The sequence below is a fragment of the Spea bombifrons genome, chromosome 3 (assembly GCF_027358695.1).
Source record: "Spea bombifrons isolate aSpeBom1 chromosome 3, aSpeBom1.2.pri, whole genome shotgun sequence".
NCBI lineage: Eukaryota > Metazoa > Chordata > Amphibia > Anura > Pelobatidae > Spea > Spea bombifrons.
Window position 1 is genome coordinate 95,027,108 of NC_071089.1, and position 65,026 is coordinate 95,092,133.

Sequence of the window (65,026 nt, forward strand, 5' to 3'; positions counted from 1 at the left end):
GGCTGGTTGTTGAAGTCCGGCTTTCAGCTGTGCCTAGAAAATATGAATTTTTAAGAAAGATTTTTTTTAAAGAAAGACTTAAGCTGTTTTATTTGTGATTCCTACGTAAACCGATTTCCATTAAAGCTTGTAAGCGGGGCTATATTTACCTTAGCTGATGATGCTAATAATAATAATAATTAATCATCTTTAATATCAATTCTGTAGCATTCTGAGATACTTCTCTGCAATTCATCTTCTCTTCTCCCAATACCTATCATCTGATGGGTGATCATAATCATTCCGTGCGTTACCTAATCTCAGGAGGGCAAGGACCACTGCTTCCTAAAGCAGAATGTGACAGCTGCCTAGGGCACCAAGCTGCAGGGGCCACTCTTAAGAGCGAAAGCATACTCGGTATAATGATTTTAATGAAGGGATTCGTGGACGGGAGGGGTGCAAAAACCACAGTCTGCCTTGGGCACTAAAATCCTTGTCTGAAACACAGTTAGTACTGAATACATTTGTTTATGTATAAATAGCAACTCAGGTGCATATTGAGGGTGGTGTAACCATGGCAATCGATTCAATGTTCACAAGTTACACTAGACCTTTGGGGATAAATTATAACTGATGGCATCCTATGTCCTAAAACCTTAAACTACAAAATATGAATCATTACAATCATTAATTGATCCATATGCAAGTCCCATGCATGATTAATCCCCCCCCCCGCTGCATTAGCTGTCTTCACTGGGAACCTCTACCCCATCACCAAATTCCCTTGATAAATCTGGATTTAGGGCTTGTTTACAGAAAACTATGTTTACTGAACACCAGTCCCAGAAAAGCACTGCAGCTCTATGCGTTGCCAGCATCAGGCCGCGATTATATAGCTGTATATAGAAGCGGGCTATTCTTTAAAGACGCAGTTTGCACTGGCGCGCCGAGGCTGGCGGTCTGACACCCGGTGTCTGCTTCTGGTCCCTACAGCAATAGGCTAGGAAGTGCTACTGTTGCCATGACAACAAGATGCACCTCTCAGTGATGCTGCTGACACCGCCTCCATTGCCCGCAGCTTCTCAGCACCTCTCCGCATCCCACCCACTCTGCTTCTATGCAGCATTCACCTTCTTCTTTGGTCTTTTTTATTTTTCCTCCCACATCTGGATGTGGCCACTGCCCCCCCCTACCTTTTTTTAGGGAATGGATAGAAATGAGAAGCATCTCCTCCCCCTCCCCAAGTTACAAAATCACTGAAACAAAGGAAGGCTGCAGTGTCCCAGGACTGGAGATGAACTCCCAGCTCCTCCCCATCTCTTCGCCAGCATCATGTACTGCAGGGTCCAGGCGTCACGTGACCTGGGCATCCGTGATGCTGCCACTTGGCCACAGGGATTCGAGGCTTTACGTTAAATACAGTAAAAGGCTCTGTAAAGATACGTGACGAGCTGCTGTTTAATAACATGAACGTATTATTATCTATAACAAATAAATCAGTGTATTTAAAAAAGAATAGTGATAAATAGAATGCGCTGCATCCAGTAACTGTGTTTGTGCAATTATTTCATACTGCGCCACATCTGCGATCATCTCAGATTGTTTTGGACAGATGATGGTATACGGAATACGTATTTCTTTTATAAAGAGTTTGTTGTCCCGCTGCCGGTGTTGTGATGTGGATGATAACCGGGATGTGTTGCGATGTGGATGATAACCGGGATGTGTTGCGATAAACCCTAGCCTGGCACTGACTGCTGTGCGGCGGTATAGCGGTCCGGCGCTGTTGCTATGGGCTGCAGGTTGCAGTCCCTCACACGCTATAAGCCGGATAGCCACTCAACGCGCTACCCACACGTGGAGGTGTGCCAGTGTCCTTCCGCTGCTGGCGGAGTGATCTGCAGCGGCATTACAGGGGGAGGGGGAGTACACCCGGGCGCTGCCCTATTTCCTCGGCTTCTCCCGGCAGTCGGAGCTCAGATTATCTCCGGTCGTGACGGAGCCACTTCGTTGTCCCCAGTGTCGCCTACCCACATCCCTACCCCGGGATCCCAGGTCCTTTTAGTCTTTGTTACCTCTTGGTCGCCCCTCTCGGTGCCCCCCTCCCCTCACTGAAGATGTCCGGCTGGCAGGATTACGTGGATATGTTGATGGCCGATGGCAGCTGCCAGGAGGCCGCCATTGTCGGTTACGTGGACGCCAAATATGTCTGGGCAACAACCCCCGGGGGCATCTTTCAGACAATAACGGTAAGTGGATGTTCTTACTCCTGAGCCTATTCTCCTTCCTACCAGACATGCACCTGCTGCCTTGCGGGTACGGGTATATGTCTAATGGAACCCTCATCGAGCCCCTTTTATCAGCACCCCCACTCCGCAGGCTGTTAAGATATTCTAAATGATGCTCTGCCCGTGAGTGTGGGGTTAATAAAGTGAGTGACCTGGGGCAGATTCTAGGGGGCATCTCTCTGATCCCCTACACCACTTAGTATCATTGAGCAGACACTCATCATGGACATCCTCTCTCCGCTGATCCTCTGCATGTGATCCGTTATTTCATCCCTATGAGAGGCGGCTGCGGCCCGTCTGACCGGTATTTCCACATCTAGGATGAGGTAGATGCGCTGGATCAGGCCGTGCTATCACGATTTTTTTTTTTTTTTGCTTAAGAAGGATCTCATTTTTGCGTAGCACCAAGTCACTGTCAAGATGAGATTTACGCACATGACGTAACCGGCTTTTGTGAATCCCACCCCCCTCGTCCATGTTCTTCTGCAAGATGGCGTGTACCCATTGATTTTTATTCTTCACCAGTACTCTCACCCTGGAGGGCAACGAGGCCATCCGCAGATTGCTGTTCTGCAACCTGTGCACCACACATCCCGTTATTTAGCTCATTCTATATGTAACTACGTTTTGGGGGTTACCTTATATTTCCTTATGATATATAATATAACATCGTGTGTATGTGTGTGTGTGTGTATATATATATATATATATATATATATATATATATATATATGTATGAGATTGTAATGACCCAAGGGTTTAGGGGCATCATCACTAAGAGTTTATTTCCCACGTAGCTCTCTGCAATCATTCATTGATTAGCAGAGTAATATTGTGGCCCCATGCAGCCGTATAGCATAGTTAAATGCCATTTAGCGTAACCCTACATCCTTAAAAATATTAGTTCGACCGATCCGTTGTCATCTGTTAGTGACCTGCTGCCAATCAGGAGAGAGGCATGATCTGTTTTAAAGTCAGGTGACCGGCTTGTCATAGAGATTCCTACAGAATGAATTAAGCGACACAATCCTATTTGCAGCAGTGTCTCCCATTGACAGCTGCCTCCGCTTCTCAAATACAGATCCTTGGAAATATCATATTGACTTGATATTTCACTTGGATTATAATGTATGAGTTCCAACCGCTTAGATTCCAGAATGTCATCCCTGGATTGCGTTAAAGGTCTTTCCGCGCTGTCCCAACTGCATTTCAGATTTCTAAGACCACTTTATTATGATGATGACTTTTTGGGGGGTTGTGTAAATAAGCCCACTATATCCGTCCGTAAGCCTATGGAGAAGGCCGATAAGATAGCTCTTTCAGTGGGGGCACTTATGAAAAAAGTATACTGCGGGCTGCGTTGAGATTACTTTCTCGCAAGAACCATCTTTATACATACCTTTGGTTGATAGGACAATCAGGTCATGCATCTTTAACATAACCATAAACCAAGGCAGAAGGTGAGTTGTGCCAGGTGTCTGGCATTTTAGATTTGTGCTTTTCGTTGAGTGACTATGAAGGGTGAACGTATTGACGTTAACGGTATGTCTTTTGCAAAGTTCTATGGTAGGCCAATCTAATCTGGCCCTAGGTGTGTTCTTCCTTTGCTTGGGTAGATATCGTGGTCCTGAGCATTGTTTGCTTTGTAACGTGATAGACTTGTCAGCCCGTTTTTTTTGTGTGAATTAGAATTTAAGGAACGTATTATAAAAACTGGGGCAAGGGTGTAAAGTAAGCTAGACATGGCAGCCTACATGTTAACACAGACTGCCTAGAGCAGCTTTAGTGAGAGTTCTTGGTTCCTTGTACCTCTTTTGGTAGTCACCAGCATTCAGACTATTGTCTGTCATGCCATGTGTTTGCCTCACCTGATCACATTTGGGGTTCCTACATGTCTAACAGATCAGGAGAGCTAATACCTTTTTAAAATGAGGAGAGTGCGATTTACATTATTTAACTAGACTAGAACGCGAGGTGATACAGATAGCTTGGTGTTGTGGCCAACTGTCTGGTATCCCAAAGTCAACAAAAGGCCTCCTTGCGCTTGAGTGAGAGAGACAGCTCATTTTATTTTTACTTATTCTTGTTTTGTTAATGAGTTTACTTTAGTTCTTGCATATAATGTGGTTCTAACTGTCATTTATCATAGAAAAAAGATGTAAATTTGTATAGAAGCTTTTCAGATTTAAGAGGTCTCTCTAGGTGTTATGGCATAAGCCGTGAATATCATCGATCGGTGGGATCTCCTACAAGTCACAGAATGCTCTGATTGCGTCTTACAGGCAGGGATCGGTGCACGGTGCCAGCAGCTTAGCGTGGTGGCCGGTTTCCATAGAAAGAAGTTGAAAAAATAAAGATCCCTGCATGCTGACAGTTGATCCATAATTAGTTTAGTATCATGGAGGATAATTCATCCAGTCTCTATTTACAAGCAGTAATTAGACTGTGTGACATATCTTCATAAATGGCTTTAGAGCTGTGAAAGTTGGTGCATCAGATATAAATTTTATGCCAAGATTTTCTTGGGTATGATTATGTCATTGTGCATGTGTCGACATGGGCTTTGCGTGCAGAGTACATGCATGTAACAACCATGCATATAAGAGAAAAAAATAAGGTGGTTGGGGCTTTTGTGAAAAGTCTTTATCTTCTATTGCTTTGGTGGGTCTGAGGGGGGTTTTTATCTTATCGTCTAAATAGAACTATAGCATAAATACAAAAATGGCATCCACTGAACTGAAAATTACCCTGGGACTTGTAGGTTTAATTTAATGGAGGGCGGAAGTCCCTGTGTCTGTTCTTACATGTATCGACAGCTGCACGGTTTGTTTCCATTCATTGTGCGGCACTAATCTGACAATGGCTGTTCCGCTCTTTCTTCTCAGATGACACATTTGCTCGGGCCTACAGGACACAGAATAGTCAGGCCTGGAATGACTCTGCAGTTATTCAGGAGGCCTACGCTTCTTTCTCCCCGTGCTGCTGATCAGAATGAACTCCCAGCAGGCTTCAATCTCAGAAGCAAGCGAGGTGGTGCTTCCGATCCAGCAGAGAGCTCCAGAATATTTTCATGGAGTTTTGTATATTAACTGTTGTGTTTTTTGGAGATCCATTTACTGAGGTTTCCTTTATAGAAGGATAAAAGCCTTATTGGCTACAACAATAATGTCTTGAGTTCTACAGCTAATGTTTATGGTCGGTGAACAGTATTGAGCTTTGATTACATTTTTCTTTGCCAGTCCTTCTTGCAGCATAAAAACCCCCCAAATCCCAGAACTTTTAAATACTGAGAGAGTTTAGAGGTGACTGGTTTGGAGGATAGAAATTATGAGGAAAGGATAAGGGATCTTAATATCTATGGCTTGGAGAAGAGGGGGGAGATGTGATAGAAACATTTAAATACTTAAAGGGATTTAACAAAGTACAGGTTTATTTCAAAGGAGAAGACGTATATTTAAATCTAAAGTCAGATGTAATGTTACTTTACAGAGAGGGTCTTTGAACATGCATGGCATAGGCATAAGGCTATATCCTGACTATGGGCCTGGACCAAGGACTGATGAAGGTCTTTAGAAATGGCCGACTAGATGGGCCGAATGTTTATCTGTTGTCAAATTCTGTGATTGTCAAGTGTTTTCTTATGAACTATATTTATATTTGCATTATGGATCGTTTAACAGTGTTAAGTATTATGTACGTGAATTACTCGCCGTGGTAGGAAGTAGCGCTGGTTGGTTCACTAGGAATAACTAGAGGAGGTGAAGTTGGGGGCTTAAGGTGTTAATATTGTGTATGATTTACCCTAAAATACATATTGTCTGTTGTGCCAGCCTGTGTAAATAGCACATTGGCAAAATAAGTAGATACATGGCACAGAGCTGTGTACCTGCGCTTGATAATACACACTCGCCATTCTCTTCTGTTATAAGATGCACTTTATGGCCACCATACTTCTTGGGTCCCCTTGGTAGCATGTTAATGGGAGGATTTCATCAATAAAGAAGGTACTTTTATATGTTTAAAGTCATCCTGGATAAAAACAGCTCACTTAAAGTGCTTCTGACACGTGCCACATATCCATATGCATGTTTTCAGATCTAACAACTTGGGTTATTCCTTTTTATTAAGTTATTCTGCCATTTTCTGAAGGTCATTTTTCAAAGGGTGAATGTTGAAGAAAGGGAAGAGAACTTAAAGTAGAAGTCCTGGGGGGGGGTCTTGAGCATTAAATCCATTATTGTATAAAGCAATGCAGGCTGGAATTTAACCTAATTTTATTCCAACAATCTTTTGTTATCTGTAGACCTGGAGGCTTCCATTGTTGTCAGTCTTTTTTTTATTATTTTTATTTTATTTATGTCTTTTCCTGGCCAAACCCCACACGGAGCTAATGATATGCATTAGAGAGTGTGAGTCTGGGTCGTTGAGACTGAGCCTTTCATTGTGTAGTAAATTAGGCTAAAATGTGTGAACAAATACAAACGTCTAAATGCAGATTCCTGAAAACAATGTTAATGTAAAAACTAGAACTATTTCTTGTAGTATGGTGCAGTAGCTTAAAGATTTAATATCTTAATAACCCTAAGTGTAAGGGAAGTGTTCCGCCAAGATTGTTTTTTTTTTTTCTTTCTTTTTTTCCCAACAATCCAAAACAATTTTCCAAATATTTTATATATATATTTTATATTTTATATAAAATATAATATTTTATATATATTAAAACGTAAATGATATCGCTAGCACAAGCCCCACTGTCAACACTACCCCTTTACTAACACACTTTTTAAGTGGCACTGTTGACTATTTTAAATGAACGGTCTATAAGTCCATTATAATGCTGTAAAAATAATGGAAAGTGCAAGGCTGGAAGTGTAGTTGAGTCCTTTTTACATCTTGTAAAGTCACCCAATCTGTGGTTTCTTGTATAACCGTGCAAGTGTTTGCGAAACGGCTAGAACACCCCAGGAATGATATACAATGTGAAGTAATCAGTCTTCAATTTCTGCTTTCACGACTTTTTGTAATTACCAGAACAAAGTTCATTAACACATTTATTTTTAACATGTTACTATCACATGCACTACTTCAGCTGTTCCCTCTGAGGAGGGGAAAAAACAACATGGCTTCTCACAGCACCTGGAATATACTGGATTTGGCGCCCGATTGATTAGAAAACAGACAATGTCTGCTACTGTGCGGTATCCTTACAAAAAGCCCTTGACACCAGCGGGAGGCTTCTAGCTTCCAGGCTTTGTCAAGCCCGCTGTCCTCACGGTGAATTCTTGACATTTCGTCAGGTCACTTGACTCTGTAGAGCACGGGGAGGCTGCAGAATTATCATCTTCTACAAACATATAAGCTCCTTCATGGCCCTTTCATTCTAAGATCTACAATAATGCTACCGTTGATATAATGTGATGTTCGACCTTGAGTGCGTCATAAAACGCCCTCAGACATGGGCTGCTTCATGTAGAGAGACGTGTAGAAACGTATCTGTCATTTGATTTTTCTACTTGATGCTCCCTGTCACATCAAGCTGCTTTAAAAGGTATGAGATACTAGAGTTGCTTACGGAAGCCATTCTTCCAAAACCCTCTGTGTATTACATCACAGCAGTCTGACCTCATACAACCACTTCCAGCCACCTTTCAGCTGGAAGACCTTCAAGAAAATGCCCTTTCTGTGATCAGAAATTGGCAGCCAGAGCAGTGCCTAGGGAACAAATCGAGCAGCCCGGGTGAAAGCTACAGAAAAACTATACATTATGTTATAATAGAAATATATAAACATATATACCTGAATAGTACATGTAAGCCAGCCGTGTTACCTTCCCGGGGCACTTGAGTGGTTTTTAAGGAGATGTCATTGATAAAATGTTTGAGCCTTAAATGCAGAACTGAAAATGTGGTTTTCTTCAATGCTAAACTATATTAGCGTTTTTGGTCTAATCTTGCTCCAATACATTTCTGTAGACCGGGTGGCTGCCATTGTTGTGAGTCGTGTGATATTTTGGGTGGCTTTTCCTGCTCAAAGCCAAGCTGTTTCATTATGGCAATGCAAATGAAATCACTTGCTCCATAGACTTTGGAGCATCTGTGTGATTAAGACCGAGCCATTCAATTGTTCACCACAATCAGTAGGATGATAAGTTTGAGCGTTTAGTAGAGTGGGTTAATAGAACAGCTAGAACATATACATGACACATTTGCAGCTTCATGAAAATATTGTATCTCAAAACTTGCAGAGTTTTAAAACAAAAAATACAGTATTTTTGGGAATTTTCGTTTTAATTTGATATTTGTAATAAACATTTAACCAGACCTTAGCTACCAAAAGATAACCTTATTCTGCTAAACTTGAACGAAGATTGATCTTGGTAATTATTACTCAGTTTTATAAGCTGGTGGACCGTGTAACTGAAGGTTTTATACTATACTGGGGTCTTTGACTCCCCTGCTGCTGATCACACAAGATGTGATCAGGAAAACAGGGCTGCAGATCCCTGCTTCTCCATCACCATGAAGTTTCTCCCTCTTAACTAAGCACAGTAAATAGATACCCTAAAGATATTATTGATCATTAATGTATCTGGTAGGTAAAAGAGATCCCAGTGGGGTGTGTGTAAGAGAGGGATCAGTTTGACCCTCATTGAAAGAAATATATCCAGATGTAATTGGTTGCACCTTCATTCTGGATCATCTGAAACCGAATGCTTTTAGTGTCCATAAATAACAAGCGCTTGGCCGGGAGCCATGTACCCCCATTCTGGAGGGGGTTTGTTTATCTTGTTGTTTTCTTTTCCCCAATGTACTTTGAGGCTAGCTGGCCTCCTCTAGCATAGCTTGCTGTGCCTCCAACTGACTTCCAGTAGGCCAGCATTCTTGTAAAGATGTGTTAATTGAAATAGTTGATCTCGACCGTTATACTTGTTAATCTGCACACTGTGAATGGTTTAGAACAGAGCTTGGTCCTCATTAAAACTGGAGTATTGTGGCAGAAGCTCGCCATCACAGCGTGCAGCTCACGGGAGCATCTGCATTGTTCCAGATTATGTGTTCGCTTGAAGACATAGTCACGTTCCTGTAAGAAGCCCCGCTGGTTCACGTGTGCTCAGATTCTCGCGCATGAATCTGTGATGTTTAATGCAGTGCTTTCCAAAGTGGGCGATACCACCCCTTGGGGTGCAGTGGAATGATCCAAGGGGTAGGGGGGCGGGAGAAGTATCTGGTGCAATTGGGAAACGTTGACTAAGAATAAGGGGGGGGTGGAAACGAAGAAAGTAGAAGAAAATTTTGCAAAAACTTTCGTACGTGTTTTATCTGTTGTGCGACATAGTCATAGTGATACTTTATTTTCCAAATAAACACACAAAGTGGGCGCAACCGAATACTGGGGGGCGCTGGAATCATCCAGGGGGCCCTGAAAAAATGTTTTGTTGAGGGGACAGTAGGCCAAGTAAGTTAGGGAACCTCTTTATAATGACCCCCTTGCATGGAAAGCACTGCTACTGATCAGTTGGTGCCAATCATTGACCACGGAGGGAGCTGCAGCTTTTCTAGAAGATAAATGATTTCTATGTACTTAACTTTTAAAGAATGCATTCTAAAGTATTCATGACGGTTCATAGGACCATTATACAGTCCTTTCAAGAGAGAAGTGTATTAATTCACCACATTTTAAAACGCATTTACTGAAACAGGACTCTCTACAACCGATGACAGATGATGAGTTCAGTAGGCCCAGGTTAGGCAGTTGTGCACATAATGCTTACCTGACGTTACGAGATGTACAGTCTATACATGAAATAAATGATGTTGCTAACGCAACACAGAATAAACTAAGGCTTTTTTTTTTAAATAATATAGGGCTGCAACTAACGATTATTTTAATAATCGATTAGTTGGCCGATTATTTTTTCGATTAATCGATTAATCGGATAAAAAAATACATTATTTTAAATTGAAGAAAAATTGCAATAAAAAACGTACAATTTACACTTTCATCTCTTTATTGCAATGGCCTCTCTCTCTCTATTCACCTTCTTATTTTACTGACATAATAATAAAAGCTACAAGAACCCAAACACAGTGCTTCTCAAACTAGGTTTTAATACAAAGTTATTAGTAAATATTAATTCATATGTTAACTATTTTTCATATTTAATAAAAACTGAGAAAAAAGCCTTGTTTAAATTTTTTTATTTACCAAACTGCCCCCAGTTATGCACATCTGACCCCCAGCTTGCCACTCTGCCCCCATATATGCCTTATACCTCTTATATGCCAGATTCCACTGTGCCCCCTGATATGCCACTGTGCCCCTGATATGCCTTATACTCCTTATATGCCAGTGATATGCAACTGAGCCCCCTGATATACCTTTTACCCCCAGATTTGTTTTATGCCCCCCTGATATGCCTAATATCGATGTCTTATACCCCCTATATGCCACTGAGCCCCCTGATATACCTTTTACCCCAGATATGTTTATGCCCCCTGATATGCCTAATATCCATATGCCTTATACCCCCTATATGCCCTAAAAATTCATAATACCCCCCATACACCACTATAACTCACCCATACACCACTCTGGCTCCTCCCCCTCCCATACACCACTCTGACTCCTCCCCTCCCATACACCACTCTGGCTCCTCCCCCTCCCATATGCCACTCTGGCTCCTCCCCCGCCCATACACCACTCTGGCTCCTCCCCTCCCATATACCACTCTGCCTCCTCCCCCCCATACATCACTCTGGCTCCTCCCATACTCCACTCTGCCTCCTCCCATACATCACGTTGGCTCCTCCCCCTCCCATACATCACTTTGCCTCCTCCCCCCTCCCATACTCCACTCTGCCTCCTGTGAACCTCCGTTTCTGACAAGACACCAGGGAGCCGGGTAGAGAGGCAGAGTGGCGTATGAGAGGGGGAGGAGCCAGAGTGGTGTATTGGAGGGTGGCTCCCATACACCCCTCTGACTCCTCCCCCCTCCCATACACCGCTCTGCCTCTCTACCCGGCTCCGTTACTGAAGGCACTTTCATTGCAGCTTCATAGAAGCCTCAGTGTAAGTGAAGGGCAGTAACGGAGTCTGTCTGTGCGATGCAGACCCTCACCGGCCATCAGAGAGGATGATTCTCTGTTAGCCGGTGGGGGTCTGCATCGCACAGACAGACTCCGTCACTCACCTTCACTTACACTGAGGCTTCTATGAAGCTGCAGGGAAAGTGCCTTCAGTAACGGTGCCGGGTAGAGAGGCAGAGTGACGTATGGGAGGGGGGAGGAGTCAGAGGGGTCTATGGGAGGGGGGAGAGAGACGGAAGTGAGAGACCGGCCGACAGTGAGGGGAATCCAGGTCCCCTGCAGCGTTGCGGGGGATCTGGATTCCGGTGTTATAATCCGATCTCTGTTTGAGGTCGGATTATATAAGGAGAGGGGTTTTTCAGAGCATTTGCTCTGAAAAAAAACTCTTTTTATAATCGATAAAAATCGATCCGATTAATCGATGATGAAATTCGTTGACAACGATTTTCATAATCGATTATTATCGATTTTATCGATTAGTTGTTTCAGCCCTAAAATAATATATCTCTGATTTGAAATATCAGTTTAGGGTTGAGTGGCATGAGCTCAATTAACAACTTAGAGGGAGTATTTTATTGTAACTTAAAAGCCTCATAAAAAGGATGTAAATGAATTGCTTTACAATACATTCTTTAAAAAAAAAAACCTTAAGCAGAAGCTGCAGCTCCCTGCCTTCTCCATGCACCGATGATTCCAGCCACTCAGCAGCTTGTTGAAGTGCGATGATGGTTGGAGTGTCCCTTTAACAGTAGGGGAGAAAGCAGTTGCTTTGTGAATTTAATAACTTTCACAATTGTGGACCGGTATAGCCCACTTTTAAGGCTTTAAGGACATAGTTAATAGTGCAACCATTCCTGGTTTATATACGCTTGCTTCACGAGAACAGACGCAAAACAGCACACAGCTGAGCTTTTTGTGGTGGAAATGGCCTGATAGTTGTAAGTTGTACACGCAACAACCCACCACTGAGCAGCCATTTGTCCATTTACTTGTACCCTGGAACGAGGAGACTTTGTCTTTATCCTCCTGATCATTATTTATTTCAAATCCAGCATCCCGAAGTACAGATCCAAAGCCACACAACCTGTGTCACTGTCCACAGAATTATGGACTCTCGTATTGCATCCATTGTAGCTGTTCTGCATACGTTCTATGTAACCTGCTGGAGATGTCTAGGCTGTGCATATGGAGGATATATTATTATATATTAATAATGGTGGAAAGAAGACCAGTCTGTTGGATCCCATGGGGATCCTACCAACCAAGCTCAAATATTTTAGTAGTTGCTATGGTAAGACCACTTTTCAAACCTTTGGAATTCCTTCAGTTCCATAATGCCTGGTATCATATCTTTACATCCAAATTGCTCCCTTGTGTAAACTTTTGTAACCCAAGGATTGTTTACAGACGTGTATTAATTACACAGTATAATAATGTGTGCCAGAAGATAGTACATAGACATAATGATGATGATGAAGAAGTTTGAAGGTCTACAAGAAAGATCCTATTGAGGTAGAACTTTATGCTATGAGATGACCACAGCTCTTCTATGTATCCACTCTTTCTTTGTGTACTTTACTCATCCTTTCTTAATGTTCATTATGTTTCCATTTTATTTGTAGCCTGCAGAAATAGATGTACTGATAGGAAAGGACAGAGAAGGATTCTTCACTGGAGGACTAACCGTCGGAGGAAAGAAATGCTCGGTGATCAGAGACAGCCTGTATATTGAGAACGATTTCACAATGGACATCAGGACAAAAAGTCAAGGTGGTGAACCCACATACAACATTGCTGTAGGCAAAGCTGTAAGAGGTAAGATCCTACCAAATGATAACCATGTAGACATTTTACCTTGCTTGTTATTCTTTGGTCTTTGTCCTTTGCATGCCCAACCTAAAATACATTTAAGATGCCTGTGAGGGGCACTGTTGTCAATCCATTCTCTAGACACATGCCTGCACTAGCTTTGCACCATTCCACACCAGCTGTAAATGCTGCAGTAAACTCCATGTATGCGCACACACAATGCTAAAGTATTTTTATAACGGTCATTATATGTATTATTGCATTTCAGTGGCCAGTAACATTTAATCAGTGAATATCACACCAATCCTGCAAATTATCTCCAATAATCAAAAAGCAATCGTCTGTAATAGATAAGTGTCCCTGATGCTCAGTACACCCAAGGGTATACTAAAGCAATATCTGGAGCATGCAATCACTTATTATAACCGCAAATATTTATTACACATAATAACAGCATTATAAAAATCATTTCATATAATAAAGTTCACAAATGGCTGCGCACAAACAATTGTTATCCCAATTACTTCACAAGTTAGTTCTTTACAAGTTTTATATATATATATATATATATATATATATATATAATTCTCTGTTTAGTGGATGTGTGCGTGTGTATATATGTATGTGTGTGTGTGTATATATATATATATATATATATATGTGTGTATGTATGTATACATATTATGTATATAATATGTGTGTGTGTTATATACATAATGTGTGTGTATGTGTGTGTATGTATATATATATATATATATATATATATATATATATATATATATATATATATATATATATATATATATATATATATATGTGTGTATATAATAAAAAGAGCGGGCTTTCGATGTGAAGGGTATTGTGTTGATGGGCCTCACGCAGGTGGAATACATCAGCGATTCCTCCTTACGGCGTAATAAGTTGCTTCGCTTATCAAGTACGTGAAACGCTGTAGCAGCAGCCGCTGATTATAAATAGCCTTTAACACAATAAAGTTCTGTGTTTTGTTCTAAAATTACATTGGAACGTTTAAAATGTAAAGGTCATGTTGTCACTTGGCCATATTATTAAATCCTGTATCGGCTGTTAAATTGGGTAAGGCTTTTTTACATGCCTTCACTGATACAAGTGGAGCAACAGGATGCCCGTATAATAATGTGCACATTAATGGGGCGTTTGCCAAATCTTTGCATATTTCACATCCTTTCCATAGAAAGCGAGATGCTCTAAAGGGGACAGCAATGTCCTTATAACAGGTTCATATACCTTTTTAATGTAATGTGCAGCCCTATCCGGGGCTGTGAATACACGGGTAGAGAGGCCGGGCTTTACGGATCTCCGATTTAGGACAAAATTGAACCTCGGCCTCAACTCAACTATTAAATTGGCTTCACATTTTTCCAGCAAGGGAAGCTTAGCTATCCTAACAAACAAAAGTCTTATTTCAAAAAGTAATCTTATAATACATCAGTATTCAAAGAAATCTTACAAAATGCCGCACAACATTCAAGCATCTAAAAATATCTAAAACCGGAAGAAAGCCCAAATTGCTACGCATTAGAGTGGGGCCCGGAATACATCCAACAATATATATATATATATATATATATATATATATATATATATATTATAAATTATATGGATATTGGTATTTTTTTTCCATTTAATGGGTGAAATCAAGCTAAAATTGCATTGTGTGGTATGAGGTACGTTGCTGTATTGTCTGTAATTGATAATTGTAACTAATTCTATTAAAGTGTGTTAATCTTTTGTGTTCATCCTAAAATTGTGATTTAGTTATTGCTTTGTTACATTCTAACATTTTTATCCTTTTCTTTTTTTCTCTCTCTTTCAGTCTTGGTCTTTGCAATGGGGAAAGAAGGCGTCCACGGAGGTGGTTTGAATAAAAAGGCATTTGCGATGGCAAAATACTTGAGAGATATGGGATTTTAGTTGTTAGGTTGACTTACATTCTAGGGGGATAAAATAAATAAAAACACTAAAAAAAAAAAAACACATTGCTACTAAACTTTCCTGTCTGATTGTTTTATCTGGGAAATTTTATTAGCAACACCCGGGGTAATGGAGGATGAAGCTGTGTCTCCTTTGTATCCCTGTTTTGGTGGGGAAAGTTGTAGTAGTTTTTTTTTCTTTTTTTTTTTTTTGTGTACTTCAGCAATTTGGTTTTTGTCATTGAAATTGGTGTCCAGGAAAAGGACGATCCAGTTGTTCTGTCTGCTAAGTATACCCTTCCAGGCTTCACTTCTGAGCAGCATGTCCCTACATCATGAACATTGACACTACCAGACCGGAGGTGGTGGTTACCGATGACCTGTTTACTAGGATTTATTGCCCTTCTGGAGTTTTGTTAAGTAAACTAGACATACATCATCAGCAGTCATATAATTTGGGGGGGGATGACACTTCTGGCTTTTTTTTTTTTTTTTGATGAAGCAACACAAAAAGTTGTCTTATTCTAGAAGACAAACAGCTGAACACATTGTCAAAGTCTTTCTTGCCGCAGGTTGTACTCAAGTGTTACCCTTTTGTTTGAGGGGTATGTAGCTAAATCTAGAGCACTTGGCATTGGATTTAAAGCCCCGCGTTGCCATAAAGTAACCCTGCCTTGTGCCGTTCGCTTGTATTTCAGACAGGAATATTTCATAAAGTCGGGATGTAGCGCTAGAAGCTGAAGGCCTATAGTTACGAGAGTACGGCAGGGCATGGGGGGGGTCAGATCACTAAAAATGGGGCAGGCTGCTGTTCTGACAAACACTAGTCAAGGCACAGATTGTACATGCGCTGGATCGATGCCTTTGAGATCGGTTTGAGCGAATACATCGCTCGCCTTTTGTCTTCCTTTGCTCAAACACAGATGACGGGAAAATTCGCAAGCAGCATTAAGCCGCCAGCCTGCGTTTTATATATCCGAGGTTTAACCCTTTCTGACTCAAGAATCCCTCCTGTAACTGCAGGTTGCAATGACCCCCAATGTCTTTATGATAAACATTGTTAATCTGCATGTTCAGTGCAATAACAAAATGTCTTTAAGCTAAATGGATTTCCATGCCAAATATACCACTTTTTAAACAATTTTAAAGTCATTAGCTTGACTGATTCTTCTGTTTCTTGCTCGGTGGATGAGTTAACCCTTCCCAGCTCTCAATTCTATGTATATCTCATTAACCAGCATGGCCACTTAAAGGCTTTCTTGAATGAAGGGAATACAGTAGAGGCATGTGCAGGACAAAGTACCTTTTTTAAACAAAAAAATTACCTGTTTTTGTGACAGTGGGTTCCCAGTATGTTACTGGTGTGGGATCCCAGTATGTTACTGGTGTGGGATGTTATATAGAATCCCAACTGTCCGGTATTGACATATACAATGATATAGTGGAAACTGACTTTTTTTAATGTATTTAGCCATATTTTATCAAGCTGAACACAAAGCCGAGTACCTCCCACGGGTGCAGCAGTGGTTCCGGTTCTTAATATCGGGGTATTAAACATTCTTTTAATGCCTGAGAAAGCTGCAAGCTACAGCTTGAAAGTTTTAAATAACACAGGGAATTTTATGTGAACGCACCGTAATCAAGGGCATGTGATTCGAAACACTAGTGAGATAACGCTAACCGTTGCATTAACTGAATTGAATGGCTTCTTTGGTTGTTGGAATTCAGTTGGGATTATGGGAATTATAATCCGACACACTAACGCGCTCCAAACGGGCCACTTCCATACTAAATGTTGGCATATGCTACTACTAGGACCGACTAGAGCTTCAAACAGCTAAAGCATCGAGTCTCTCGACTTTTTTTCTCTTGTTAGTAACGACCACCTTCAGTCTAGTTAATATATTGTGTATATTGGCGGTTAACATTGCTGCTGGAATATCTAACTCAAAGGGCGTCGATGAACTGCAGCCCTGCTGCTGGAAGACATTAACAGCGATATGTTTGGGTTGTCGGATCCCTGGCTGCAGAAAGCATTCATTTTCTTGTATGAGTTGAAATGTGTATAACCCGATTGTCAGTTAAAACGCGCTACTCGCTGTCTATTTAATACGAAGACGACCATGAATTCTATGTACTAAAGACGAGTAGAAGGCTTTCTTTAGAATGACCATGGCTGTATTGTGATAGTTCTGTATGTATTCTGTGCCATATTCTTAAAGGGTGAGAGGGGTTTTAACTGACATAAGGCTAGTTTCTTTGGAATGGCACTTCTGTAAAGACATTGGTATTTGCTTCTGTTTTTTGGGTCTCGTGAATCATGTACGAATGTTAATTTGTCCTTTTTCGCTTTCCCTGCACTTTTGTTACATCTGAGATACAGTCTAACTCATCTGATTTAATATGCATTTAAAAAAATGCCATAAAATATTAAAACACCTTGTTTACAGACAGATGAAATTAAATTTATTCCAACCAATTCTTTAGTGTTATGTGTTTTTTCTTTAAATTGTATATGAAATACTAGTTATCAATTAACACCAAATTAGTTTAATGCTACTCACCTTTTGATGCTGCGTATCATTGGTAAGTCTAATACATGTTCAACTCCTTGACCTCGCTTTCCACAATGAGGGGCCATACAATCTTTCTTATCCCGCAAGATTGGCTGCCCCATATAATGTGGAGAGTTGGAGCGGAAGACAGCATATTAATATTCCACTATGCAATATACAGGACCTGCTCGGCCCTTCTTCAACTCGTAGAAGTTACATTCCAAGTCTATTAAAAAAAAACTGTTTCAAATCCTTTTTTGGATTTGAAGCATGCAACTATACAAAATCTTTCCTACCTTTTGCATGCATATATCTTTATGCTATATTTAAAGTTTATTCTTTAGGCAATGTTTGAACTAAGATTAGATCTATGGATTACTAGGCCCCTGTTTCAAACTAAAATGTATAATCGGGTGGCCCTGTATAAAGCATATTTGATTCCCTTCCTTGCTTGCTTATTGAACTGTGCATTGTGCAGGGGCAGATCATGCAGACATTCACCATCGACGGTCCTGTGTGAAGCATAATAAATTCAGGGACTTGAAACCACAAATCTACTGCGAACACCTGCCTTAGTGAATACATTTCAGTGGGTTTCTGACTCGGAAATTAACTTTCACCGGAACGTTCCAATGTCTACTTGGGTATTAACTGTTTGGGCCTCAACGAGAGGTAAATATCTCTTCCTTGTAACACATGCTGCGATCGTCCTCATTTTACATGGATAAAACATGAATTACATTCTCTTGTGTGTTTGAGTGAATACACCATAGCAGATCTGTAGTTTTTTCTCTGATGGCTTCATTACATAAAGTGTTGAAGCTTTTTTCAGTTTCTATTAGAACGTCCTGTCAATGCTTGCGTTTGTGTTATGTGACATGTGACATGTTATGTGTAGCTCAGTGGGTAAGATGTTTCAGGTACCACAATGCTCCCTCACTTCCGATGTGACATTTCAAAATCAGGGAAAAGGACATTGAGTAGTTATCTGATGGCAAAAGAACGTGCCATCTGCCCCCATGGTGCTTCGTACTAGAGCCCTGCGTGGGACTGCTTTTTTTAATCCTGCTCCCGCCCGCTCCCACCAGATTTTTTGCCCAATCCCGCCCACTCCCGCAATGTGGGTGTTCCATTCCCACCACATTTGTGGCCAATCCCGCCCGCTCCCGCCACATTTGTGGCCAATCAAGCCAATCTCCTTACCTGAACTGCAGTTTTCCTGCGCAGTCCCGCAAGGCTGCCCTCGAGTTGCTCCCTCACAGTGTCTCTTCTCTTGCTCCGCCCAGGAACAAGGCAGAGTCACGGGAAGTGACGTCACAACACGTTTTGTTCCTGGGCGGAGCAAGAGAGGAGACTCAGTAAGGGAGCAGCGAGAAGGCAGCCTTGCGGGACTGCGCGGGATTACCGGGACCCGCAGGTACAGAGCCTGACTGCCCGCTCCCGCCCGCAGCACCAGCAAGACCGCCCGCAAGTTTTCTGGCCCGCGGGACCCGCCTCCCAATGCAGTCCTCTACTTCGTACCACATGCAGGTGAGGGAGACCAACTCCAATCACAAGGGGATGATTCTTCTTATGGTCATCTAATAGTGTGTTCTAGATAAAGAACTTTATGCACAAAGACTGGGCTGCCTAAATAGCTTCAGCTACATGTCTATTTGATTTTACGGCAGTGTTGATTCCTAACTAAACTGAACACACTCCATTGCATCAGAGAACATACATCCCATGGTCAGTAGTTGGATAATCAATATGGGCACTAACTAAAGGATCCATTGGCTAATGAGGCCGACTCCCCACAAAGCCTGAACCTTGAAGTCTAAAATCTTCCTCACTGACGTGACAGAGTCTGGCCAAAATCCATGATTGTCGGTCGCAACACCTAATCGTTCAGGAAGAGAATGCATTTAACAAGTCCACTTAAAATGCACTTTTCCACTGCGATAAGGGGCAAAGGGCGTTTAAATAATATTCGTTGCATTCGACGTGTCTACCGCTGAAAAAGGACAAGCTGGTGCAACACATTGGTTGGAGGCTGTGGCAATACTAAAGACAAACAGTCAAATAGAATAAAAATAATGGAACATAAATCACAATCCTCAAAAGATTTTGACCACTTTCTTCTCTTAAACCTGTAGGAAATGGTGAATCCATATTTTCCAAAACCTAGTGAGAACTAACAGGCACTCAACCAATTCCAATACATCTGTAGGTGTAAAGCCAATACATTAAAAAGCCAAGCAGTGAAAAGAGACATGGGAGTTTATTCACTAAAAGGAGAGTTGTGGTGTAACACCCTTATTCACTGTGTAATATGAAGGCAAGCACTGGCGGGAGGTGGGAGCTGGCCCTGTATCATGTATAGTTCAATGAGTCTGAAGAAATCACACTGATTTAATTATAAATAATACAGGAGCAGACAGGCTCTATCTACAGCTTACGCTGGTACCACGGGGAATCCGCTTTGGCATATGCACTGTGAAAAGTTGTTTCCCGCATCTAATTTTCTACATGGTTACATATTTTTACCACTGAAGATGATTACATCCAATAAAACCCAATATTAAGTGAATAAACCTAATATTAAAATGAAATGAGTAAAGCAACATCACAGTGTGCACCAAACCTTCATGCCCTCTGCATATTACCACAATGTGAAAGATGTGCAACAATATTAAAAAATCAGATAAGATTACACGTTTCCCGGGAGAATTATTGTTTTAATAGAGAAGATGTCTTGAAGAGCGAGAGGAGGGCCACCCTTCCTGATCAGGTCAGCGTCACAGAACACAGTACTGGCAACTCTCCATAACACACAAATGGATGGTATGGCCTGCGCCAGCTGAAATCTAAATGTTTCGCCTATAAATAGCCCCACCTCTGCAATGCAGTCCTTTTTGTGCTGCTCAGGCGTGTTTGGCATTGTTTCACAGGGACACGGGGCCTCTACAGCCTCACTCTATTATTCCTCCCCATTAACTTTATCCCTGCACTAATGTTAAGCTGCGGATTGCTGTTCATCGAGTAAGGTTTGAAAAACGGTGCAACTCTTCTGGATTTTGAAGCCATCACAGATGCCTCCTTTGCAGTGTCCAGAGAGAGCTTTATTGCAGGAGAGTCCCAGTGGGTTAAAAGGCAGTGCCGGCCCACCGATTCAGCTCCATGATAAGCAATACAGCCATGTTAGGATTCCAGGCGACTGGTCAAAATTGGGGTACTTAGTACTGGTAGTAGTGGTGGCGGCTAAACATGGCCATACATAGATCTTGTAATTTTTTTTGAGTGAGGTCAATAGATGATGCCAAAACCTGGTGCCTTCAGCCTTCACATGCGCAGACCAGCAGCTGATCAGATGAAGTAAGATTCCCCACTAGAACAGCTGGCTGTCACCTTCTGGCCCAAGGGGCAGGTAAAGTCGAGTGATTCCCTGGCCACTTCCCGGTTACCAATAGACACACTACCGTGCATACATTAACACACTCACACCAAAATATTATTACTCTATTATCACACCTGTTTCTTAAACCTATAGCTCCCTTGCATCAAGCATTTCCTTCATTGCTGACCCCACACTGCTCGAGCAACCATATTATCACAGGGTCACATAACATTGCGTTACGGGATCCCACCCTGCTCCCAATTCAACGAGTGAACAATTTTGGACATGCTTGGGCCCTACCGCCCACCGGGCTAGTAGTCTCTTGAACCCTAGGGATAGCAGTTCCAGAACACCTGCAATGATCTGTAGTATGGATACAAGGTACATACTCTCGCTATGGCTTTCACAACACGACAAATTCTTAGGAGATTCACAAGCAGCTATACTTTAGTGTAAGTTTATTTCTAAAAATTGACAAGCAAGGCTTATTGCCACTTGTATTAAGACACCGTTCCTGTCCCTAGCAGTTATATCCATAAATTGTTACCTGCAAAATGCAGAACACAACTCAAGAACTCAAAGCCAAAGGATTACATAAAACCTAATGGGGCCAATTTCTCCAGTTTTAGGATAACCACAAAATGCGTATCTTCCTTATAGTTGAAATGTTTTAAGGGTAAAAAAAAAAAAAAAAAAAAAAAAAAATCAATAGCACACTTTATAGAAATTCCACAGAGATGCTATTTTAGTTACAGTTCTAGTTGATATAATTGCCATTAAGAGCAAATTCAATTATGTTTTGGAGATATTCTCTGCAAGGATGACAAACATTCTAAGCAAACCAAGCATCTCTCCCATGACTATTAAAGAGGTCAACCACTGATTATTAAGAATGGTTTAGATAAGTAGAGTATTGTCAGAGTTGCTTGTTTTTTATGCTTTTTACCACAATGTTTAGACAATGTAAAAGCAAATACAAGACATAATCCCGAATGCCTGATCAATGACAATACCAAGGCTTCTGGAAAGCCTCCTCGCTTACTGAATTATTTAGGGCCAGCCCAGCCATTGTTGTAGGATACATTTTCAGGGTCGGCCCTTGATAATACAGATTAGTCTTAGTGAAACCACGACTGACCTGCAAACTCACTCTTTGTAGTGAGAACATTTTTATACCTTTATGGGATAGATCTTTACTCAACTTGTGTTTGCCGAGTGTGATGTCATCAGTTCAAGAGAGGCATAAATCCTCTACTTCCTTTTAATGGCATCATTCACACTGTATCTCCACCACTAACAGACATATAAACAGCAAGGGTACTCTAGTGGGGGGCCCTGTTCAAATGTATTGCTGAGCAGACATGGAGATTCAGGCTGGCCATCAAGAACAATGTTGGACACCACCACCTGCTTTGGTTCCCAAACACTAACCTGAATTTTTTAACAAAAAAAAAAGACAACATTTCATAAATAATTCAAGTTCAAACCATCTTTAATTAAAACATATGTAAAGACGTGCTTGTATTGAATGGAAAATTACACCAAGTTGTAAGTGCAAGGTGTAAGTGCACCTATAAATACATTTCTACATAGTCATGGCAGTTGTGTTACTTTGCAAACCAAGGATTTGTTTTTAAGATTTGGATTTGTAACCTAGAAAAATTAGTGATTTTTTTAAAACCCATTACAATACATTGTTTGAAATCAAAAGAAGAATTGAGGAAAAAGAAACCTTGATTCATGTGAAAAACCACATTTTATTCTAGTACTCACTCTTAATGTGATATAAAAAGTATATGAACTTTACATAAGTATCACGAATTCCTACATTGGTAGCATAAGTGCATCTTTTCGTAATACAGTTGATAAGTACATGTTTACTACCCTCCATATTGCATATATCCAGAGAATCTGTACAAAGTTGAAAAAAAAAGTATTATACTCTCTACCAGAGAGGTACGTTAAGAATCTGAAGAAAATACTTTGTTTAATTTCACTTACCTCCTGGAGCGCTAGAGAGAGAAACAATTCATCCCCCGCTCCGCCACTCCTGGAAGTAATTCAATCTATTTCCCTTGTACTATATACATCATTAGACTGCTTCAACAAATACATAAAAATGACCATTAAATGCTATTCTTGGATTTGTTTTTGTTTTTTTAACTAGTTTGCGTGTTAGTTACCTATATTGCACCCTTCAGTTTGCATTACATGCACAGGTATGGCTTCTCTGGGCTGCAATTTCAGTAAGACAATTTCAGTGTTATCTGTAGCCTACTACGAAACAAGGATGATCGATAAAGCTTATTATACTTTCTGAATATATATATATTATTTAAAGCCATAGTAACATAAGCCCTGTGTGCATAGCGATGTATAGAAAGTCAGGTGTCTGAGTGGTGCTTACGAAGCCCATGAGATATCAGGGTGTGACAGGACGCCCCATGCGAGTACTGCACGTCATTTGCCCATGCTTTGCGAAGTGTCTAAAGAAAGTGGCCAAGTACTCATCCAGCTGTTACCGTGTAGTTCACAGACTTACATATTCAATACACTTGGCTTAATAGCAGTTTATTGTGTGGAGCCAGAAGTCCAATGCTAATCTGTAGCTTTCTAGAGGGGGAAGGGAAATATGTAGACCTAAATAACTTGTCTATTGTCACGTGGCCACTACTATAATAAGCAAACAGCCATGTCTGGGGTTTTTTCCTGACACATTCAAGGGAGGCATGTTTAAACAGTGTTCGGTTCTCGCAACTCCCTTTCCATGTTATGTTGCAGCTGAACGACTACACTTTCTGTGTTTGGATCCTCGTCACTGCTGTCACTGTCATCTGCATCATCTTCACCATCGTCGTCATCATCCTCGTCAGAAGACTCTACTACATTTTGCTGTGAATGCGACTCTGAAATGGCCCCAAATGACTGAGTACTTGCAGATGCCATGGGTCTCAGCAACGGTGTATTTTCAGAGACATCATTGTCTTCTTGGCTCCCATCTGAATCAGACTCTGAATCTCCTTGTGAAGGGACCACCTTCTGCTTGCAAACAGGACAAGTCTTCTTTGTCTTGGTCAGCCATGGATCAACACATTTGCAGTGATAGGCTGTGAAACAAAGGCAAAAACGAGCATTAAGAAAATCCATGTTTATAAAAGAAATTAACCAGACTGTGTCTATACTATGTTTGCCAAATGCAAGTTCACATACAACAAACCAAATACAAAACCTGTTTTATATGTGCTAGAGCCATTGTGGCTCCCTGAATTTTGCCACCCTTACGAAAAAAATCACTGCAGTTTTTCTAAAGTAATACTGCAGTTTTTTGGACATGAAAAAACTGTAATACTGCACTTTTACTGCATTTGTACTTCACTGTACTGCAGTTTTTACTGCAGTTATTTTTGTAAGGAAGTACAAATGCAATAAAGCTGCAGTACATTGAAGTACAACTGTAGGTTTGCAATATAAAAAAAAAGTGCACTAAATGTGCAGCAATACTGCAGTAAAAGTGCAGTATTGCAGTTTTTTCATGTCCAAAAAACTGCAGTATTACTTCAGAAAAACTGCAGTAATTTTTGTAAGGGGCAACCAGAGCATGTCTTCATCCAGCAGCACTTAAGACAGTGTAGACATTTACTTCAAAAGCCTAAGGGATTTCCCCTTGGGGATGGGATCATTAGTGCACTCTGTAGCGCTCGGCCCACTTGCGTGGCAGCTTATGGGTATACAGTGGGTGATAAAGGGCTTTAATAAATGATCAAAAGAAAATCAAAGTAGGCACAACAGTTCTTTTATTTATGATGTTTCCTCAAGTGCATTCCAGAAAAATATTCAAGTAATGACTAGAATAAGCAGATCAGATTGCCAAATCGGCTCTTTTCTCTAGCCACATTCTATGTATATCAGTATGAATCAGTGAAAAATGGAACACAAGACATAAAACCAGCTGCTGGAGTTGTGATTTCTTTATAGAAATCGGCTGAATACAAAACCATTCATGCATGTACCAGGATCGTATTATTAAGTTAACTTTGCACATTCAAATGCACCACATTAGCATCGCACCAAATTAGGGTTATTATATTTATTCTTCACAGACACCGTCATGTGAAAAAGAAAGTACACATAACAATCATCTGTTCCTCAGCAGGTCTAAAAATTAGGTAAATACAACCTCAGATGAACAACAACACGTGACATATTACATCATGTCATGATTTATTCAACAAAAATAAAGCCAAAACGGAGAAGCCATTTTGGCTGAATAAATCATGACACTGTGTAATATCCCATGTGTTGTTCATCTGAGGAACATATCGGCAAACTTGCTTTACCAAATACTAAATGGAAATAAGTTAAATTGACATTTATCCACAGCTTTTGGTCTCACCGTGTGAGCAGGGTAGGACCCTGAGCTTATCTCCTTCTTCATACTCATCCAAACACACGGCACACACGTCATATTCATCTCCTGTATTTGTAAAAAAAATAAAACCATGACACAATAAATAAAAGCAATGAAGACACAAAACGCTACAAAAAAAAAAAATGTTAAGACATTAGCTTACAGAATTGAAAGCATTTTGCGCTAAGTTTTTTTATTATAAAAAAGGAACGGTGTGGATGCTACGTCCTCAATCTGAATTACCTTGCTGTGCAGAACAGGCTAAAAATAGAGTAAGACTGAGCAGTAGGCAGCGTTGAATACTTTCCTCCTGATTCATTACAGATGGGGAAGCTGAATATTTAAATATTTACACTTGCAAGCAGCTTGTGCTATGAAAGGTGACAAGCCATTGCTTTACCGTACAAGGAGAAATGACAATTCTTTGGCTAGTCCCGACCTCTGACAGGCAACACATAGCCTTTACTGAAACGGCCTGAGAACCTAAATCACGTTCATGTAAGTAACTACTGATAACAAAAGCTGGCTTATGGACTGTATGCGAGATATCCTTTGTCTTAATGCTTCCTAATTCCCCGGAATATATGGAACATGTAAGAGTTTCCAAACATTGTGTTATAGAACCGAAAACCTTCAGGGATCTTTCGATGTCCATGGAATATTACCACATTACCATTATATCTCAACTTGATGTTCTTGGTCTGGCCATAAACTGTTTAGATCAACCACACCCGGTCAATAGAAGCTCTTGCAATTAAAAGATTTGTTATTAAAAAAGACTTGCCTTTCTTAAACTTATGTATGGGAAGCTTTTTGAGTTGATCTTTACGCAGTCTGTTCCTCCTTGCTCTGTGTCGGTCTTGCACAAATTTAGTGATCTGGATTATTATAGGGAATGCAAACCAAATAGAATGATACATTAAATGTTATAAACCTTATATAAAGAAAAAACAAACTACGTCCCTTGTGAAATTTTAAATCTAACTTTTCTAGCACGACAACGATCCCAAGATAATGGCCGTCCAGCAGGATCATGGATAATCGGGAATCCTACTAGCCGATACTCCTGTTGGCCACATTTTAAAATCTGAAAAAGCATATGCCTCAATACATCTTAGACTGCTGTTTTCACAGCTGCTGGTTTTTTGCACTTCCAAAAAAAAAAAATAAATAAATAAAAAAAATAAAAAAATAAAATAAAGGTTCTCCTGGGGGTACCAGGAGAGGATGCACATTAATTGGGTCATTGATCAGCTGTGGTGCTTCCACCATAGAAGAAAATGTAAGTATGATTACAAAAACGTGGGTTTTTTTCTATTTTAGAATAGGTATTTTATCACTAATTATTATTATGTATTTATATTTTAAAACAAGGCCCTACATCTCCTGAACAAAAATGATGCATAATTTGCGCTGTCCATAGAAAGTGTAAACATAGAAAATGGGAATCATGCTTTAACAAACACATGGTAAAATATTCCAATGCTTTGGGTATGAAACCCCCCCAGGACTGACAGGGTTTACCGTATTAACATTGTCTATAAGGGAATTGATACATACCATAAAAATGACAATAAGAACTAAACAGATCCCCACTATAATAAGGAATGGTATTAAGTAGTACTCCAGTGGCAGTGTGATTTCAGGTATTAGAATAATATGGGCACTGGAAGAAAAAAGAAAAAAAAAATATTCACAAATGTTGGTTCAAATCCATTTCATGCCACAATAGAACATTATTAAATCACAGAAAAATTATTATTTTGCCTTAAATAAAACATATAGCACGAGTAGTTTTGAATATTATAGTGCTGGAAAACACGAGGTTTCACACTGCAACAAGTAACAAAATAAATGCAGACGTTATCGTTATACTAGAGCAATACAAATACTATTCATGGAGAAACTCACATTTTCATTTAGGTTTTGTAATGTGATTTCTTGCAGCATCTTAAATGTGAATTTGAGACAAAGACGCAGTAGTACTAAATTGTCACGTATAGCTCTCATATATGATCCTAATTCTAACAGATCGCACTGTATAGATTTAACAGGAGAACTTTACCCTTTATCCCAGGTGAACTCTTCCTTAAGAGCACGAGCCGAAGACTCCCCGATAAACACGGACGGAATATCAATCTTCTTCAAAATGTCCACTGCAACAATCAATAAATCCGGGATTTAACGGCGGTGGGAAAGTGTTTGACAACAATATAACGATATTACTCTCGTCCTCCATTGGCAACGTGCAAGTCTCACATTTTGTAACTTTTGAGGATTATGTTTTCTAGTGATTATTTTGTTTGACGACTCGGTTCTGTACAGAATTACATGTAAGATGCAATAATCATCATGGCTCGCAGCACTCTTGTTCATGTATTAAAAAAGGACACGATCAAATAGAAAACGTGTGAACTAAATACAATGTGAAATTCTGGCCCAAAGTGCTACACATGAGGTAATTGCTTCACGTTTAGAATCATGATGTCGAAAACCTATTTGCGTTAACGTCAGTGTTCTGTATTAAAAAGTCACTCTTTATACATGGACAGAAAAGAATATTCCAGATTTCCAGTAGTGTCACATGCACATGATACCGTCACTGGGAAAGTAGTTTTTCCCTTCACCTGGTAATATTATAAGAATCAATCCTATGTTTATACCATAGAAAATCTGCATATTTACCATCATTGGATCCCATACTGATAAGGTCATCAGACTCCACATTGTATACGATTGCGGCCTTGTACCCAGCCTTCTGTGCATTCAACACCTACAAACAAAAAAACAAGAAAGAAAAAAAAAAAAAAATTATGTCCACTGATAAAACATCTATTTCTACACCTCTTCAACATTTATATTAAAAAATAAAATTACACATTAACAGACCTAAACCTGTAGAATACCCTATTTGCACGATTATAAGGCGACCCCCCCAAAATCTGAATATTAATTTAGAAAAAAAAAAGAAAAAGACTGAATATAAGACGACCCTATAGGAAAAAAAGTTTTACTGGTAAATATTAATTCATGTAAACTCATTAATTCATGCAGAAGACCCTTTAATGGGCTGCATAGACCATTCCTTTGTTAAACTTAATCCAGCAACACCATATACTTCAATAGCAAAACTCACAATGACAGAATGATGGCAAGAACCATCCGATTCACCTAGCGTGCTCGTTCCTGCTGTAAAAATGCATGGTATAAGTATACGGCATTAACATACTGAAGAGATTGCATGTCACCCACTAAGGAATCGATTGCAGTCTGCGTCATTGATTTATCACTCCGGCAATTTACAGACAGCCTTGAGCCTTTTATTAGCTGCAATGCGGTCTCATGTATGCCTTACATACTGCAGCAACTCGCCTTTAATGTTTTAGTAGATGGCAGAAAAAAAGTCTCTAACGCTATAGTCTACAACACTGCTGTGAAGCTATTATCACATATACATTACGATGAGGCAGCAATTTCATATTGACACAAGTAACATGGCAGCTCGCACATACAGCACTAAAGAAGGAAGCTAACTCAATAGTATGCTGAAAGTACAATATTTCAGTCTATTGTTGACACACAAAATGTAGCATGGCCCAGCTGTGATGCCGTTACATACCCTAAGAGCTCCTCCAAATAGTAATGCGAGCAGGATCGTCAGATAGCGGGGAACGAGACATTCCCGTTTTTAATAAACCAACAAAAAGTAACTAGGAAACAACTTTATGTATACAGGACAGACTGACAATGAGAGCTATAGAAGCTTCAGATTGGCAAACTGGCCAGGGAGAGATGGGATCTCTGGTCCGTTGGATCTGCCACTGGCTGATCCAACGTTTAACATCAATGTCGATAAAAATACACGAAAATAAAATGAATGGAAGAGATGTAGGTGGGATACAGCGCACAAAAGAACTATTTCCATTGGAACAAGAGTGAAGGCTAAATAAGGAAGCGTTCCATTATGGCCGTGTAGCATATAAACCACACGATGAACATGGCCAAAACTAGCTTTACCTACACGTTTACCATCCAGAAGATATTAAGCTTGTTTGAGCAGGGCCCTCCTCACCCGTGGTCTCTGTTAGTCAATTTGTTATGTTACATACTACTTGTTATGTCCCGTCTACCCATTGTACAGCGCTACAGAATTTGATGGTGCTATATAAAACAATAAATAATAATATTAAGAAGAAGTGGGGACAATCTATGTACTTAGAAAATTGGGTCCTACTAAAGTGCCAGGCCTTTAGATACAGGACATTGCAGGTATAAGATACCTGGTTAGATTTTCAGGTAAAAATGAAAATCTAGTAAGTTTGTAAGCAGGACCCTCTTCGCCTAATAGAATTGCCAGACTAATTGTCTTAGTCTGGCGATTCTAGTTTTGGCATACCCATTGAATATATGTACTGTAAGATGTTTTTGCATCAATTGTTGGCGCTATATAAATAACTAATAATGTTCTGAAGACAACGCCAAACATGAATTCTGCCATATGTACCATTAAAAAGGAGAATACTTTGTAATGGGCTTACAAAATTACTAGCGCAGCATCTTTATGTAGTTTCACAGCTCAGCTTTAATGGAGAATGCGATATACATTTAAAAGGTCTGTCCGGGAAACGCAGAGTCTCCGCCGGACAGACCTTCCTGGAATTCCAAAAGCCCACCCTGCAAAGGCCGACGACGTTATAGCACAAAAGCAGCGACACTGGGGGCTTATGGCACAAAAATGGCTGGAATGCACGCATTTTGCACAAATTTCAGTGCAATATGTAAAAATTGCCTGAAAGAGCAAAAAAAAAAAAAGTACCTTGTGTTAACTCTTACTTTCTTTATAGTAGTTGTAGTACTTTGTTCTTTTGTACAACATTTGGCAAACAATTAAACACTATATATTCATATACACACACACACCGCACAAAAGTTTGGGGTCTCAATCAAGGATATTTCTAGGTTTGTAACAATTGTAGAAATGTCTTTGTTTTAGAAGAAAAGCAAAATATGGCCATAACATGATATAGATCAGAACTACAGTATAGACGCAGTTAAAGTTGTAATTGGAGTTTGTAGCTGGTAACGGTGAACTTTTATGGAATATCTTCATAGGCCTACAGAGGCCCTTTATCACTCCCATCACTCCTGTGCACCAATGGCACATTGTGTTGGCTGATCCAAGTTTAAAAGGCTAATTGATCGTTAGAAAACCCTTTTTTGGAATTGTTACAGCTATTTATATACATACACACTGTATATATTTAAAAGATAACACAATATAACCATGCATGGGACTGGAAATGTGAGTGTTACATTGTGCTTTACATTTGTGATGGGGTAGAATTTGACAGGGGGAAAAAAGAAGAGGTTTTAGTTTTAGACTGAGAATGTTAAGACTTTGTGTTTAAGATTACCAGTAATGCGTTGGTTAAACGTAAGCACTTAGTGAATACGTACATTAATAATAATAGCACCATAGTGCGTTCTGCCGATGAAAGACGCGTTTAGTATCAGAGCAGGCCATGATGTGTAGGGCCGTTATTACAGAGCCAAGCGCATGTGATGCAATGCGCTTCCATGAAGTTGTTGATCTGTTATATCTCCAGAGAACTTGACATAATAATTTGGCTCAAGAGACATAAAGATTCCAAAGCAGCTCTGCATGCGAAAGAAAAATAATCTAGACAGACTTCAATACCGAAAACCTGTGCACCTTCTCACAAGGTCTTAAGAAATAAAACGCAGAGGGTCCCTCTTAAATTATCATTCACCCCCCTTGCAAAATACATGAAGGGGTTCTGTACAATCTCCAAAGCTTAAAGGAGAGGTGTTTGGCCAAACAGTTCCTTCTTGCCAAAGTATATAGGGACCACAGTCTTCAGCATGCGCAAGCTTGCTTGATTGCCGTTTAGCGAAAGTGCAGGTTGGTGCAATAAAACCATAGGATGTCTGGCTAACTGCTCCATCGAGTGAACATGCCATTCATGGGTTATGGCAAGGCCTGTACAGCAAACAGAGGCCTTAATGCCCAGCGAGGTGTATTGTAACAGACGGACGCTGGAAACTTTGTACTCAGGCTGGTCACTCGCCACAGCAACTAAATGCACACAGGAGCACCTGTAGTCTACAGTCTCCCAATGTCCACCATTGTACAGAACTCCAAACACACAGCAGTTAGTAAGAACCAACTAATATGGAAAAATTCCAGATAAGGTCATCCCATAGAGCCTTTAACCTTTCAGCAACACAGACAGTGCAGTAGTGGACTTTAGAGACACACTGCTCCTGCATTCCATTCAGCTTTAGGACTTCCGCAAACCTCAGTGAATAAAGCCCATTGTTAAGCCCGAGGGAGCTTCTCAGCTAGCTGGTCCTACATAATGCATGCTTAATGCACCAAGATCATTCAAGAGTTCTCAGAAAAGTAACATGTATTATACAGGTCCAGCTTGGCCTTTATTTTAAGAGAAGCTTGCTGGGGTCGGCTGTTCATAACGCAGATTAGAGTTTTTGAATAAAAACATTTCAGATTAAACCCCAATACCGTCATCTATATTTTCAACGCACTTCATGTGCATTTTACTCACTACACAGCTTAAAGCTGCAGATGCACCGACGGCCTTTTACTAACTGGCTGTCGGATCCCCATGTCATACAGTGACATAATAGCATCCCCGCTATTGGCAACGAGTAAAATGGAAATCCCTCCGTGATGCATGCAGCAGGTTTCCATACCTTATAAAGCAACACCAAGTAGACACAGGCATGTGCTTTGTTTTATCGAAGTCACTTGTTAGAGCCATTTGGAGTAACTGTGTCACAGACTATGCCTTTCCCTCCAGAATACTAGGTTTTATTTACCGTTACACGTCCTTATTGTACGAGCCTATAACTTAGTTTATATAGCCCACCTGGAAGAGGGTCCATGTGGACGGAGAAATAAGGTTTTACCTCCTATGTGGATATTACAGGTCCATCTAACAAAAACACACACCTTGAGGTGTATTCACCGAAGAGGCAGGACAAGCTTGCAAGGGTTAACCTTTTAGAGTGCCTAGTGATACCAGAGTGTTAAAATATCCAACTCCCTGGCAAACTCCCTTTTTAAGGAGCTTTTCAGTAAAGGAAGCTACTACTGGATCCTAACCCCAGATCGTACGCTCATTTGATCATAGCCCCTCTTACCTTTTGCTTCCGTAAGTGAAAATTGTTCTGTAATATGTGTAAAGTCCGGAATATCATGGAGCTTTATAAATCAATAAATAATATAACAACCCACAAGCTACATAGTAGCGGTTGATATGTTTTTAGTAATACAATTCATCGTTCAGAGTTACTGGCATGCAGGTATGTCTCCAAATGAATGCAAACGTGAATAAGCAATACAGCACCTCATATGTAGTATTGATTAAAAACAATCTTTTTTTCCCCCAGTTAATTTACCCATTTAAGCTACTGGGCCTCAGAACCCGTTTACTTCAGTTATAACACACGGCAATACTTGGGCTCCCATAATGGCAAGCGGGTTTTTTTTTTTATTTCAATACTTTAATGGAAACTAGAAAAAGCTCATGTTATTTGCAAATCTGTGGAAGGAAACGTGCATGTAAAGAATCCTAATGGAAAACAGGCCTGAAGCCTGAAAGCCGCCCCATGCCAAATCGAGCATATATGATATACGACAGGAGGCATTCTTGTGTTCCCAGGAGTTGTCTGCGGTTCCACCAGCATTAAGAAGAAAGATCCTTGCATTCAGGTATTCTTACACAAGGCCACGGAAATGATTCCCCCAAAAAGGCTTGCTGTCTGGCCCCAGAAAGCATCCAAGCTGTGCTTTTGGATTTAACTCTTTCGGCCCCAGGAAGACCTACAACACCAGCCCCTTCCAAAGAACAAAATACACTCCTTCATTCAGGGGTTTAAAAGTACATAAATATGCGTTTACGCACACTTACTCCTGAATTACACAAATAAGGCACTGCTCACAAGCTTTACGACATATCAGCTATCATTTGATTACAGTTAAAAGTAGATATTTTGCAGCCCTTTTATATGACATGAGAACTATTTAGTAAGAGGGGGTGGTGGGGGTTGATTGTCTCACAGAGGCAGAAAGAGAGCGGAGGGGGAGAGGAGTACTGGAATGATAAATGCACATTTTTAAAGTCACTCACTACCATTGAAGAAAGCCGCTTCCTAAAGTTGCTTATTAAGGAATAGATTTCTAATTCATACTGCCTGAATTATTTGAAACAACAAAACCTAAAAAATGCTATATGTAGTTTTGATATGATGGAGCTAAAATAATAATAATAATTATTAATTATTATTATTATTATTATTATTATACAGAACCCAGATCACTAATGCCGAGCTTGCTGGTCTCCTTGTGATCTGATCATTGTGCCAGTAAACAAGATAGGAAAGCTCTAAGCATCACCCACAGTTTCTACATTCAGTAGGTTTTAGTCCTGTAATGCTTTCCTGATTTACAGGTAATCACAGTATAAAACTGGATCATTACAAGGCTTTTGTACCGGTAGAAAATGTATTTGTTACATAAAATAAGAAATGTGTTTGCAATGTGTTTTCACATCCATTAGGCAGTCAAAGCCAGATAAAAGATAAAGTTCCAACCAGAATATGAGGTGATGGGAAGTCTGAGTATCTTTTGCATATAATGAGGTTATAAAGCTTAATTTTAATTAAAAGAAAAAATACATATATTACACACAGTGATATAGATATATAGATATATAGATATATATATATTACCATAGCAACCAGTGGAAGGGTCCTAGTGATTGGACCAATGAATTAAGATTCAAACTTGGCACCACAATTACCATTAAGCTCCCTGATTCTATAAACCCCATACCTTTAAATCAAAGTTACAATCCAGTCTCCGGATTAGAACGATGTAAATGCTTGATGAGTTGTCTCTGAGCAGCGGAGGAGGAGGAGATATGGGTTCACATGCATTTTCCGGCTTAGAAGTCACCAACAATCCCTAAAAAACAAAACAAACAAAAATATAAAAACAGAAAATAGCAATTATAACAAATCAACACAGAATTTGACAGCAGATGAAAACCATTCCACCCTATCTAGTCTGGTTTAAAAACCTTGCCTAATATTCACGATTGGCATATGCCTTTCCCCCACACGTTAACGTCTCTCACTGTATTAACCTCTGCCACTTCTGCTGGGAGGCTGTTGCACTTATCCAAAACTCTCCTGTGTTTTGTATGCATTTAAATATTTCTATCACATTTTCTCTTTTTCTCTCCTCCAAGCTATACATAGAGCTCCCTTATTCTTTCACCTTTTTTTTTTTTATCCTGCAAATCATTCAACAAACGGTCTGAGTAAGGAAAGTAAACTGAAGTATGGCTGATTTGGGACAATTTATTGGAAAACAGGAGTTTCAAGACCACTTTTTTTTATGTAAAGCCATATGCTATAATGCAAGACAGATGTATGACAGCTCTCTAGAACAGCTTAAATGAAGAAAAAAAAAACACTTGTTAATTAGTCTTATTACCATAGCAACCATGAACTCGTCTAATAACTAGGAACATCCCATTGGATGCCATGGTGATAAGACTCTGCATTAAAATATACATGTGCACACGGACACCACAAATGCATCAGCTGGTAGAAGTAATCACTTTCCAATTATTTAAAAAGGTATTAAAAATCAAGTATTTCACGGCAATATCGCCTGGTGACTAATTTTAATAATTCTATTTCAGGCCAAAGCAAATCCTAGTATTGCCACACACACACATTATATATATATATTTTTTTATTTTATTACACACACACACACACACACACACACACACTGCAAGGCATGCCTCTGCCATGAAGGCTTTCTGTGTCACAGCGCCATCTAGTGGGCTACTTTTGAAACAATCTTTGCTATTCCAGGGAATCCGCGTTCTTGACACCAAGCTTGCCCAAACCAAAGGGAATTTTAATTATGATAGATATATAAAATGTCAGAACGCGTGCAATTTGTTTTATCAGCTACAGAACTTTAGAGATGGTGTATGTGAAAAATAACCAATACAAGACCATGATTTACATTAATGACTAAACATTAAAATGTAAAATCCTGGCACAATAACACGCAACACCGCTCAGCCATACATTTCTGCCCTCATAAGCAAATACTCTCCTACTTGATCTTTACGTTATTATTATCTTTTATTTATATAGTGCCAACAGTTTACGCAGCACTTAATACAATACATAAATTCAAGGGGTCTGACAAGACAAGAATAGACAGACTAAGACAAACCGATACATTAGGTGGAGAGAGTTTACAATCTTTACAATCCTCCCATGGGCTAAGGCTCTCCTCCTCAATTATCAACTCTTCCTTTTCCCGTCTACAAGACTTCGCTCGAGCTACCCCATATCTCTGGAATCTACTTCCACCGAACCTTCAGCATTCACCCTCCCTCCCTACATTCAAGAAACCTCTCAAAACCCACTTCTTCAGAGAAGCTGCACCAGCTTAGTTACTAAAATCTCACACTACCTCTCACCCTTCTCTAGTCCTTATGTTTGGCACCCCCTTCCCTCTACAGTGTAAGCTTGGAGCAACGCTCTCTCCATCTAACGTATCGGTTTGTCTTACTGCAGGACTACATCTCCCATACTCCTCTGCCAGGTCCTTAGCTGGAGAAGCATTATGGGAGATTTAGTACTGCAGCAGCTGGAGGGCTGCAGGTTGGACACCCCTGTCTTAGTCTGTCAGTTCTTGTCGTCAGACCCCTTGAATATCTGTATCGTAAGAAATGCTGTGAAAAACTGTTGGTGCTCTATAAATTAAATATAGCACCAGCAGTTTACGCAGCGCTTAATACAATACATAAATTCAAGGGGTATGACAAGATAAGAATTGACAGACTAAGACAAACAGATACAGTAATATATATAATACATACACACACACACTAGGAACCAGCTGCCGTTCTTGTTTGTAAAATGCCTGACTTTGCTTATCTGTATGTTGTGCTTGGAAAGAACAAAAAGCTTTGCTTAAGACATATTAGGAAAATTGCTTTATATAGCCATCAGATGCCGAATTACCGAACATCAGAGCAGCTGACGCTGTTTACAAGAAAGGAAACAATGCTGCCATCTGACTCATTAGATAGAAGTTCAATAACAACAAGTTTGTTGGGAGTCGCAAGTTTATGACCCCTGGAAGGACATGCAATTCCCTAGTTGTTAAATGCCGTAATACCCCCTTTAATGGAACATAATACAGCCCAACTGGAAATCCTTTGTTAAAAAAAAGCCTATGGACTGTATTAGGGAGTGGCAGTCCAGAAGAAATTTTGCTAATTAGAGGGAACTTTTAGATAATTTGTAAACATTTGTTTTCAAGCTAATTGTGAATTCAATTTAGAAAGAAAAAAAATGGGAGCGGGGTAGATTAGCTGACCCATGCCTGCAGCCCTACCTGGGATAACGAAAATCAGTAATATGGTAGAGAGAGGTTGTAATCTATTTGACCAAAATTGCTGTATATAAATGTGTGCGCTATACAAAAAAAAGTCACCACTGCAATGGATTCTTCTAAATTAAAGTTTATTACAAGTTTTATTTTTGACGCCCCACATTGCCCAGAAAGTTTCCTTAGGCTTGTTGGCAGACGTTTTCCTAACATGACCCGTCTCCAAAAGGCATGCCCAGAAGCAGTGCACACACAAAAAAAAAAAAAAAAAAAAGTCAGGAATGAACATTTTGGGTTGCTGTTTTAGGGACAAATCATTTTTTTTCCTTTATTGTAATTCCTCTGAACAAGTGCTGCAATACATACTGCAGTTTAAGTTTGTTAAAACAGAAATTAAAGGTTGTTTACTTATATATGTATACACACACACACACACACTTACTGGCCACTTTAATTAGGTACACCTGTTCAATTGTTTACCAACATAAATTGCTAATCATCCAATCACACAGCAGCAACTTGGGCAATACAACTTGCTGAAGTTCAAACCGAGCATCAGAATGGGGAAGAAAGGGGATTTAAGTGACTTTGAACGTGGCCTGGTTGTTGGTACCAGACGGGCTGGTCTGAGTATTTCAGAAACTGTTGACCTACAGGGATTTTCATGCACAACCAACTCTAGGGTTTACAGAGAAAAGGAGAAAATATCCAGTTAGTGGCAACTGTGTGGACGAAAATACCTTGTTGACGTCAGAGGAGAATGGGCAGACTGGTTTGAGATGACAGAAAAGCAATAGTAACTCAAACAACCACTCGTTACAACCAAGGTATGCAGGATACCATCTCTGAACGCACAACACGTCAAACCTTGAAGCAGATGGGCTACAGCAGAAGAAGACCCCACCGGTGCCACTCCTGTCAGCTAAGAACAGGAAACTGAGGCTACAATTCGCACAGGCTCACCAAAATTGGACAATGGAAGACTGGAAGAACGTTGCCTGGTCTGATGAGTCTCGATTCCAGCTGCAACATTCAGATGGCAGGGTGAGACTTTGGCATAAACACGAAAGCATGGAATCATCCTGCCGCGTATCAACGGTTCAGGACGGTGGTGTAACGGTGCGGGGGACGTTTTCTTAGCACACTTTGGGCCTCTTAGTACCGATTAAAGCATAGTTTTTAACGCGACAGCCTACCCGAGTATTGTTACTGCCCATGTCCATCCCTTTATGACCACAGCGTACCCATCTTCTGATGGCTACTTCCAGCAGGATAATGCACCATGTCACAAAGCTCACATCATCACAAACTGGTTTATTGGACATGACAATGAGTTCGCTGTACTCCAATGGCCTCCATAGTGATCAGATCTCAATCCAATAGAGCACCTTTGGGATGTGGTGGAACGGGAGACTCACATCATGAATGTGCAGCCGACAAATCGGCAGCAATTGCGTAATGGCATCATGTCATATGGACCAAAATCTCCTTGTAGAAAGTATGCCACAAAGAATGAAGGCAGTTTTGAAGGTAAAAAGGGGGGGGGGGGTTGGAGTCCAACCTGGTTCTAGCAATGTATACCTAATAAAGCGGCCAGCAAGTGTATGTGTTGTAAGAAGTGCTGCACAAATTGTTGGCACTATATAAATAAAAGAATCAGAATAATAAAAATAACTTGCACAAAAATCCTAGGGAAATACATGGCGTATGCAACGTTGAAATACCACACAAAAAAACTAAACAAAAACAACCTAAGCATGTGGGTTATTTCCATAATCTGCAGATGGACAGGTTTTGGTGTATTTCATTGCAACGGCTCTCGACCAGTGTAAACAATGCAGACACTTTTGTGAACAAAAATGCAGAAGATTAATATTATGTCACAATTTAGCATATTTAGCAAAGGCTGCGTGGCACGATTCCAAAAGATCCTAGGAACACAAACTGGGTTGTCAGCTTTCAGGAAATACACCGATCAGCCATAACATTATGATGACTGACATGGCACCTGTCAGTAGGTGGGATATAGCAGGCAGTGAAAATTTCATCCTCAAAAGCTGATGTGTTAGAAGCAAATTGCGATGGCTAGAAGACTGGGTCAGAACATCTCCAAAACTGCAGCTCTTGCGGGGGTGTTCCGGCACGTGGGGGGGGGGTCGAAGGCTGGCCTGTGTGATCAAGTCCAACAGACGAGCTACTGTAGCTAAAAACTGCTGAAAAAGATAATGCTGGTTCCGATAGAAAGGTGTCAGAACACACAGTGCATCACAGTTTGTTGGGTATGGGGCTCCATAGCCGCAGACCAGTCAGGGTTCCCATGCTGACCCCTGTCCACTGCTGAAAGTGTCTACAATGGGCACGTGAGCATAAGAGCTGGACCATGGAGCAATGTAAGAAGGTGGCCTGGTCTGAATCAATCACGTTTTCTTTTACATCACGTGGATGGCCGGGTGCGTTTGCATCGCTTACCTGGAGAACACATGGCACCAAGATGCACTATGGGAAGGCAAGCCGGCCGAGGAAGCGCGAAGCTTTGGGCAAAGTTCCGCCGGGAAACAAGTCCGATCCATGGAGGCCCCTCCTTGCAACTTACAGGTCAAATCTTCTGCAAATGTCTTGGTGCCAGATACCACAGCACACCTTCAGAGGTCTAGTGGAGTCAATGCCTCAACGGGCCTTGGTGGCAAAAGGGGGACCTACACAATATTAGGCAGGTGGACATAATGTTATGGCTGATCAGTGTATATACTTTTGTGGTTAATTTGAACAGGTGGGCTGCTAAACCTTTCCAAATCGGCACAATATAGAGAAGGAAAAAAAAATAATGTGGAACTTGTAATTGGTATGCAATGATTTTTGGTCTGTATAGTCCAAATAAACACACACACACACAGAGAGAGTAGTTCTGTAATCTGGGGATGCAGGTGAACATGTTTTGGTGTATTTCTCTGCAATTAACACATGCAAGAAATCCTGAGAAACACAAGTGCTTGTGAAGAGAAAAAAAAAAATTTTGGCAGAAATTTGAGGCAAAATGGTTCCAAGGCAAGTGTCCTAATGATCATAGGAAAATACCCTGGGTTGTCTGCCAACCAAAATTATACATTTGTTTGGATATTCGGACACAGAAAAGCCTGTCCTGCAGCAGCTGCTACCCTCCTCCACGGCCCAACTACTCTTGCCATGGATTGGCTCGTTAATAGAGAACAGCACATCTCCTGAAAGCATTAGGTTATTTACACATTAAATAATAAAGCATTAGGTTTACAAAGTTATTTGGCACCCACTCTTTCCATTGTGCTGACGGGTGGTAGCTGGGTCCAGTCCCAAATTTTTCATGCATTATCTGGCTAGTGCACAAGCGTTGTCTTGTTTGTGATACAATTCAATGGACGATATCGCTGATGAAAAATAATATCTGAACATGAAGTAATCTCACATGCAACATCACAAAGACAGAAGTGTTTCAGTGCCCCTGTGACAATCTAAATTTAAAAAGGCCATGCATTTCTTCAAGGCCTTCACATACCTTCAGTCCATCACTAGGAAGTCTATAGCCAAACCTCGCTGGTAGGTCCTCAAAGGTTCTGGTTACATTGTCTGAGGAATACTTAAAGAAAAAGGAGGGGGGGGGGTTTAGTTAATTGCGATACACACTTTGACATTTTAAATATGTAAAAAATATATCAACGCCAAATGTCTTGCCACCAGTGAGAGCTCAAATTCAAAGTCAGACTCAGACTTCAGAGTCACAGCACAGATGAATAAATGCTTAACCATGGACATATCTGTCATTCACAACTAGCAAGGAGAATAGCAGTAGCAGTACAACGATACCAGGAATGACTATCGCATCAAACAGATTTTGTAATTACAACTCTCTGGTGAACGCACATCACCTTGGAGAGTTATGTGATCTCCAAGCAGAATAGGATTTAATTACGAATCTGTGGATGACATTTGTCACGTTTACATGCTCTTCATTTAGAGGGGAGAATAAAGAGGATGAAGGAGATGTACTCACTGCCTGAATATCTGCTTCCACTGGCACAAGGTAAGTGAACGCAAAGGCGTGGAACGTCACAAGGCTGCAGAAGTGTTTCGTGTAAGTAACAAACATCTTGTAAGTTACCATCTTATTTTTGACGTTGAACACCTGGAATCAAAAGACATAAGATTGAAGGATAAGACCACACTGTAACACTGTTATTACTTTGTGGCGTGCTTTTACAGTCTATTGGAAAATGATTTTATTTTTATTTGCCCTGAACATCATGGTGAGACAAAGAAAACACACACACTAATACAAAGTATCAGTTTATAGAATAGACATTGCCTTGTACTTTCTGAGATTTACTGTATGTCTTCATACCTTTAACAGAAAAAGCCTACAGTTAGGAATTAAGGACCCTAACCCATTAAGAAAAGCCCCAAATATGTACCATACCAAGTCATTAAAATAAGAATATCAACTGGGAAATAATAGATTATGAAAACTTAAAAAAAATCAAAATAACAATTTTCTGTGTTCTTGTATGGAGTATGAAGTTGAACTACCCACAGACGAGATGTCAACTCAGGTCTACCCATGAAGAAAGGATGATTAGCTTGTTTGGCCAACAGTCATCATTTGTGCAAGCTCATAAAAGGTTCTCCGTATTCCATGCCAACCACATTACGGACCTTAAACATTTTTAGTACCAAAAGGGGGGGGGGAATCAAAAGAACAAAACATATTTGTGTACCACTGATGTAACAGTCTCATGATCATACAAAAAAAAAAAAACTAGTGAAAGAATGATTTCTTCAAAAACAGAAAATACAAGCACTACTTACAGTTCATAACGTTCAAAGGCAAAGATCATAAGGGATGTTTGCAATGATATTATATGTAATTAGATATTTATTGCACATGTTATAAGTGCCAACATGGAAACAAAGGGCTGCTCACCTAACGCACTTGAAATGCATTATTTCCATCACTTATTTAAATATCACCAATTTATCCGGCACTTTACATGGAGCTCAGCATCAGATGAAGTACTTCTATGTGATGTTACAACAAAATGACTCGTTATGGATAGTCTCTTAACGTTTCATAATAAAGAAGACCTTACTGTTGCTAGAATGACACGGTTTCCACAACTAAGTAAAAGAAAGTTTATTTTTTTAGTTCTCTGGCGGTCGCGATATACTTTAGACGAATGCAAGCCGCTCGGCTGGGCTTGCTAGTCGCTGCAGGACACTGTTTCACAAGGCCGGTTTAGCTAAAACAAAAGGATTTGGGATTCATTGATGTCAGAGGCTCCCCGGCATTAGTTAAGGGTTATGAAATCGCACAGTCAGCATTCTTCTAAAGGAATTTATTGGTGAGCTCTATGAAGTTAGCAGAGCCATTAGCTGCCATGAGAAAAAAAGGAACGCTGTTATGACCTAATCATTTTTTAGAAGATATGGCAGAAAGAGTGGCTTCTAAACGGAAGCTGCGCTGGATCTGATTTAAATCATGATTTTTAAATGCAAAGACTCATCATTCTTTAATCTTTGTAACCAGATCAAGATTTCATATTTACAATAAACTGTCAGACAACTAAAGCGGCTGTATCAGAACTGATTTTAGTTTAATAGGTTTATCATTTATGGAAAACTACTTAAGTTGTTTTATTTAACTAAAATATTTATATATATAAAATATGACATATTGAAAATACTCATCAGATTAAGTTGCACACGTTACGAGCAGGTCATTTCTTCATTTACATGCAACGAGGACGACAGCGCGGTTACCCGGCTATTGATTTCGATAGCACCATCATATTCCATAGTGCTGTACAACGGGTAAACAGGTCATAAGTAGTGCATGAAATAATCAGGATTTACAGAAACAAAGGGTAGGGTAAAGAGGCTCAAACGAGCTTACAATCTACAATATAGCTCTGCGACTAACGGCCAAAGCCACGCTCCATTCTGATTTTACTTTTAAAAGCACTGAAAATGAAACGACTCACACAAGCCACTAGTACACAATAGAGCCATTTGGCCCATGAAGGTTGCTGTCTTTTTCTACCACCTGCAGATTTTTTTCTTCTTTAATTTATTAAATAACCTGCTTACGCCATAAGCCAAGGTTGCGCTTAACACAGTTTTTCCATGTATGGCTTGTACTAGAAACACAAACATACTGGTTTTGGATAAAGCAACTAGTCTCGGTAACAGCAACTCTCTATACCTGGGATTTTGCACCGGAGTCTGCTGCACATGCGAGCCGGTTTGCATCGTTTTCCCTTCTCATCCTCCTGTATTCACTGCAGCATGAAGGGTACTTTTATATGCTCCTTGAACATGCGCAGAAAGCACCCTTCAGCTCAACATGCATCATATTGCTAGTATCAGAAATACATACACACACATATATGTTTCTTTATATACAGATTGTCTTTTTTTTTTAAGCAGAACATGTAAAGCACACTCCAATAAAGATAACATAGGTTAAGGCAATAAAGCCTTTTGATCAGATATTAGAGGTTAAGTACCAAGGGCAGAGCTGCTGCAATGGTGTAAGCCACTTTACCAAGCAGCGGACTCCTCCACTTCTATCGCTTACAATGTTCTTACACAAAGCTCATTGCGTAAATGAGTGATCTCAGAGTCATAGACATGCAAGAGCAGTAGCGCGGTATGCGATCTGTCACTTTCAAGTATAAGAGGAAGTAAACGCAGGTCATATGTTTGGATGGCCGACAAATACGCAACGATCACAAAAGTTTTCCCGTAGCAATTTAATCACACGTTTACCGTTTTAGAGCACAACAGCATTCAGAACATGCAAACCGATACACTTTTGTTTTAGGTTATATGGTTGGTAGAGGGCTGGGGGACAGAAACACTTTCCAATGACTGTACCCTATTAATAACATTTGATTGATACGCAATTAACACACTTTTTACACATTACTGTGACTTTTAGTGCAGCATTACACAGTTATACACTCATACCCGGATACATCATAAACTACTAGAAAAGAGGGACTTCTCAAAAAGGACTGTCCCTCCAAAAACAGGTACACTTGGGAGGTATGCCACCATGTTCTCATATATATGCAGTACATACACACTATAATTATATATATATATATATATATATATATATATATATATATATATATATATATATATATATATATATATACATACACACATACATACTCTACTGTATGAGGTCCCTGGCTACAAAGCGAAGTAAATTTGTATTTTCTTTCCAACACAACCTAACAGCTCCTCTTAAAAGCCAAGTGAAGAAACCATTTCAGACTTCGGTGGTGTAATTATGTAAACATACAAATCCAGAATAAGGTCGATCGCAAGCTCTTGGGCTCTTCTTAAAAGCTTTTAAACAAAGTTGAAAGGTCACAGACACGATTAACAAACACTACAGATATGAAGACAGCAAATCACTGAGTGCAGTTAACGGATTTTACCGAAGCCCATAGGAAGCTACATACACAGCCCTATTGGGACATCACGTGACGGCCATATCCTCTAGAGCTGTCACACGAGACTAAGGGGAATACACAGGCATTAACCCTGTCCCTAAGGCCTTGGGCGGCTCACAGCAATAAAATAAACGGCTACTTCCAGTTACCTGCTCCAGTCAGGGCGTAAACTCCCAAGGCAGGCGTAACATGCAGCTAGCAGGCAGCCTTGAACACACCGACCTCTCATTACCTGGAACCAGCAGCGCTCGGGCCAAAACAAGCAACGAAACGGATAACCGGCCACGCACGCTTGTGATTGGTAGACCAGCTGCACTCGCGATATCCGATTGGTGTAACAGCACGCCACTCAACATTCCCTTCCCATTTAGTAGGAGAGGGCAGCGTAACGCTTGCTGTGCATGTGACTTTTGTATGCAGAGGGGAGGGGCCAAGCTAATACAGGAAATAGGAGGCGGGCACTTGTAGCTGTTACCATAGTAGCAGCTTGAAGTGGTACAGGCTCATAGTAAATCTGTAGTGAGGGCTGTGATGCTCAGCGTGGATGTGCTGGAAGTGGCAGCGGGCCAGGGCCGGGAAAAAGAGTCATAGCTGGGGAAATAATATTTTTACACCGCAGGCGTGATTTAAACTCGTGAATTAGAGGTGTAGTGTCTACTTTTAAGAATGGACAGCGCGTTAAATGGGCTTTTCAGAAAAAACGCGGTAAGTGCTGCCGAATACGAGGATGACGTATTTCATTGCGTACTAACACTGCTAAGTTGCCATTTATTTCCATGGATGCAAATTGGGTGATTTTGTACTTAAGCTCAACAATAATTACACCATTTACTATGTTAAGCAAATAAGCCTTAGTGGATCTGACATTGTATTAGTTCCTTTGAAGGTTTAATAGCCTAAAATCGACTCAAACTTTTAAGAAGCCCCTTTTTTTCAGTTTCCATGGCAACTAGTTATCACTTGCTCTTGTGCCATGTGATTGATAAGTGTTCCCAACAACAACAACACAAATATATATAAATGAGACAAAGCTTTATAGAAATATTAATTTCTGGGAAAGGTTTGTGTATTCAACCATAGTATAGATGATGTGTGTAACGCTAAATCACCCAGGTGTTAAATTAAGCAGACTAGGTGGAACAGCAGCTTTAAAGTTGCTATTATGATATAAGTGCTGATCATTACCAGATGCACCAGTAGACTGGTTTTTATGCTAATTGTTTTGACTGTTTTTCGGCATAAAATAAGAGAGCGTTTCCAGTACGAAAGCATTAGCCCGGGATCCGATGTGTAGATTAATGTGTTCTTGAGGACAGGACTGGTACTTCTGCATGTTATCATCAATAAAACAGACTTGTGTTTACTACTATTGGACAGGTTATGGCTATTGCTGGGCTAGCTGTAGCCCTGAGACTACCATAGACCCATTAAGAAAACTCTCACGATAAACATAGAACCTGATGGCAGATAAGAGCCCTTCGGCCCATCTAGTTTGCATAAATGATCTTGTCTTAGATTCACAAATGCCTAGCCCATGTATGTTTACTTTCTTTTGCTGTATTAACCTCTACTACTACTTCTAGGAGGCTGTTCCACTTATCTACCATCCCGTAGACTTCTCTACACCATATGATGTTCCATAAGTGGCGTCGCTAGAGGGGGGCAAGGGGGGGCAATTGCCCCCCCTAGGTTATTCCTTGCCCCCCCTGTTGCCCCCCCGCCGAATTTGTAACCCCTTGACAGCTAACCACGGCATGGTGCCGCCGCTAGCAGTCCCAGTCAGGTGCTAACGACGGCACCATGCCGTCACTAGCACTACCTTACCTTGATGGAGGTCTGTGGACCTCCATCACCACCTACCCCGGCGATCTGCCCCTCACACTGAAGGGCATCACCGGGCCCACCCGATCCGGCCGGTGACGGCACGCGCAAGGACGCGATGACGTCACCGCGCAACTTTATTAATAACTGACAATTGTCAGTTAAAGCGGTATGGGGGCATCCTGCTTAGATGCCTGTATCTCAGGCATCTAAGCAGCTACAGACCTCCAACAAAAAATATTAAGTTAAAAAAAATAAAAATGTAAAAAAATGATTTAAACATAAAGTAGTTAAACTTTAAAAAAAAAAAAAAGTTTAAGTATTCTAGCTAAATGATCACTGTGGTAGCCAATGTTACCACAGCGATCATATAGCTATAAAAAGTCACATTCCCTTTTTAAAAATGGCCGATACTAATTTTTAATCCCATGATCCCTTTGATCACGGGGTTAAATTTAGCCAACGGTAGAGGGAGGCAATTTTTGAAATCCTGATGAACTGCAAATATTATTAAAATCAGCCATTTAGCCTGTGCGGTACGTGAGTAACCATCTCATCCCTGGAGCGCCTTGCATTTTTACAGCAAAACTTATTTTTGCTGAAAAAGTGATTTTTTTTTTTCTCCCTTTACCATCATTTCTTTGGGATTGTAAGGGGAAAGAATGGTGTGTGCTTCTGTGAGTGAATGTATGGAAAGTATGGTGTGTGCTTCTGCGAGTGAATGGAGATATGAAAGGCGTGTGAATGATCAGTAATTAGGGTTGAAGCCTTGACGTGGCATTACTGCTCATGTAGGAAGTTAAATTATGGCACAAAAAGTACACATTTGCAAAAACGACATCCCTTGGCGCATCAAATGAGGGGCTGCATGTGTTTCTAGTACAAACCTGGAGTGCGCAAGACATAAATGAACATGTCGCTATGGTTAGAAAAAACATATTTTCTTGCCAAAGCGACATATTCCATCATTATTTGTGCACTCAACTTTTGTCCTAGAAATACATGTAGCCCCTCATTTGAAGCTCCAAGGGGTGTAGTTTCTTAAAATGGATAAATTGTCTGAATGAGGGAGAGCATGCGTTAATATGTGGATGAATTGTCTGAATGAGGGAGAGCATGAGTTAATATGTGGATGAGTTGTCTGAATGAGGGAGAGCATGAGTTAATGTGATTGTGCGTATCATAGATGTATAATTGTGGAAGGGCAAAGATGGCACTAGCAGGATGTTTGAGCCTTGGGGACCAAGATGGCACAGGCAGGGTGTATATGGGACAAAGATGGCAAATCGTATGTGTGTTATCTGGGTGCTGGCCAGGTTCTATGTGTGCAGTGTGGACGCCAGGGCTGGCTTTGGGGTGTGCAACCTGTGATCTATGCCTGTAATTTAGGGGTTTTAAATATACCTTTAATGCCGTGTTTTTATGTGAATTCCAATTGATCTATACCTGCAAAGCTGGGTTTTTGTGTGTTCTTCTGTAGATCCATATCTGCTATGCTATGTTTCCATACATTATTTATTTATACCTGCAAATACAGGGTTTGTATGTCTTGTTCAGTTGATTAATACCTGCAATGCTGTTTCCATGTATTTATTTGATCTATACCTGCGATGCTACGTTTCATATATTATTGTATACCTGCAAATACAGGATTTGTATGTCTGATTCTGTTTATTTGATATATACCTTCGGTGCTGAGATCACAAGTGAATGTCAATTGATCTATACATGCAAAGCTGGGTTTGTGTGTTAATGTGTTGATCTATACCTGCTATCGGCAGCAGGGTCTAATATTTATATATATATTTATGTATATATCGGCAGCAGGGACTAATATTAATATATATATATATATATATATCGGCAACTGGGGCTAATATTAATATATTTGGGCAGCAGGGGCTAATATATATATATCAGCAGCAGGATCTAATATTAGGCCCTGAAATCATTTAGTGCAAAAGTTAAGGTATTGTGTTGTTTAAAGGATTTCAAGGATTAGTCGTACTAAATTGTGGCTTCAGGATTCCCATGTTGAATGATCAAGTATTGTATTGGCCAATAACAAAAGTATCATTCCATAGCACATTACTTTTGGCTATATATACATATATATGTGTGTGTGTGTTTTTTCAGTGGTATGATTTAATGGTGGAAATTATTAATGCCCCCCCAGTTTGACTGTGGTATCTTGTGTGCCCCCCCTATATATTGTTTCTAGAGTCACCACTGTCCATAGTACAAACAGGGAAGTTTTAATTTACCAAGTAAACTTACTTATGGTGTAATACACCCTAACTCCTTATCGACTGTAAGGTCGTTTGAACGGGGCCCCCCTTACCGGTTTCTGTAGGTCAAATTATTATGTTATATTCTACTTATGGCCTGTCTGCCCATTGTACAGCGCTAGGGAATATGATGGTACTATATAAAGAGGGTGACAGATAAGTGGACCAGTCTTCCATCAGAAGTCATAGAGGTCAACACATTTTAGAGGATTTCAACATCAACGGGATAGGAGTAAAGCTATCCTGGGTATAAGAGAAGACTAAAAACTGATTTAGTTTTCTAGCAGGGAAAAATGGGCAGACTAGATGGGCCAAATGGTTCTTACCTGCCGTCAAATGTTTCTGTGTCATGTAGATGTTGAGCTGCCGTAGGTTTACATTGCGTCTGACATTCAGCTACTTCCAGGCCAATGATTAAGCCTGTCTGTGTAATGAGGGTGTTATAAACAAACAAATATGGTGCAAAGTAGCAATTAGCAGGAAAGTCAACTCGGACTGTGCATTGGAGTTCAAAAAAACTCCTTTAAATTACTTAAATGTATTCATACAGGAGGTTTTGACCATCATTGTATATCAACATATAGGTTACTATTTCTGTTTAAGAGGGGACCCAAAGTATTCCTTCTACTCAGAGACCTAGTTACCTTGGGTGTGATGTCATATCATAGCATTGTGTCATGTTTCCACTTGGCACAACCTCCAAAGTGTAAATGGGGCACGTTGGGGAGATCAGCGATTTCCCTTGTGACTGATAATGCATAGCAGCACAGTGAAAATATGTTCCCTCCTATTATACAGACTAAAATATACCTGCACTCTTTAGATTGCTTTTATAAAAATTGTAGGTGCTTAGAACTGCCTGATACTGCTAGAATAAAAACTAAAACATTAATACTACATTGAAGTGTGTTTTCCTAGTTATTAGTAAAGTAAAGAGAACAATTTGCCTCTGCAATGTTTTGGATTTTAGCGTTTCTTATCTATGGCTATACACTCCTTGTGAGATAAAAAGAAACCAAAATGTTCTTGCTGTATAAACACACACAAGTGAGATTTGATTTATTGACTTATTGAAAAGTTATTCTGCATCTTTAAAACCTCTGCCAGGTAGAGAGTCTTGATCTAAGTAGAGAACCTGTGATGGCATTAGTGGAAATGTTTAAAAAAAAAAAAAATTCCCAGTGAGCACATCAATGGTCAAGAACTTGACTTTTGGGTCTTATGTTGTGGGAATGGTACACTGGCTACTACGGATAGACTGAGAGCCAAGTAGGAATCCCCATCTTCTCTCTCTGTGAATGAGTGTTGGTTAGAGCCAAGTCATAGTCTTGTTTATGGCCGATATGTTCCCCGTTGAAGCTGCAGTGTAAATGCACAGGCTGGTCTTTTGTTTAGAAGCTATGCACCGACATCATTGTGTGCTGCCTGTATTTCTCCTATTCCTGGAGGACTGCTTACAATGGCAGTTCGGTGGGAATGGTTTCTGTGGGTCTGTGAACTTAGCACATTGCCGTCCTCTTTGATGAATTGGCTGGTTGTATTCATTATTTACCTTAAGGCATACATTTAGGAGTGTATATACCCAAAAACTAATTAACAAATATGAATTGGTTTATTTACATATTTGATTTTTACTTGATGATTCAATACTTTTTATAAAGCAAAGAAACGCTGTTCGTACTTTGATTATCCATTTAAATAATGAAATGTGTCATGTACATTCTACACTGTTTTAAAAATGATCTCAGCATGTTGGCAACAGGAACCTCATGGTCGAAGAACAACTGAATCATCATTGGCATCCTTGTTAAAGGTCAATGATAACACTTTTGAGAATTCTCAGAGGTCAGAGCAAAAAAGAACCAGAGGGACTCCTCCTCACAAATGCCTCTACCACTTACTGCATAACTACTACAAAGACTTACATGTAGTTTGGTAAATCTGTTCTTGGTTCTAAGAGGGGTCATACAGAATTCAGAAAGGTAATGAATGGGATATTGTGTAATGCCATTCTGTCTTTGCAGTGCTCCAACCACCTTTCGATATTTTATTGATGTTTTACAAGGTATCTGTTTTGTGTCTTATTATCTACTCGGATGGCATTATATCATGCATATTCATTAAATTGGCACAGGTAGAAAGGACCTTAGACAGATTATACAGAACTACATTTGAAATATTTTATTTAATGTATTTTCTGGATAAAAATATCACAGATGTGAAACCTGCAAAACAAAAGTATTTTTCAATGTCACTCCCGTTAGTGCAGGCGATAGCTCTGCCTACCCATATAGGGCAGGAAATGGCAAAATCCCCAGAACCCCTCCCTTAGCCTCCTCTCCCGCATTTTATCCTGTGGGTTTGGGATTGGTCTATTCCCTCTCTTGCTTCCCGCTAGAGTGAACTACTCACCAAGGTGATGGCAACAGAAGATTGGAAGCAGGCTTGTAGGGCACTGAACGAGCTTGGTTAGTCATCTCTACAGATGCCAGCCTGAGGGGCTGGGATGCCTTTCTGGGAGAGGATTTTCTGCATGGCCTCTGGTACCCTCCTAATACAGAAGATAGGGAGACCGGCTGACGAAAATGTCTAATCTTTCATGTGTCTACATCAGAGGGAATTAGAACATCACTGTAGATTTTCTCAGTGTCTGTACTACCAGGCGAGTGAAGCATGCCAGGGATATACATCATGGCTTCAGCAGACAACAGAGAGATGGATCTGTTCTTCTCCCTGTTAGCAGTGGGACATCCTCTATTTCTCGATGCAGTCTAGCAGCGGTGGAACCTCAGGATGAGCTATGTTTTCCTCATCTGCCCCTCATAGCCAAGGTCCTGAACACCAAACAAGTAGAGTGCCTGGTGATCCTTATTTCTCCAGATTTGCCCAAAAAGATTTGGTACCCAGAGTTGGTCTGTGGCGATTCCCGGAGTATTAGAGGTCATGCCAGACTTAAGGCCAGAGCCAGTCCTTGAAAGGAAGTGATTAATCCAGTTTAGGTTTCAGACACCATGAAGCGAAGCAGGCTACCAATCTGTTTTACAGAAAGATTTGGAGAAGTTTCTGCTCTTGATGTTCCCTTAGACACCTTCAGTTAGAGAACGTTGCTGTTGGCCAGATCCTAGACTTACTACATTCGGGATTTCGTAATGGACTTTCTCTAGCGACCTCTAATAGCCTTCATAAACAAACAACTGGCTCTTCACCCTGGAACTCTTGTCCCCTCTTTCGATTTTAGTTGTGTCCTTTTCCGTCTCACTAAATCTCCTTTTGAGCCTTTGGAAGAAGTCTCTCTTAAGATGCTTCCCTTGAAGACCATACGCCAGAGGGGTGACAGATTCAAGGACCTTCTACTTTAAAGCCTTCCTTTCAATTTTTGACTGGGTAGTTCTGCGTCCAGAGTGTGAATTAAACTTGCAATTGAAGGAGGCTCGGGACAAGTTAAATACTGCAGGCGAGAGTGACAAAGTTAAAGGTGTCTCTCAAATATACTACACATGGGCAAAAATTATTGTTTCTAAATAAAGTCTTTCCCAGGTGGGGCTTCAACTTCAGCGGAAAAATAAAAACCAAAGAAAAAGTAATGCATGAGAATGAGACATTATTAAAAGAGTAAAAAATTCTCAGACCATAAGGCCTGGTCAGAGTGAATGTGGCTTGGACTACCAATAGCCTCTGCGCATGTTTGGAGACTGATCAGCACATATATGAAACTGGCTGATAAAATTGCAATAAAGTAAAAGCCCACTTCTGACAACATATGTAAGGTTTTGTACCTCTGTTGGGTGATTCTGGTGGTTGTAGTAGGTGCACAATTTTATTCTGTAGTCACCTAGCATACAGATAACATTTTAAAAATGTGCCCAAAACAATCCAGTCATAGGCTTTTGATTTATCTTCTATTTGGAGATCTAACTTTACTATAGCCAAGCTGTTTGCTCACCCACCTAATTCCCCGGCTACCCAGTTTAGACACAGATACCTGCACTTCCACAAAGATGGGGATCCTTTGCGCAATAAAGGGCTCAAGGCGTCCTTTTACTCATCCTAAAACTGGTGGTAACAGTTTAACGTTCCAGTCTGTCCACCAGTCCAGTGGCAGAATGTCCACAGCCCTGAACTCTGTATGGAACAGTTGGCCCAAGTTGGAGTACACATAGTGTTAATGTTAAGTGTAATTCCTCCCCTTCACATTTCAGATGTCACGTTGACCACAATAATCCAGCTTGCTTATGATACGGGAATTCCGTTTAATTGTAATCACAAGTTTGGATGCTGCCCTATGCCAGCTATCTGGGTGCATTAGCTTGGCTTGTAAACCTAGTATATTATTATGATCCTAAATATATAACACCATTATTTTCATATGTGGCTTCCTCCAGTCCCAGTCTCTTGCACAGGATTATTGTACGCATGCCTTGTGTTTATTGTATCTTCAATTATTGCCTGATGCAAAGAGACCGTGTTGTTATAACAACACGTATTAAACTTCTAAATGTGTATCTAGAATTTAAGAGCAAATGTTGGTTAAGTTATGCAAACAGCTCCTGCTCTTTACACACTGGGATGGTTGTACACAAGATTAAGTATTGCTGTATTTTCAGCAGCAGCTTAGCGATAAACATAGAATGCAGTGTGTACTTATTGTACTGACTCCGCGCTCATTCGTGATCGCAGACATAAAACTTGTAGACACTTGCTTTGTTTGTCGTTTCTCTAAAGGTTGGGTGGGGATATTTTTCCTGTTTCCATTTTGGCAAGAAAGCCAGCCTCACTAACTTAATGCCGTTGGGAAGAAATAACTCATCAAGCCGACCATATTCCCAACAGGCAGTAACTGACTGTACCTTGCGGTGGCTTTCGGCATTCATGTACCTTGGCGTACCGCCTCTTCTACTGGCAATTAAGTGTAACCGTTGGATTTACTAGGTCGTCCCAACCAACGTTTACTTTAAAGAAATGAGAGTATTCATAGCATTTGATGGTCTTTGCGAGCCCTTCGATATACTGCCTGGCCAGACCGTGCAAGAGGTGAAACAGATGATAAAGGTAATTGTATTTCTCATCTTTGGGGCAACAGCAATACCTTGTAATACCCATTTTGTGTAAGGTTAATACAGGGGCAACTGAATGTAGAACTAAACCCTCTGGTCGGTTAAATAGCACGAATAGTAATGTTGTATGCATTATATGTCTGTCTTTCTTGAAATAATTAACCTCTGAAGGTTGCTTTCCTCGTGTGCAGGTTTAATGCGTTTTAATTGCCTGTATACAGAACTATGTAAGTTGTAGGAATCCTGGGGCACCACCCATGTATTACCCATGAATATGGATCACAAATAAGTGAGATGTACAGCAACCGCTGGTTTATTATGTCTGGTTATAGCATTATGTAATAGATATTTGGGATTTTTGCTTTAGTACAAACTACTTTTTTTGATGTGTAGATTTATAGAACTATGTCCAAGCTCAGCGGAGACAGGATTAATTGCCTGGGTGTGGAATTGAGTTTGGATTTAAATATGGTGTTTCTACTTATCCAAGCGCACTGGGATCCCAATCGGAGATGATGCAGAGGATGGGACAATGGCTGTGTAGGGATGAGCCTTTGAGATCAGTGGTGGTAATAGGTGCATGATTCCTTCTAGTGGGGAATTATAATGATGATGATGATGATGAACTTTTTGGGTTAAAAACAAGGGTCTATTACCTCAAAGAAGTTAAATTTATGGCGGACATGGCTTATTATATAGGTTTCCTGTGCTCTCCCCCTCCCTTGTAATGGCTAAATGGACCAGTTAACAATAGAACATAAAACAGCTTAAAAATCATTTATTTTCATATCTGTAAATGAGGTTTTTCCTGTTTTTTTTTTTTTTCATTTATTTTTTTTTTCTTTCTTTCTTTCCAGGATGCCTTTCATATCCAAATATCAGATGATAGACAAGGCAGGAGGTTTCTGGAACTCCAGTATGCAGGGGGTGTCCTGAGGGATGACTGGGTTCTTGCTGATGTTGGAATTACTGTATGTTCAACTATTAAATGTTTCCTGAAGGTAATGCAAATGCACATGACTTTTATTACAATCCATTGAGAACACATTATTCTATACACTTTGTTCAGAAAATGCCTAAGAGGCCATCTTGAACACACATGCTCTTTTTGTTATTGCAAAATGTACATGTCAAAATTTTGACATGTCAGCATTCAGTTCCTTTTTTAATTCGTTTTATTTCCTGTCTCGCTAGCACTGGGCCTGATTTAAGATAAAGGGGCAGCCTTTACAGCACAGCAGAAATTAGAAATGTGCCATTGTCATCAAAGATACACAAAAAAGTCATGTCACAAAGGGGTTAAACTTGGTATTGTACTAGTTGTCACACACACACCTAGGCTATTCTTTCTTACAGAAAAAGAAAGTGTCATGCCAAAGATAAATGTCTTAAAAATATTTCCAAACAAGTCACGTAGATGAATTACTAAGGCAAACGGCAAAGACAAAGCTGTCTGTCAGGTTCTGGAAGGCTTAAATATTATTTAGTGTTGAATAATATTTGCAGCTGACCAGTGTGAATATATCTGTGAAGTTCTGAGACATAACAAAAACCTTTTACAATTTACACCTTAGTTTTCCAATGAGTCTACAATGCTATATCATGCATTTCTTGTTGGCGTTACTAAATCCAGTCTGTCTAGTAAGTGAATGAGCAGTGTTTCTCGGCAGCATTCTATGAAAAGTATGCTGAGTCTAGTGAGTTTGACACCCCCCCCTCCGGTTAACCCTTCTGAAAAGTCTTACTTGGTATTCTGGCATAGACTCTATTCTCTTATAACAGGCCCATAATCACAATAGAGAACTTCGCCAAGCTGGCATAGGTGCAGCTTGGTGAAGTTTACTCAACCCTTTACATGCAGTGCACTGGGATATGATGTCATACCCTAGTGCACAGCATAAAGGGCAGCAGCTGCTGGGGTAGGTGATGGAGGCAGCTAGGTCTGTGGGTGTATTTGGTGGAAAATAAAAAGGTCTCTCACTAGCAACCAATGAAATGTTCCTGGTGATTGGGCCCCACTATTGGTTGCAGTGGTGAAAAGAGCACCATGTGTACCATGATCACTTGATCACTTTGTATGCATAACCGACTTTGAATTTTAATTTGCAAATGTGCCCGGGGCTGTTTAACAGGGATATGGATGGTACAGCTGTTGGGCCACCAGTACAGCACAGTAGCAGGGACCCACTTGGCTTACGGTATCCGTTGGTCTGGTGAGTATGTCCAAGGTCCTTGAACAGGAATTCTATTGTAATGTGTGAGATTACGCAGCGGTGGTAGGGTGATTGAGGACAGCATTTGACCATAGTCTAGTACTTTTCAAGAAAAATGCTTGTGGCTGTGACATGCAATAACTTTTCTTTATTCATAGTAGTGGTTGGTAATATATTTTGCCTTCAGGAAGAAGATAAACCAGCGCTGTATGTATACAATGCTGTGACCAACGAGAGAGTTCCAGTAATGGGGGGAGTTTATCTGATGAGTACAACAGTTTCCAGACTGAAGACCATAATGTCCCTGAAATGTGGATTTCCAGTTAGTGTTTTCTGTCTGAGGACTCTAGAAGGAAAGGACATGTATAACTGCAACATTCTGAGTGATTACAAACTAGACCTAGGTATGTTATACCGGACAGCAAAATACAATGAAAACGTGACCTGTCGGCAGGATACTATCTGTTGAATGTTGGTGGCAGACTCCAGCTACTGTGGACTACATCTTCCTGTATGCACAGCCAGGAACCTGTCCAAGATGTGTATTATGTGGACTGTAGTTCAGGATTTAATTTTAAAGCTTCATTTGGTTACTAAATGTCTGGATGGGCCATAAATAAACTATAAAAATCTTGCTGTATAATTTCTTTTCTTACAGCTGTTTTATCACACTTTTTTGTAAAAAAAAAAAAAAAAAAAAATTTGAAATAAATAAATACGTCTTCTAATGCTTATAGAAAAAAACATATTCAGCACGGTTTATGAAAGGCCAGCCCCAGTGAGCTTGTTGTGCAGGATGAGACTGGCTGGCCCTGTATAATGTATAGTTACATAGTTGAATGACCCATTGAATTATACCTGAACATGGCAGGTACAGTAACTAGATAATACACAAATAAGACTTGCTGATGAGAGACCGACTTTACCATGGTACCGGGCCTGCTAAGCCATTCACACTGGAGAAACTTGCCACTGTTGGGCCGCCATAATGAGGAGTGAAGTTGAAATCACAACGCTCCCTTTGGTGAATAAACCCCATAGACTGATGACTTCTTATGACCTAAACATTTTTGACCATTAAATCTAATGTTTTTGACGTAACTATGTTTTCAGGTTCAACTATCAGAATGGATGTGTGGGATGGTTGGAAGGAATTCCTTAATGCCTGTGTTCTTGGTCACAAACAGAAAGTCCAATGCTACCTATCAAAAGAAGATGCTGTGCTCAGGTAAAGTAGAGGAGAGCCTGTTTAGATCATTTGAGTGTGGGATCTATTGTTTTATTGGGTGATTTCATTTACCTTTTAAATCCTGATTTATTTTCTTTCTTATATAACAGATACCAGCAGAGGGTAGCTCTTTATTTGGCTGCATATTTTGGACACCTGGAGCTTGCAGAATGGCTCCAGAAAAGAGGGGTCAGAGCAGATGAAGCTATTGGGGTCCATCCCTATAGAGAATGGTGCAGTGAGACTGACCATCCAGACACGGCCAAATGTGCCATCCACGCAGCTGCAGAGGCAGGCCAGCTTCTTCTGTTGAAAGCATTTATTTCCCATAACATTCTGTGTCTCCAGTGTCAAAATCCGATGGGACAGACGCCACTCAGGATTTGCATTCAGCAGCGCCATAAAGATTGTGTTTTATATTTGGTAATGAAAATGTGGTCGCTTGTTTCATTTCCTAAAATCTCCCTTCCCATGAGTGTTTACATTAAAGTGAAAAGATGGCTATTCACGGCTCAGAAAGCAAAGTCTGCAGCAAAGAATTTGAGGTGGCTGCCAGTGTTCAAAACACGTGTTGGGGACCCTCTTGTTGTTGATGGTTTCACAGAACCTAAAATGAGAAGTCGAGGTCTAAGTAGACTTTATCAAGACAGCTGGAACAAAATTATGCGGACTTGTAATTATCCAGGGACTCAAAATGGCCAGACGTTGGCTAGTACGGTCCTTAAACTCCATGCTTCCTCCAAAAGAGAGAACACTGGTCAGGCAAATATTCTGCCACCACTTAATAAAACCGCAAAGCCTACTGTCAAGAGGAGCAAAGTTGAGGGAACCTCCACGCCTGGTATCTTAGAATATAATAGGATGGCTCAAGTTCCTCTTCCTCCCATTGCAAACAATTGCAATAGTTTCCCACGTCATCTGGCTGTTCCACAAGCTGCTTTTCTTCTAAACTCATCTCTGGAATCTTTCTCAAAGCATACAGGGAAAACACCAAGAGAGAATGCAATATATTGCTTGGGACTTGCCAGGTAAGAGTGCATACTCACAGAGACTTTTCCTAGAGTATATCTGATCCTGTGAGTGCCGCTGTATGTTCTATATGTTTATCTACCTAGTTGTATAGCTTGTACACATGCATATATTTAAGTTTCCTTACCTGCCTCCTTTCTCACCAATCCAAACCACTCAGTGCCCAGGTATTGTTATCATTAGTCATTTGTAGAAATAGCTCCCTAGGCTATGTATTTTTTATATATACATTTCCTCTATTTCCTCTTTGATTATTTTTTTCCAATGAGGAGGTTTAATGTATTTAGTTATTCTTGCTAGTCAGAATTGGTATTTGTCTGTCGTCGTGATGCTGGACTTCATGTGTCTCATGTACCCTAAATATACATATTAAACTTTATTTCAAACCCTATTTTATATTTTTCAGCCAATTTAAAGAAAAGCCATGGCTCCAACAGCTAGATATGGCCAGGATGTTGGCTAAGAAGACTGTTTATAGCTTGTAAAAATGTCCATCAGCCCTAGACTCAAGATAAATCAGAATTTTGGAAAATATACAAATTTTACAAATATATACTCATTAGGATCTAATGCTCATGATATGTCTAGAAAATCAAAACCTGAACTGTGCACTTGAGTTGTGTAACATAATAAATAACACATATACATGCATATCACATAATGGAAGAAGAAAGCAGTTATGACATCAGAGCTTAATAGAATGTAAGCTCCTAAGAGCAGGCTCTCTCCTCCTTCTGTACCAGTTTGTTTCTGAGAAAACATGTTCAGACAAAGTTGTTAATGTCAAGTATCCAGGCAACTTAATCTCAAAATATGCCCAACATAGGCTTGTATATAAAATACTCAATCTTAATGGCTTTATGTGGTTGTTCAAATGATATAGATTTTACTTCAGAAAAAACACAACTACTCGTATACATCTAAAAAGTGGCAATCAAACAGAACGTCTCTAAGCGTAAATCGTGCCCTACGTGTTTCATGACGTTGTCATAAGGGGCGTGTACGGGATGACTAGAGTCTCAAAAGCAACAAATAAAATAATGCAATTTTAAAGAGACACCTGTCCTATTATAACATTATACATACACTGTCAAATAGTACATGCCATTTAAAGAAACCACTATCGAAGCATTATACACGCATCTTGAAGTACTAAATGGCATTTAAAGATGCAGCTGCATCTTTATACAGATTTATACATTATACATATGCCCTCAGAGCAGTGTTGTATTATTGCACATTAATAATTATGTACTACAAAATGGTTTTTATTTAAAAATATATATATATATTTTACACCTTTGGTGAGCCCTCTCCCTTTCTCTATGGCAGGGGTCATCAAGTGCCTGTCATAGTGTTCAGATAACTCCTACTGGTCTGCTGCAGCAGAGCCTTTACTGACAGCAATTAACCTTGAAGCACCTTAGACTTCCAAGTCAGTGCTGTGGGTTTTTTCTTCTCGGTCTCACTGTCTCCCTTACTTCACCGTCCACCACTTCCATGTCCCTGTCTCCTTTTACTCAGCTTCCCTTCATCTCTTGCCTATTCTTGTTATGTCTTCTTTCTTCGTCCGCTTCTCGTCAGCATCTGTTCCATTATCCAGGTTCTTCTGCAAAATGTCAGGAGATGAATAGAATACTGCTTTAAGTGTAGGCTTTACCAGACCAGGTCACAAGGGGATATAAGCACATTATTTTCTTCCAGCTTTACACAAATATTAAACCAGCTGACAGGATGACTCAATGTGTTGCACAATTTTAAGTTGACAAAATAAGGAAGCACATGTGCGGGCTAAAAATATTAAATAGAATGTTACATGCTAACCATGTGAGTACCAGAGGGGTTTGTGAAACACTAAATCATTTTTTGGCACACTTTAAGAATTATTTGATAAGTCCATCAATGTAGGTTGTGATTTACCCCTAATGGTTTGTAAAAATATAGAAGAGTTGATATGACCCTTATTATCTGCACAAATGGGTCCTCGTACTTACTTTTTATACTGTAAGCCGCTATGTTTAACAGGACAACAGTCACCTTTTGTTTAATGTCATGTTCATTGTCTGGCCCGACTCTGCTGTATGACATACAATGTGTTGTGTATTTATAATAAAAAATTATTTTGACCCAATTCATGTTGACAGTTCTCTTAAATAAGTGAGCAAACTGGCTCTTGCACACTTTCTCTTCAATTTTAAACAAAAAACAATGACTCCAATAGAATATCCTCTGTGTTGGCAGCCTAAACTATACTATATGGGGAAAAAAGTATTGGGACACACCTCTTAATTATTAAAATCAGGTCTTTTAATCAGACCTATTGCCACAAGTGTGTAAAATCAAGCACCTAACCATGCAGTCTGCGTTTACAAACGTTTGTGAAAAAAGTGAGCTCAGTGAATTCAAGTGTAGTACTGTGCTAGGATGCCACCTTCCAATAAGTCAGGCAAAAACTGCGTCGGGATCTTTATGGAATGGGTTTCCATGGCCGAGCAATTGGATTCAAACCTCACATCACCAAGCACAATGCCAAGCGGTGGATCGAGTGGGGTAAGGCAGACTGCCACATGACCCTGCAGCAGTGGAAGTATGTTCTGTGGAGTGACAAATCTCGCTTCTCTATTTGGTCAGATGGGCGAGTCTGGGTTTGGCGGATGCCAGGAGAACACTTGCCTGACCACATTGTGCTAGCTGTAAAGTTTGGTAGATGAGTGACAATGGTATGGGGCCCCTTACTTCCAGTGAAGGGAAATTTTTGTTTCAGCATTCCAAGCTATTTTGGACAATGCTATGCTTCCAACTTTGTGGGGACAGTTTGGGGAAGATCCTTTTCTATTCCAGCGTGACTGTGCCCCAGCACACAACGCAAAAGACATAGTTAGATAAGTTTGGTGTGGATGAACTGCACTGGTCCATAGAGCCCTGACCTCATTGAATCCCATTGAATACCTTTGGGATGAAGCGGAACAGAGATCACGAGCCAGGCCTTCTCATCCAACATCACTGCCTGACTTCACACATGCTCTACTTGCTGAATGGGCTAAAATTCCCACAGAAACACAATTTTGTGGAAGAGTGGAAGCTGTTATAGCTACAAAGAGGGGACCAACTACATATTAATGTCTATGTATGTAGAATGCAATGTCATCAAAGTTCCTGTTGGTGTAATGGTCAGGTGTCCCAATACTTTTGTCCATATAGTGTATATTATGTTTAGGTGTTTCCTGCCTGCTGCTGCGCCACCGAGGGAGACCTCCTGCCAGCTCCACATGCCCGGTCAGTCTGAAATGCCGTCAGGGGAGACCCTCGGGCAGCTCCATGAAGCCAGCTCTTCCACAGCGCAGACAAGGGATGTCATAATTAACTCATAAGATATAGTGGATGCATGGAATGGTAATCTAGCAAAGGTGGTTTGTTCCTTTGTATTAGCATTCCATGAGCTAATCTGATTTAAATGTGTTTCTTTGTGTATGCCCTCTGTATCTGTTGTGGCATCTTCCCAAAGGACCCCTGTGGTGATTCATGGCCCAACTGATATGGACCCTAAGTTATAAGAATTCCATCCCCTTTACCTCACCATAACTTATTGGCAGATCAAAGATGGGAACCAATTCTTGGGGAAGGTGTCATATAATTGGTCATGTGACCAGAGGGGTGTTTTCTTGCAAAGGAGCCTGATTTAGGGGCAATGCATCCACCTCAATGCAGAACTCCAGGATATACTCTGATTGGAACAACATCATAAGAAACCATCAGGACTTAAGGAGTTCCTACAGGCCAGCTTATTGAAGAAACTCATGAGTGAGGGTCCTGTGTTTAAGTCCCATTATTTTTAAGAAGTTTGCTGTTTCGTTTTTCTTTTGTATGCCTTGTGTTTTGTAATTGTGGCACTATGTAATCTTTGTCTTTTTGTTATTAAAATATTCAGTCAATATAATTGAATGCTTAAACAAAGAAACTAACCACCTCTGCTGGGTTACCCTTCCATGCATCCACTACATTATATGAGTTAATCATGACAGGGTGGTTTCACTGTACTCAGGAGATGTTGCTGAACACGTATTGGGGTGTTTGGCAGTGACATATACCAGGAGCTGTAAATTCATACCTGAAGTATAATTGCTCCCCTGATCCCCGGGGCCAGCCCGTCCTTGGTTTGTTCCTAGTGTAAATACCATAAATACAGACATGTAAACCAAAGTATAGATATAGTTGGGGCAGAAGCAAATCCCTGCTTGCCTTAGATGCCAGATAAAGCTTCCTTATTGTGTGTGTGTGCTTTCAGCTGTGATAATGTAGGACTAAACAAGAGACCTAAGTATTTTTCATGACTTTGTTTTCTTATGCTGTTATTTTAACATGTTCTCAATGTTTCTTTTAGTAATAGCCGAACTATACCAGACTCAACTGGTTTATTTATAGTCCAAAGTATCCATTTTCAAGATGAGTGAACTACAGACAACATAGAAAAAAATAAAAAAATTAAATAAGTGACAACAAGGTCTGGCAGTTATAAGTACTGGACACAAATGTGAACCTGAATAACTGGCCATAAAACCAGGCCAGGTGCTTCATGCAAACCTCCAGAAATGAAACGCATAACCCTGAGTGTGCCACACTGTGCCAGCTTTTGTGACAGAAGGGTACTTAATGTTTGATTTATCAGGAAATGATAGAAGGTATATGTACTTTGCTGGTACATTCTGTTTGTGAGTATTAGGCGTTTTCCTTTGCATAGTTATATTTCTATAATGTATATTTTGGAAACATATTACATCACAGCGAATTGCATGTCTTAATTAATGTATAATTGGAGAACTTGTATGTAACGTCCAACGTTAAAACATTCATAACTTTATTTACCATGAAGGGAGGCAGAGGCACGGAAGCGATGAAACACGCGTAGGACAAGAGGCAGCCATGTTTTCTGGCCTAGGCTGACCAGAGGGCCAGCAGACTTGTCTTAAACCTGCTTTGATTTTTTTTGGCTATATGCTCCTAATTTCAGAATTGGCAGATTCTGAGTTGCAGCAGTCCACCCAGTATCTACTGACTTAATAGTAACTTGTGCCTTGATGCATTGTGGGTAGATTGCCTTGTTTACACAATTTGACATGCAGACAATGCTTGTGAAGTGGGGAAAGTGAGCCATTTTGATAACCGTTACTTTAAAAATGCCCATTACGAGACAAATCTATATGATAAAGGACAATTCTTCCCAAGACGGCTGAAATACTGCCTACTTTTGATATTACTCACATTTTAAATCAGCAACAGATATCTCTAACCCAAATATGAACCTTTTTGTGAACAACTATGATAAATTTACGGGGCCTTCTGAATGACCTGGCTGTGGTTTGAGGGGACCCCAATGGCTCTAAGGTGAGCTGGGGCAGCTGCCCCTTTAGCCCCAAGTTTAATTCCTAAAAAACATGTAAAACATGCCCTACTACTTTATTCGTGGTAAAGAAGCATGATAAGATAAACCTATGAAACTAGAGAGGAAATCCAAAGTTCCTTTTGAGGTCACTAGATGGTGCTATCTACTTAGTAGTGATGTACCTCCGGTTCTCGCTTTATAATTTCTAAACAACTTTTTGCAATCATTTAGAATTTATCTGAATTCCACTTCATTTAAATATACGTTTTATACAGTTTTTAAATATATATTGAGGGATAACCTTAAAAGATAAAGGTGGCTTACAATTCCTGGCTGCAAAAAATAGGAAAAGTGCAGTATTAGGACTTAGCGCCTTGTCATATAAAAGTGCCATTTTTAAATAGATTTTATTTATGGACCTCTTCTACTTTAATAAGCATAAGATATACAATTGTAAGAACTAGGCTGAGTAAATGGCGAGACATTTTAATTATGTTGTAATGAGCACCCATGTCACACACTTTGTGAAACCACAATGCTTTGACAGCAAGAGTAAAACTAAAGCTATGAAACCATACAGCAAAAACAGAGGTCTTGTTGCACTAAAACTGATGTCATGTGGTTCCTTTTATTTTGCATTATTTAAACTCACTCACAGTACTATTTCATAACTACAAGTTATATACTAATAGTTTAATGTAGATGTATTACACACCTTAACAGCCCTGGACGGGTCCCATACATTTGTTTCTGCTCACGGCAACACGCTCCAAATCATCATACAACCTACATCATATAGCGGCCAGTGGCCGACTTGTAGGCATGGAGTGAGAACATATTGTGATAATGTAAGGAAATGTAACCTGATGTATCCTCTGGATAGATTTGGATAACATGAAATCCCTTGAGGATCACATGTTCTTCACAGCTACCAGCTGGACATCACATAATAACCAGGAGGTTATAATAAAGAGCTGTTCTACATCAAATAGTAAAAGTAGTGCAGTCGCCATAGCAACTATTGAACTGTTTCTGCCGATGGCTTAAAATCTACCACTTGCACCAGAATGGCTCTTTATTCACAGCTCCTATTTTCTCTTCAGTTATTATACATATATCACAAGGTTTGCGGCCACCCAGAAGGTCTTGGATTCCATTGATGATAATTATTTGATTACAGTAGAGATTGGGAGTAAATAGACGTTTACCAGTTGTCTGCCCAAAAACAATAACCACAGAAACAAGGAGTTAAATTGTTGGCGATTAGAAAGGATGGAGTCTTGTAAGCGCAATTACCTCTCATCTTAAGAGAATACCTCATGCGTGAACAAGTGTTTAGTTTAGGGATTATAGTTAAAGGAAGCCCAATCAACACATCCTGCTTGTTCTTCTTTGGATGTTATAGAAAAAGACTTCATTCTCATTAATTATAAACAATAACAACAATGGTTCATAACCAGGTCAGGCAATTCATCTATGCTAGAGCACTGTACATGGCTGGCTTCAAAGAGATGAATGATATAAGCGCCTCTATTATTATCTAAACAAAAGTGCGAATGAATCCCAGCAAAGCAGTTTTGAATAGCTGCAGGAG

General features: G+C 40.1%; 3 protein-coding genes across 3 annotated transcripts; 2 read left to right on the plus strand and 1 right to left on the minus strand.

Moving 5' to 3' along the window:
* The first annotated feature begins 1,922 nt into the window (after positions 1 to 1,922).
* On the plus strand, positions 1,923 to 15,176 carry PFN2 (profilin 2). The gene is made up of 3 exons (XM_053458950.1): positions 1,923 to 2,228; positions 12,976 to 13,168; positions 15,018 to 15,176. Exons 1-3 carry the CDS (start codon positions 2,097 to 2,099, stop codon positions 15,113 to 15,115), a joined length of 423 nt encoding a protein of 140 aa, XP_053314925.1. The 5' UTR covers positions 1,923 to 2,096; the 3' UTR covers positions 15,116 to 15,176.
* A 7,585-nt stretch (positions 15,177 to 22,761) lies between these two features.
* On the minus strand, positions 22,762 to 44,701 carry RNF13 (ring finger protein 13). The gene is made up of 10 exons (XM_053459612.1): positions 44,569 to 44,701; positions 40,951 to 41,082; positions 40,456 to 40,536; positions 34,332 to 34,463; positions 28,139 to 28,226; positions 27,519 to 27,609; positions 27,014 to 27,119; positions 26,238 to 26,331; positions 25,439 to 25,519; positions 22,762 to 24,152 (listed from the first exon to the last, which is right to left on the minus strand). The coding sequence occupies exons 2-10, from the start codon at positions 41,059 to 41,061 to the stop codon at positions 23,779 to 23,781; spliced, it is 1,158 nt and encodes a 385-aa protein (XP_053315587.1). The 5' UTR covers positions 41,062 to 41,082; positions 44,569 to 44,701; the 3' UTR covers positions 22,762 to 23,778.
* Positions 44,702 to 53,311: 8,610 nt separating this feature from the next.
* Positions 53,312 to 58,550, plus strand: ANKUB1 (ankyrin repeat and ubiquitin domain containing 1). The gene is made up of 6 exons (XM_053460097.1): positions 53,312 to 53,577; positions 54,440 to 54,583; positions 55,983 to 56,199; positions 56,909 to 57,023; positions 57,134 to 58,051; positions 58,459 to 58,550. Exons 1-6 carry the CDS (start codon positions 53,488 to 53,490, stop codon positions 58,535 to 58,537), a joined length of 1,563 nt encoding a protein of 520 aa, XP_053316072.1. The 5' UTR covers positions 53,312 to 53,487; the 3' UTR covers positions 58,538 to 58,550.
* Positions 58,551 to 65,026: the final 6,476 nt, after the last annotated feature.

Bases quoted from the DNA above. Each gene is read 5' to 3' on its own strand.
- ANKUB1 (XM_053460097.1), top strand. From the start codon at position 53,488: ATGAGAGTATTCATAGCATTTGATGGTCTTTGCGAGCCCTTCGATATA. The intron at 56,200-56,908 runs GTATGTTATACC...CTATGTTTTCAG, and splicing joins TGATTACAAACTAGACCTAG to GTTCAACTATCAGAATGGAT. The intron at 57,024-57,133 runs GTAAAGTAGAGG...CTTATATAACAG, and splicing joins AAAGAAGATGCTGTGCTCAG to ATACCAGCAGAGGGTAGCTC.
- PFN2 (XM_053458950.1), top strand. From the start codon at position 2,097: ATGTCCGGCTGGCAGGATTACGTGGATATGTTGATGGCCGATGGCAGC. The intron at 2,229-12,975 runs GTAAGTGGATGT...TTTTATTTGTAG, and splicing joins GCATCTTTCAGACAATAACG to CCTGCAGAAATAGATGTACT. The intron at 13,169-15,017 runs GTAAGATCCTAC...TCTCTCTTTCAG, and splicing joins TGTAGGCAAAGCTGTAAGAG to TCTTGGTCTTTGCAATGGGG.
- RNF13 (XM_053459612.1), bottom strand. From the start codon at position 41,061: ATGGTAACTTACAAGATGTTTGTTACTTACACGAAACACTTCTGCAGC. The intron at 28,227-34,331 runs GTATGGGGTTTA...TTTTGTTTGTAG, and splicing joins ATTGTAACTTTGATTTAAAG to GTGTTGAATGCACAGAAGGC. The intron at 27,610-28,138 runs GTAAATATGCAG...TGATTGTTGCAG, and splicing joins CAGTATGGGATCCAATGATG to TGGACATTTTGAAGAAGATT.